The sequence below is a fragment of the Electrona antarctica genome (genome assembly GCF_951216825.1).
Source record: "Electrona antarctica genome assembly, chromosome: 7".
Taxonomy (NCBI): domain Eukaryota; kingdom Metazoa; phylum Chordata; class Actinopteri; order Myctophiformes; family Myctophidae; genus Electrona; species Electrona antarctica.
In genome coordinates, this window is record NC_136812.1 from 23,810,575 (window position 1) to 23,880,965 (window position 70,391).

General features: G+C 42.7%; 5 protein-coding genes across 17 annotated transcripts; 2 read left to right on the forward strand and 3 right to left on the reverse strand.

The window, feature by feature from the left end:
- The first annotated feature begins 2,909 nt into the window (after positions 1–2,909).
- On the forward strand, positions 2,910–9,173 carry LOC306927132 (GDP-L-fucose synthase-like). 2 transcript variants are annotated; one of them, XM_079506803.1, is made up of 10 exons: positions 2,910–3,012; positions 3,713–3,864; positions 4,502–4,616; positions 4,770–4,898; positions 5,884–5,957; positions 6,068–6,201; positions 6,298–6,429; positions 6,541–6,620; positions 7,998–8,097; positions 8,203–9,173. In XM_079506803.1, exons 2-10 carry the CDS (start codon positions 3,743–3,745, stop codon positions 8,256–8,258), a joined length of 942 nt encoding a protein of 313 aa, XP_079362929.1. In that variant the 5' UTR covers positions 2,910–3,012; positions 3,713–3,742; the 3' UTR covers positions 8,259–9,173. The 2 variants fall into 2 exon arrangements, with proteins under 2 accessions (XP_079362929.1, XP_079362930.1); XM_079506804.1 differs by lacking the exon at positions 2,910–3,012 and having other exon boundaries at positions 3,773–3,908.
- A 1,489-nt stretch (positions 9,174–10,662) lies between these two features.
- bmb (brambleberry) lies at positions 10,663–15,881 on the reverse strand. Of its 6 annotated transcripts, none has more exons than XM_079505745.1 (13): positions 15,860–15,881; positions 14,765–14,998; positions 14,132–14,260; positions 13,824–14,009; positions 13,506–13,728; positions 13,143–13,263; positions 12,863–13,038; positions 12,444–12,650; positions 12,201–12,342; positions 12,007–12,086; positions 11,619–11,746; positions 11,429–11,529; positions 10,663–11,006 (listed from the first exon to the last, which is right to left on the reverse strand). In XM_079505745.1, exons 2-13 carry the CDS (start codon positions 14,990–14,992, stop codon positions 10,877–10,879), a joined length of 1,851 nt encoding a protein of 616 aa, XP_079361871.1. In that variant the 5' UTR covers positions 14,993–14,998; positions 15,860–15,881; the 3' UTR covers positions 10,663–10,876. The 6 variants fall into 6 exon arrangements, with proteins under 6 accessions (XP_079361871.1, XP_079361868.1, XP_079361872.1 ...); XM_079505742.1 differs by having other exon boundaries at positions 12,863–13,042; positions 13,147–13,263; positions 15,748–15,875; XM_079505746.1 differs by having other exon boundaries at positions 12,028–12,086; positions 15,748–15,875.
- A 302-nt stretch (positions 15,882–16,183) lies between these two features.
- Positions 16,184–22,232, forward strand: LOC306926814 (E3 ubiquitin-protein ligase TRIM65-like). Of its 4 annotated transcripts, none has more exons than XM_079506262.1 (9): positions 16,184–16,321; positions 18,540–18,913; positions 19,162–19,257; positions 19,568–19,801; positions 20,086–20,245; positions 20,384–20,431; positions 20,580–20,636; positions 20,792–21,030; positions 21,238–22,232. In XM_079506262.1, the coding sequence occupies exons 2-9, from the start codon at positions 18,545–18,547 to the stop codon at positions 21,535–21,537; spliced, it is 1,503 nt and encodes a 500-aa protein (XP_079362388.1). In that variant the 5' UTR covers positions 16,184–16,321; positions 18,540–18,544; the 3' UTR covers positions 21,538–22,232. The 4 variants fall into 4 exon arrangements, with proteins under 4 accessions (XP_079362388.1, XP_079362386.1, XP_079362389.1 ...); XM_079506260.1 differs by lacking the exon at positions 16,184–16,321 and adding an exon at positions 16,618–16,743; XM_079506263.1 differs by lacking the exon at positions 16,184–16,321 and adding an exon at positions 16,618–16,743 and having other exon boundaries at positions 20,583–20,636.
- Positions 22,233–37,945, reverse strand: eef1db (eukaryotic translation elongation factor 1 delta b (guanine nucleotide exchange protein)). 3 transcript variants are annotated; one of them, XM_079506264.1, is made up of 9 exons: positions 37,787–37,945; positions 29,826–29,943; positions 29,530–29,601; positions 26,408–26,470; positions 25,924–26,011; positions 25,680–25,792; positions 25,383–25,583; positions 24,011–24,205; positions 22,233–22,351 (listed from the first exon to the last, which is right to left on the reverse strand). In XM_079506264.1, the coding sequence occupies exons 2-9, from the start codon at positions 29,937–29,939 to the stop codon at positions 22,313–22,315; spliced, it is 885 nt and encodes a 294-aa protein (XP_079362390.1). In that variant the 5' UTR covers positions 29,940–29,943; positions 37,787–37,945; the 3' UTR covers positions 22,233–22,312. The 3 variants fall into 3 exon arrangements, with proteins under 3 accessions (XP_079362390.1, XP_079362391.1, XP_079362392.1); XM_079506265.1 differs by having other exon boundaries at positions 37,783–37,939; XM_079506266.1 differs by lacking the exon at positions 26,408–26,470 and having other exon boundaries at positions 37,787–37,944.
- A 2,447-nt stretch (positions 37,946–40,392) lies between these two features.
- Positions 40,393–47,305, reverse strand: pycr3 (pyrroline-5-carboxylate reductase 3). Of its 2 annotated transcripts, none has more exons than XM_079506330.1 (7): positions 47,058–47,305; positions 45,412–45,505; positions 45,162–45,226; positions 44,767–44,946; positions 44,465–44,677; positions 43,638–43,730; positions 40,393–43,462 (listed from the first exon to the last, which is right to left on the reverse strand). In XM_079506330.1, exons 1-7 carry the CDS (start codon positions 47,076–47,078, stop codon positions 43,268–43,270), a joined length of 861 nt encoding a protein of 286 aa, XP_079362456.1. In that variant the 5' UTR covers positions 47,079–47,305; the 3' UTR covers positions 40,393–43,267. The 2 variants fall into 2 exon arrangements, with proteins under 2 accessions (XP_079362456.1, XP_079362455.1); XM_079506329.1 differs by lacking the exon at positions 47,058–47,305 and adding an exon at positions 46,193–46,849.
- Between the last annotated feature and the right edge of the window lie 23,086 nt (positions 47,306–70,391).

Here is a 70,391-nt window from a genome sequence, read left to right on the forward strand (position 1 = left end):
AACTACAGGCTAAGCACAAGTCAATACAAAAACTGCTACTTTGTGGACGAAACCATGAATAAAGCACTAAGACTTGTTTACAACAGGGACCACTATTTTCAACTCATCAGAACTCAATTCATCAGGTGTTTGACTCTGTTTTGTTACTGGTTCATTTGTTGCTAGGTATGTGGAACTGTTTTGTTGCTATGTGACTCTATCTTCTGGCTAGGTGTGTGACTCTATCTTGTTGCCAGCTGTGTGACTATCTTGTTGCTAGGTGTGTGACTCTCCTGGCTGGCTGAAGGGAACCCCTGTGGTGGATTTAAAGGAAACAGACTTCTGTGGATCCCACATGCATTCTACCACACAGCGTCATGACGAACCCACCCCAACCCCGAGATGGTCCTGGATCCGAGCAACGTCCTCCTGGTATGAGCTGGTCACTCAGCTGGCACATTGGACACATCATGGCTCAGGGTTCGAGGTCAGGGGTGATGGAAAGCCATTTCCCTGGGATGTCGCCTCTACTGTCCCCTATTGGCCAACACCTGAACCTACTACTACTATTACTAAAACTACTACTACTACTACTACTCCCCCCACTACTACTACTACTACTCCCCCCACTACTACTACTACTCCCCCCACTACTACTACAACTACTCCACCCACTACTACTACTACTACTCCCCCCACTACTACTACTACTCCCCCCACTACTACTACAACTACTCCACCCACTACTACTACTACTACTCCCCCCACCACTACTACTACTACTACTACTACTACTACTAGTCCTCTTCCTACTACTACTACTACTTCAACTACTTCTACTGCTCGTCGTCATCATCCTCCAACTACCATTCGTACAACCAATGTTCCTATTACTACTGTTACTTCTCCTCCTCCTCCTTCTATTCTTAATACTACCAGTATTCCAGTATCTACAACAACACTCTCCGCTACTCCTATCCGTCTCCCTACAACCAGAGCGAGTGTCACAACAGTGAAACCCAGGATGACCTTTGACCTTCAGGGTCGTAGGGTCGGCAGTCAAGGCGGAGCGGGGCTGTTCTGCTGGTGGCTGTTTGCAGGGTGTGTGCTGCTGTGCATGCTGTCGGGTGCATGCACATGTGCATGTGCGGCGCTGTCTGCACGCTGGTACCTGCATGTGTATGTGCCACTGGCACTGCGAGAGCGGGAGAGAAGGATGAGGAGAGGAGGAGAGATGAGTGGAAGAGCCATCTCACCTCCGCTGGGCGGAGGAGGAGGTGGAGGGGTGGTGGCGGTCTATCGCTCCGTTCTGTTCATCTCAAGAGAAGGAGAGGAGAGAGAGGGAGGAGGAGAACAGGATGCGAGGGAAGGAGAGAGGGGAGGATTGGACAGAGATAGAGTACGGCCCATTATCACGCTGAAACCAGCGGGAGGGAGGAAGGAAGTAGAGGCAGAGGGAGGGGGAGAGATGAACGAAGAGAGAGAGGGAGGAGGAGGAGGTGCCGTGTACAGGAAGACACTGTACCGCGTGTTCAGCAGACAGGAAGCAATAGAAGGATGGAGACATGTGAAGGAGGATAGTTGGGTGACCACAGGAGATGGAGAGAGAAGAGGAGGAGAGGGAGCAATGGGAAAGCGCTACAGTCTGATTCTAAGAGAGGAGAGAAATGGAGGGAGAGAGGGAGAGAGAGATGGAGGGAAGGAAGAATGGAGAGATGGAGAGAGAGATGGTGGGAGAGAGGGAGAGAGAGGTGGCAGGGGGGAAGAATGGAGAGATGGAGAGAGAGATGGTGGGAGAGAGGGAGAGAGAGGTGGAGGGAGAGAGATAGAGAGAGAAGAGGTGGAATGGGTGGTTGGAGGGTGGGAGGTGGCAGACGGACGGAGGAGCAGTTGGGGGGCGTGGCTGTCTCATTATCTACCCAGCATGCCTTGGGCTGTGACTCCACCTATTGAGAGTGGTGGAGCATCAGCGAGGCCTGTGGTCTGTCATGAATGATTCATATTTAAGTATTCCTATTTCCTTATCAACATATCTGCCATTAGAGTGATGAATGATAAACTATCAACATCTGGAGAAAACAATACATTCTGTTTCTAAAATTGCTTTCATATTAAAAGGTATTTCTATATTTGTTTATTAGTGTGGTTTCCCTAACAGGGCCCTAACAGGGCAACCAGTAATTGTCACACTTTATTTGTTTCTAGTTGTAATTGTCACACTTTATTCTTTCTTTATTTCTAGTTTGTCTTGCTCATGTACTACTTAAGGGTTTTTGTTTTAGCATTGTAGTTGACTGAGATATTTATTTAATATACTTTGTTTTTCAGTCAATATCTAAATTATCCAGTATGCTTTAATGGCTTTGTACAAACTGCTTTGGAATTATTTTATCATTCAGAAAGGTTTCAAACTTTAATAAAAATAATTCTGTATAAAATAAAATAAAGTGTAATGCTTTATGGTGTCGTCCACAGTTAACAGTTTTGTATTGAGTTGTGCTTGAAATCTACTGTAATTCTCCAAACTGTTAATAGATACTTACTAAATACAATCAATCAATAAAACCTGTTTTTAGTTATTATAATTTGTAGTCTACAATGTATTTATCATCAGTACATTACAACCATCATCTTCTACTGTTGGCCACATGGGAGCTGCCAAGTGGCTGGCTTAGGGCATGCAGTGAGGATTTTGCCTCTGAGACGTCGGTTACACTGAAGTCAACAATATAGGCCTAGTAGAAACATTTTCAAACTAGAAAAGTAACACTTTCATTAATACTTGTAATAATTTATTGTAAAGATAATAACTAACGTATGGAAGTTATGGTCTTATGGAACCAATTAACCAAATGGACCTGAAATTAGGCATTTTGAGGAGGAGCCACTGCGTTGTGCTACAGAAACTGGACAATGGAGGGCAGTAAAGGGTTGAAAACCAGAAGTAGAAGAAGAGCCTCGATCCCCTTCAGAGCCGAGCTGCCTGTGTGCCACACGGCCGTGTCTGATGAGAACTAGTTCTTACTAACGTTGGTAAGTAAATCTAGACTAGTGTGTTTGTAGAAATACATTTTAAAAAATGCCTTCTGTTCTTTTTTGCATTTCAAAGTCACGTTATAGCGTGCCACGGAATAATGTTGCTCTAAGTTTCTTGTATGTGACAACAAAGCTAACGTTTCGTTATGCCCGATCTGTGTGACTGTGTCCCGTCGTACGACTGTGTGAAAAACGACTCCCTTCGATCGTACCGTAGTACGACGAAGTATAGTCTATAAATCAATCATCTGATCTCAGATCTGACCGTGGCGTACTGTGATCCTAACGGTACCGACCGTTAACATCTGCCGGCTACAACTGTCAGTTTTTAGTTAACGTGTGTTTGCAAGAAGAGTGTGCATCGAAACGTTTGCACTAAATTACTAAATAAACCGACTTTACAGTTACACAGTTTATTACGTAGGCTACGTTCCACAAGCTAATACAATAAAATAAAAATAAATCAACCAGTAAACGAACCTGTGCCGTCACCTGTCCTCCTCACCTGATATTACATGACATATTTTAATCTACTTCCTAAATAGATTATCCAACTGTAACACACACAGTTAAGTTGACGTGGCCAGCAGCATATCAGCTACACTTTTATCAAAATGGGTGCAAGGTGTTGAGTTACAACAACTTACAACCATGTGCTTCATTCAAAATCAATTGAATCTCTCTGTGTTGTGTGTAGAGGGATTGCTTGGGCGATCACTCAGGTCCAATGAAGGTGTTGGTGACAGGAGGGTCTGGTCTGGTGGGGAGAGCCATACAGCATGTGGTCAAAGAAGAGGCTAAGGAGGATGAAGAATGGGTCTTCCTCTCCTCTAAGGATGCCAACCTCATGTGAGAACCTGCTTGTTTCTACTACTAACAGCTGTGATACATATGTAAGTGGTTATGGTGAAATAAACCATTAGCACTTCATGAACAAATACACAAACAATATTAAAGGCTTCCCTTTTACAGGTCAAACAACACCATTCATTCACATACAATATACACATTAATAAATAACCATTAAGCAATTAATACCAGTGAGCTGGCGGTTATGAAAGGCTCGTCATAAACCTGCATCATTTAAGTTTTAAGTAAAAAAGAACGTATCATGTTGCTGTAAAAAGCCGGCTGATCATGGACACGGCCATCAGTAGTTTTGGAGGTGGAAAGCCTGGTGACGTGAGGTTAGTTTGAAGGGGGCGAGGGGACTATGGCGTCACCGTTTAAGCAAATGCTGTAGGTGGCATTCGTTGTACACACAGACGACAAAGTAGCGTGTCCGAAGTTTGTCACTTTCAAAGTCGGTTTCAAAAAGAGCCAGTTAAGTCCCCCAAAACGCTGTCTCCGTGTGGCAGAAAGGGCAGATTGGCTAAGTACTTGTGTATAATATGTCCTCGTATAGACGGCACCTCAGTTTTATATTTTAGACCCAAGCCAGCGAACTGGCTGGGTACTCTACTCTGCATGTTTTGTTTTTATTTAGGAAGGTGGAGGAGACACAGGCGGTGTTTGAGAAGCATCGGCCCACACATGTCATCCACCTTGCTGCTATGGTGGGAGGACTGTTCAAAAATATGAGGGCCAACTTGGACTTCTGGGTAAGTATACTGGAACAGCATGAGGAAAGAATTGGGTCTTACTCTTAATATAAATAAGGGCTTGTCTTTCCAGGACCGTGGAATGGCTATTCAACTAGGATACTCTCTTAGTCTTGACTAGTGACTACTGTCATGATGTGTCTATTCCTTCAGAGAAACAACGTCTACATCAATGACAACGTCCTGCAGGCAGCACATGAAGTCGGTGCGGTTAAAGTTGTATCCTGCCTCTCCACCTGCATTTTCCCTGATAAGACAACCTACCCCATCGATGAGACTATGGTAAGAGTCTTTTGTGCACCTGTTATATAATGTACCTATTGTCTTCAGTGTTGGGGAGTAGCCGAGTTACAAATAGTGTAACTAAACTACATTTTCAGTTATTTCAGTCGGCTACATGTATGATTGCCAGGTCACCACCTAAAATGGGTCTAATGGTGTGTTTGATCAAATTGATTTAACCATGCAGTAGGCCCTGAAAGGCTACCCTCTCAAAGTCTAATAATTTATTTCACAGCAACGGTGGAGCCAGTATTAAACCTGAGTGTCCTCGCACATTTAACCATAGCACTCGAAACATGGGACGTATGGCCATATATGCAAATAATGTATCCGTCTCCACTCTCCAAACATGCTAAACCAGTACAGTACATTTTGAAGTCATTCTCATTCTGTCTCACCTTTCCTAGAGTTCCTCAAGTTGCAGCCTCTTTGTTTGTGGAACTAGTAAATGATCATTCCAATCCCTAATACCGATAATAATAAAATGACCCTCCCATGTTACGTGCACCTAGTCTAGGTGTGAGGGACGCAACCTTAAAATGGAAAAGGACAACTGGAATTTAAAAAAATTATAAACTTATTTATTCCACCAAAAAAATAAACCAATATTACACAATATATACAAACAAAGGAAAACTTAATCTAACAAAAACCTGACTATAAACCTAAGCTAAACGGCAAACGACAGGGAACACAACTGAGAACATGGTTCCCAGCCAAGTTCAGATTTGGTAGAGCAGTCTTATCAAGGCCTTTGCAGAGGCAGGTTATGGAACAGTCTCTTTCAAAGACCCCTGTGACGGTTTTGTTTGGGTGAGAGGACGGGGGACCGATTCCCTGCTGCCAGAGCTGACAGTCCTCTGCCAAAGCTTAGTTAGCTACAATACATGAGTACAGAGTGAATAGTTTCCCCAACATTTGCCTGTCAGTATGTCTGTTTTGTAAGCATAATGGTGTTTGACCTCCACCTCTCCTTTTGTAACAGATCCATAACGGCCCACCTCATGAGTCTAACTTTGGCTATGCTTATGCAAAGAGAATGATTGATGTCCATAACAAGTAAGCCAAGTCCACTCGGATGTGGATTATATATTAAAACGTATTCAACTGTATGTACTTATATTTTTACTGCATGTATATGAATGGAGGGCCAAATTGTTGTTTTGCAGGGCATATGTCCAGCAGCACGGACGGTGCTACACAGCTGTGATTCCCACTAATGTGTTCGGTCCCCATGACAATTTCAATATTGAGGACGGCCATGTACTGCCCGGCCTCATACACAAGGTCTACATTGCTCAGAGTAAGTTGTGCCAAATTCAATACAGTAATAAACTCAATTAATTACAGACTTGAGCATGGATTTGTTAAATCATTCTCTATTCTGTCTGTTTGTTAGAGGAGGGCAAGCCCCTGGTGGTTTGGGGTTCAGGCACTCCCAGAAGGCAGTTCATCTACTCCCTAGACCTCGCCCGCCTTTTCTTGTGGGTGCTGAGGGAGTATAATGAAGTGGATCCTATAATTCTTTCTGGTAAACTACCATACATACACAACAGTCATATTGGAAATGAAAGAAAAAAAACATTACATCAGCAGGTCTGTGTGATAATTAAGAAATGTGTTCCTTTCCTGCTGGTTTCAGTTGGTGAGGAAGATGAGGTGTCTATTAAAGAAGCGGCAGAGTCAGTCGTCCAATCGCTGGGCTTCAAAGGTGAAGTGGTGGTATCCTTTTGAAGCTAGTACATCAGTGGATGTCCGCACAGCAAATCATTCTGAGCTGGGAAATGAAACGTGCTGGCGGTGTTGCTACCATAACAAATGAGGACCATATTTCAATCGGAAGAAACATGTTTATGAGATTGGATGTGAAGCAGCTCTTCTAGATGGTACTGCACTTAGTCAAGATGACCTGACGCGAAATGAGAAAAACCAGGAACAAGACACTGACGCTGAAGAGGATGAGGAAGAAGAGGAGGATGAAGAAGAGCCTGCAGAAACTGGAGAAGAGGCACACATGCCCGGCGGGTCATGGGTGTAACTCATGACAAGGTGGTGGAACAGGGCTCCTAGTGTGCCATTAATATGCTCCAGCTTGGCCATTAGGTCAGAGTAGTATGCAGCCGTCCGGTTCTGGTACTGCAGACTCCATGGCAGTTTAAAATGATCACCTGCTAAAGCGTGCTGAGTTAAGCATGCTTTGCTTCACTCAGCCACGTGCTGTACAACCAGTTCTGTCCAAAGGCGACGAGGGCCTTAATTTTCTTTCCTATGAAATTAAACGTGCCGCTACCATTTTAACAATAATGAAGGCCGTATTTCAATCAGAAGAGACACGTTTATATCAGATTTTATTTCCCATGATTGTTTTGATATTTAAGCACAATCAAATCCTTGGTAGAAGTTTGGGATGTGTTGTGTAGTTAACTTCTATAAATTGCAAACCTTTTTAGCACACAAAGCAAGCACGTGTGTCACCGTACAAAATGATAAAACATGTGTGTTGCCGTGCAGTTTAAGTCAATGGGGATAATATTTTGGAGCAACCAATTGGACGATATAGAGGGGGCAGAAACTGAGCGCTTGAGCGCTGTTCATGCAGCCTGAACTGAGCCAAGCTGGAGTTGGAAATACATAGTTTTCAACGAGGGCGGTGCAAATAAGAGCTATTTTAAGCATTGTGTGCAACATGACAACTGTTTTAAAAGTATTGTACAGTAACAACTAAAGTCTCTTTCATGTTTATGTTGTACTATTACTACAAAACAATTTAAAATAAAGGGATTTAAGATCATTAAAGCTGGGCTGTTGCCTGAGTCCAATGCATTTCTGCCTACTTCCAGTCCAGGACTTGGCCCAGTTGGTTGTCCCCACGCTCAATGCGTAGTCTATGTAGGAGAGCCGCCATTGGACTGGCCTCATGAAGTGAACGCAGTTTGCGTAACTGTCTATATCTAAGGCTCTGGCCACAAGTAGGTCAGTCCTTCTGGGTGAACTTGTATTAATTGCCTTCTTAAAAAATGTGAAATGCTCGGATACAACTGTTTGTACAGTTTATGTCCCAAATTCTTAGTGTCCATTTCCATGACCTGTGACTTCCAGTATGATACCAGTAAAGCAGACGGACAGTTCAAGAAGACTGCTAGCAATGCCAAGCTGATGCGCTATCTCCCAAACTTCACCTTCACGCCATTCAACAAAGGTACTGCTGGCACATTAGACAATGGAATACTGCATGACAAATACATATTTGCTCCATCTACGGTTTATGAATCTGCCACTGATTGTTCCTCTGTCTTACTTGCAGCTTTGAAGGACACATGCGATTGGTTTGTAGCCAACTATGACACCGCTCGCAAATGAAGAGTGCATCGCAAGTCAGCAGTGACTCATACGGTCCACACTCCAGACGATTATTCTGTTGTCTGCTGGAGGGCAAAGACATAATGATGAACACTGTTGCTATAGGTAGTCAAAGGTGAAGGGACCAATGTAAAGCTTCAGGCAGAATGTTGTTTACTGTAAATTAAGTCTAGTCATCGTCACCCTGATTGTGTTGTCACTCATTTGTAGAAATACTTAAGTATGCAAACTGTGAGCTGGACACCGCTAAAGTTTGGCATCTGTCAGCAGCAGTTCACTTAACTTTTTGAATGGTAAATGATTTTTATTGGCCTAAAATATTGTCTATAGCCATACATTCATGAATCCACATGCTGACCGGCTGTCAATATTGAGCAAATTTCTTTATTATGATATGCTATGCACTGTTGCCAGGGAACATTGGTGTTTTCTAGAGCAAGGGTGGACCTCATGTTAGCTCGGTAGCATTGATGCTATGCTTTAGCATTCAAGATGGAAGCCAAAAGTGGACACGTGTCATAGTGGAATGGCCTAAAATCACCCGGCACCCAAGCACCACCACCTTTGTCCACCAGGCGGCACTCAATGTGTTAATGGTAGGGTCACACATAAACCCCTATAAAAATGTGCTCAATGCTGGCAGCCGGTCAGCAAGTGGATTCATGAATATATGTATATAGACAATATATATATAAGACTACCAAATTTTGCACTTTAAACAAAAGAGCCCTTTTGTCTGCTGGACTATTTCTTGAAGGATGCTCATTTGGAAAGGTTTGCTTACATGGATTAGGTAGATAATGTATACCTAGGTTCACTTTGTCTTCACTGCTTTGTCATGGAGCATGTGGTAGGGGTTCTGCTTTTGTAACTTTTGTAAGTATTTTATATGGAAATAAATTTATATCAAAATCAGTTGTTTGTTAAAGAACTTGTATACTTCAGGTAGAACATTATGGAGACAAGGCACTGCCAGGCTTTAATGCTGTACGTAAAACTATACATTTAAAAAGAATTACACAAACCGAGTAGTTTTAGAACATAACTATACTGCAGCACAAGAGGGGCGAACAGCACTCAAACGAGTTCATCAGGGCAAGTAAGAAAGACTTGAGTCGAAACATGTTTTAAACTTTAAAGTACCCTATATCTGCCCCTCTAACTTTTGAGTGCTCGGATCACCCGTCTTGTGCTATACAGGTCCATCTCAATGAATTAGAAGTGTAAAAGTTCATTTTCTTCCATAATATAATTCAAAAAGTGAAACTTTCATATATTCTCAATTCATTGTGCATAAGGTATTTAAAACCTTTTGTTTTATGGCATAGGCTACAGCTCATGAAAATCAATCCTATCTCAATTAATTAATTAGATTTAGAATATTTTACGAGACCACTAAAGAAAAACAACATTTTAACGACAAGAAGTATATTAATGTATGCAGTTAATACTTGGTCTGGGCTACTTTTGAACAAATTATTTCATCAATGGGGAGTGGCATGGAGGTGATCAGCTTGTGGCACTGTTGGTGTTATGGAAGCCCAGGTTTGCTTTGATAGCTGTACACCATAATAAAGATGAAAACAAAAAAGGTTTTAAATACTTCACTTTATGCACAATGAATTGAGAATATATGAAAGTTTCACTTTTTGAATTATATTACGGAAGAAAATGAACTTTTACACAATATTCTAATTCATTGAGATGGACCTGTATAGTCCCATTGATCCTTATTGAGCAGGGCACCAAAACTTCACTGGAGTCAACACCCATCTACCAGGAGATTTTAGAGCACTGTGATTCAGTATGTTAAATGTTTTTTTTTTGTGGCTTTCGCCGATTTTCATGAGCTGTATTCTATAAGATAAAAGGTTTAAAATACTTCATGCACAATTAATTGAGAATATGAAAGTTTAACTTTTTGAATTATGTTACAGAAGCAAACTTTTGCACAATTCCTTTTTTTCTTTTAGAAGGAGCTGTTGATTGCCTCAGAGGCACAGAGGAGACCGAGCCTGTTGAAGCTGTACATTTAGTGTAGGTAGTACCTATTTAGTGTAGGTAGTGCCTTTCAAACCGGTCTGGAAGGGCATGTTATAGGAATCCTCCTACAACAGCAGACATAATTCCTGCCCATTACTTGCATTTAGGAGTTGTGGCGGTCAAGTAGGGAGGACCATAGACATAGAAAAGTACTCCTCTTCCAGCACTCTGGCGGATGCTCTCAAGTGAGGGCAAGCTTCTGTGTGGGTGCCAAATAAGAAATAACAATGAAAAGGGACGCGAGTCACATGACTGGAGGCCGCCATGACACTCATAACTATGGGCGCACTTCCGCCCTCGGTGCGAGACACGTCGCTTAAATGAATTGCAGCAGCGATTGAGGCATCTAATAAACTTGAAATACTAAAGCAATAAAAACTTTAATAAATAAAAACTGTATAGTCCAAGACATTTCAACAATAAAGATAAAAACAATTCATGTACTCAAACATTATTTCATAAGCAACAGGGTTACTGGGGTTTTAGTTTTAGGAAGCAGACTAACCTTTAGCAAGGAAACCATAGCAAATAGACATAGACAAATAGACACAAATAGATAGCAAATCATTAGACAGTTAAGGATTGACATAAGAGGTATAACCTCCTTCATGTACTCTGCAGAAGTCCTGTCCTTGCACAGCCCTCTTCTTACAAGCCTTTCCAGTCTTTGTAATGCCATTGCACAGCTGACGGCCTGACATGGAGCTACATCAGGAAAAATAAAAGATGACATTAGTACATGGAACAAAAGCAAACTACACAATGAGTAATGAATTATGACTGTTATGAAAACCCAGCATAAGTTGGTGATGATCACATTAAGATAAAGGATAGAGTTTGTACAACTATTCACAATTTTAGTTCTTCCTTGGCCTACTGGGAGTGTGCTTGCAAGTTTCATGCTGGGGATGAGCTGTTCGAGAGCAAACTATGGTCTGCATTTGCTACTGTTCCCACAACTTCCACCGGCATGAAACCTGGAAGTGGTGGGACTCACTACATGCTGAAAAGTTATAGACTGGATAATATTGGACACGTTTCTAGTGTCTTGTGTGATCGTCCTTTAGGGCCGAGTTGAAAATACAAAGGTCTGAGCAGAGGATGAAATATACAACAAAAGAACTAACCCATTGCTGGTTAAAGACTGATTAGGGCTAGAACTTCGGAATTCACTATCTGCATCAAAAACACTTCCCAAGTTTCTTAAGTACACATCTTCCATGAGTGCCTTAAAGAGAGAAAAAAATAAAATAAATTGGTGACAAAACAGAAATGTGCATGAACTATAATATGTACAGTATATACAGACACACTCACCGTGGACTGGCTGAGTCGGCCTATGAACTTTGGTGTGGATCGACTGGGTGTGACCATTATTGGCACAAACCTGGCTTCTGGTTTTGGTTGGTCATTGGAGAACGACAGCATTGCTTCGAGAATGTCACCTATACACAAGAAAAATCACTTGTGTAAAGTGAGGGGCACTCTTATCATACATCATCACATTCTGGCCATTCACTTTTGGCGTCCTCACTTTTCTGTCCCAACCCTGTATCCTCACTTTTTAAGCCCTCAGCCAATCAAATCATCACTATGGGGAACACAGACACAAAGCTGGGCATAGGCCCCTCAAAAACATGAGGCAATTGACAGGCATTTGAAAATTATGCAGTTTAGGAAGCCCCCCAAATTAAAACAAAAACACATTCATTGTCCTGCTGCACACCATCGAGACAGCCGTCTTGATCCAGCAGATCAGGTGCCAGGGATCCATCCGGTTCATCTCTGAAGATGAAGAGATAAGATAAATGAAATAAGATGCAGACAATCAGATAAAACCAGGCAGTAACTTTGTCCGGTATGCTTGTGCCAACCCTAGTGAGTTATCTGCAGCCTCACCGCTCTGGTGTAGAGGATCGACATCGATGGTAGGATGGCACATCACACTTCTCTGCTTCCACAATTTTGCATGGGGGCAGGCTGGCTGGCTTCACCTTGAGCCGAGTGTACGCCCAAAGCAGCTGATTCACAAACCAGTGACCTGTGCAAGCATGTCATACACTTAAGATAATTAAAATAACCCAAAACAAAAAAGGGGCCTCATCATATATAATCATATCCATCAAAAATAGAAGTCCATACCCAGAGAAAGAGTAAGTAGCAACAGGCTGAGGCTTTTCAGATCCAGTGCTGGCTGCTGGTTGAGCTCAGCCACTGCATTTAGGGGCACAGTGAGCAGCAGCATGGCCCGGGTGAAAAGGGGACAGCCAAGGAATGCCAGTAGAACTGCACACAGCAAGAAATAACATGTGTGCACAATACATGTCCACATGGCAGCTAGGCTCAGACCTGAAATCACAGAGGCACAACAGAAGCGTCTGAAAATACACATTTGGCCATATTGCAGGTTACATTGATTTGCAGGCCAGTGCTTGTGAGACATGTCAGGCAGAATACTCTTACTGCTGGTCATGATATCAAATGGGTATCCGAGCCCCATTAGTCCAGAGAAGTTGCATCGTCTCACACTGACATTTTCCTAAAATGGATGCGATTCTCACCTGCCCAGCCGAGGTAGCCCTGGATGATGTGAAGCCGCTCTTCTACACGGTACTGCATGTTGTCAATGTGGTGAAACAGGGCTCCTAGTGTGCCATTCATACGCTCCAGCTTGGCCATTAGGTCAGAGTAGTATGCAGCCGTCCGGTTCTGGTACTGCAGAAAACCTACCATACTGCTGTCTGCAGCAACACAGACAACACAGATCATTACAAATAAATTGACTACATTAATCCAGAAGATAATTTTTAAATGGTGAAATGTTTTGTATTTCAGCGACACTTGCCGATTTTATGGTTGACGTCCTGTGCTCGTTCTCGGACATCAGCAAGTTCTTCAATAATGGCCTGGTGACTGTCATGTACCTCAGACCCTTGATCCTTCAACTGCTCACTAACATTCTCTAGAGGACACCATGAGACAGCAAGTGATATACTTTGCTTGTACAAATACACCTAATACCGTAAGATAACCAGTTTTTTCCACTGCAGCTTAAAATTACCACCTGCTAAAGCATGCCGAGTTAAGCATGCTTTGCTTCACTCAGCCATGTGAATGTAAAAAACTATCTGTAAAGCCAAATCAGTGGTCAAACTAAACTGAGTATTTTGAATATCCAAAGATTCACACATTTTCATTTCTCACCCATCCTCTGTGTGATGCCCTGAATGAGCTGCGCAACCAGTTCCTGTCCAGAGGCGATGAGGGCCTTTTCTTGGCTGAGATGCTTCAGGTTGGAACTCAGGGAACTCTCCAGCTGCTCCTGACCTTTCCACAGCCCCTCCTGTTGGGACTGTAAAGCACTGTGGCCCTGCAATAGCTTGTCCAAGGAGGCAGAAGTCAGCTCCCTCAGCTCCAGCTGTCCCTCCTGTTATAAGGGAACGTGGACATGAGGTAAGACATACTGTACCATTACAGCTTGCCCTCCAAACGAATGTGCAAAAGTAAATACGGCAACTCTACCTTCAAGTCATTCATTGCATCCAGTTGGCTGGTAGCTGTGGAGATTAGTGCGTTGACAGTCAGCTCTGCCCTACGGCGGAACTGCTGCTGGCGAGTGGCATAGCACACAGAGCGTGCTCGATTGCTCACTATGTGGTATGCATTCCACGTGTCTGCGTCCATGTCTGATGTGCACTGTTTTAAAGTCTGAAATATGAAATAATTGTTTAATTAAAGATCATGGTTTCATTTAAAGGCACAGACATACATGGCCTCAAACCTTTGTTTGTTTTGAGATTAAATCTACCATTGAATGAAACCTGGTATACCATTTCCTCGGTACAAGGGTAGGTGCTGCGACCCTCCACCTCTGCCTGGCAGTTGAAAAGGACCACTCCTAATTTGGCAAGCTGCTCTTCCGACAGGCTTCCACAGGTTGACTTCAACTGACCAACCACCTGGGACACAACAGAACTTCTTACCAGTGATTCCCAAACCTTTCCATATGAGAAAATCACCACCCATCTTACCACTTAACATAGCAGCTGGGCTGTGTGTTTTCAGTATGAGTATGTTTATTTGAATTATCAAATCGAATTGTGTTCCCGATTTGATTATTGAATTAAACATATTATACCGGTAGGCCTACTTAAAGCTCCTTTTTACTTTAACAACAACATCTCATTTTCTCAAGGTTTTAAAGAAATAATTCTTAAGTGCCATTCATACTAGGAAGTAGGAACCATGCATACATACATAGTAATGTTAACAAAGTCTTGATGTTCTGCCAATTATTTGAGAGCCCACTTGCAATCAATATACTCGTATACAAATCACTGAAGCAATGCTAAAGTGACGAAGGTACAGTGATTGATGGCGACAACACACATTTTGAATTCTTATGAGAACATTTTGATAGAGTTTGCTATTCTTTGCAGTATACATTCCCTGTCAAAAAGTACCCGTGAATGACAGCTATCCAAAGGGCTGAGGTCCATCTGCCTTCCTTCAGACAAGAACTTCTCATCGGCAACAGCCATCTCAAAAGGGACATCTGTGCGTGTTTCTGGAGCTTGCTGTTGTGGTGTTGGAGTGGCAGCTGTAAGAGACTCCGTTTGCTTGAGCCACTCAAATAATCCACTGGCTGCAGGACACTGCAACAACACGACCAGCAAAAATAGATGCTTCATGGCGAGCTGCGAAAGAAAACAATGTGCAATTATAGGCCTGATGCAAACTTTACTTTAATATGAACTCGTTAAAATTAAACAAGTGCAATATATGGTAGTCCTAGTCTATCTCTATCTATGCACTATGCATTGCAGAAGATGTGACTGAGAATAGATCAGCATCGGGCGGAGGCTCTGGGTAGCTCTGGACCAGAGCTATGTCTAGGCATGCCTGCGCTGCACCTCTCAAGCATCAGTTACCATGGATGACCACTAGGGGGCTTGCATTATTATGCATGCGTAATAGTCGGGGAGACTCGTCCCCATTCGGGTAGCCTCGGAGACAGCAGGCGTTTACCGTTAAATGAAAGCCCTCGTCGTCAGTCACCTAAGCTTTGCAGTTTGCGAGGCTGTCTCACTGATTAATGTCTTCTCCTCCTGTACTGCTGGCGTCTATCTGTGGGTTTTTCCTGGGTGTTTGAAACGCTCTTCTTGTGGATGCATGTGCGCCCCCGGCCTGGGGACTCCTTTTACCACATGTAGCCTACAAGTGTACTAGTGTAGCATGTAATGTGGGCCTACATTAGGGGCCTACTAGGACCAGTAGTGATTTTACATCTTAACATAGATTGTCAAGCTTTTTCCATGGTTGTTTTAATTCCATTTTAATTCAACATCAATAGTTTGTCATGTTAAGAACCACATCTTCTCAGTTTCTTTACCATTACTAAATTACAGCACAAATTGTGTGCTGTAATTTAAGTTAACAAACTAACAAAGGCTTAAACTCAGTTGAGGCTTAGTGAGGTTTGAGTTTGACACCAACTAACTAAAATGAACACCAGTGGCCAGTTCCAAAACAAACATAACAATCAGTTACTACCTTACTCAGTGTGCACACAAAATAGCAGAAAGGATCATAGGGCACAACAGGTTTTTATAGGGCAAGAGCCAATCAGTGAACTGCTTACACCTGGGTAATTGGGGGTGTGATGACTGTGATTGTGGACATGCATGCATTGCACTACCCTGAAATAGTGAAATGGGACAGGTGTCCCTGTTACACATGCATGATGGATGTACCTGTAGGCTGTACCATGTCTGCTATATGTGTTGGCCTACTAATAGAGGGTATGATCATTGATCATGCGCATGCATAAAGTGAGTGGCAAGTGAGTTTATCGTCGCTTACGTTTCTCATCATCAGTAGCCTATATTAGTGATTTTCTGGCGCCATCTTCTGGCGAAACATCTCATTGCAACAGACTAGCATTTTCTATCTGCACAAAGACAGCCTGCCATGGACCAGAGCTAGTCAGCCAGGTGTTCCAGTACTGCCAACTTACTTACGTAAGTAAAACAAAAATACCATACCATGATTGATACCACAATAACATTAGCCTACTATTGAAGATCTTCATAGACTGGTGGGGGTACAAAAAAACTACTGAGTCACTCAGTAGTTTACCACTGGCGAGCAAACAAAGTAGCCTACAAACAGTCCCAGACTTTTCCGCCGTGTGGAAAAGCCTGATGACGGTGAACACTGTACATACAGTAGCTAGGCTATAAATGGCCTTTCCTTCTTTACATAGCCATGGTGGGTTGACTTGAACCAGAGCCATAGAGGGTTGAACAATCGTCCTACGGAAGTTCTGTGCTGGATCTGGCCTGGGCTCAGTGGGCTGGGCTGGGCTGGGCTGGGAATTCCGTGAACTGCTGGAGGGTGTTAGTACACGGTAACAATCCGTACACAAACAAAACACTATACGGTAGTTTGTTTCATTGTTTCTGTGCATGAAATGAATGCAATGTATGCGCGCATCATGTGTCGTTAAAATACGTCAAATTCGGCTATTCGGGAAATATGTGAATTAAATGGTGTTGTCTGTGTAGTTTATGATCAAGGCCGTGGTGGAATTCATTGAATACTTATACAATGACTGAATGACTCATTTGTAAACAATTTAAGTCATTATAACGTTAATTGTGTAGCAATATTGGGATGACTTCATGGTCTTTTGTAATGAAGTCATAACTCTTTTGGTAAATTAAACCTATATATTCTTTTAGGAATCAATGCTACAGTATTAGCCGTGTCTTTAATAAACAGAAAATACATTTTCTGGTGGGTTGAACATGTCAGCCAATCCGCAGAGTGTATCTGATAGATCTGGTAGATCTGCTATTTTGGTATTTTTGTGGACTGGTGTCAATGTTTCCTTTTGGCCCAGACTGTGTTCTCCTTATCCTATTTATGTCATGTCACCATCCACGTGCCTAATCATCTCAGCCCTATTTTATCATTTATATTATGGATTGCCTGACGCCAAGTTAAGACTCACTGTCTGTCCCCCGTCCAAAGTTAACTTGCAATACTGAGAGGTCTATTTTGATTTGAGACACTGCATGTATTTGACCTTGATGCCTAGTGAGAAAAGAGATAGCTGCTCAGGGAGTATTTCTCTCTGTAAAGAGTTCACAGCTAGCCGGGAAGAAATGTTATCTTCAGGTTGCCATAGCAACGCCAGCGTCCACGCTTTCCCGGCCTATGGCCCTCCATGACGGAATTAAGGAAGCTGTCCCAATATCAGTCTCATCAGCCATGTGCTGGTCCAATGAGCAGTGCCAGCGTGGCATAGTGGAAATTAACTGTCTATTCAGCCAATGAAATGTGTATCAACAATACGTATTCTACAGTATTAATGCCTTTGAAATGAATTGTTCGTCAGAGAGAACCCTGTGCAGTTTGTCGCACAGGGTGAGAGTTTTTTGTAATTTGGCTGTGTGTGGATCTGTCCTGTCTCTCTGATCTGAAAATGAATAGACATTAATCATAATCTGCTGACTGGACAATCCTTCTTCCTGGTGGTGTCATCTTTTTATTGGGTACAAGGTATTTTTCTAAAAGAATATTCCCTGCTCAGATCAACATCTAGATGTTGATCTCTCTGCTTAAAGTAATCCTGTTAAAGCTAATGGTTAACTTGGTCATAGGCTCTCTGCCTAGTTGTGGTGTGGAGTATTCCTCCGTACTTTAAAATACTTTCTTAGAAGTATTTTTTTTATAGTTATAGCCCTGTGTAGCTCAGTAATTCAGTATGATACAGTCCTTTATATCTTTGGAATCCTTAATTGTCCCTTCTGCATTTTATATGCACCTAATGGGTTTTATCTTAATTATAAATCCATCAGTATCTGTCAGATTCAATTTGACAGTGTGTAGGCTACTATTTCCAATTTCAATCATACATGTATCCGGTATGAGTTTTTGGATAAAATTGATAAAACTGAACTGAATGCATTTTTCTGCTTAAAAGAGCTGGAGAGAGAGAGTCCCCTGTTACTGAACAAACACTCAATGATTGCTATCAGAAATTAATAGATCTATTTAAGACTTATTTGAACAAAAGAAAGAAGTCACCTTTGGCCAGCAGCACATGATATGACCACCAGTCCTACTACATCATTTGGTAGTAGGTTTTTGGATTGCAGTTAATCCAACACATGGCCATTTCTAATAGAGCTCATTGCTAATAGTATTGTTTCGGTCTCTGTTTTATTCCAGAAACAATGGCCCAGGCTTCTTTCAGTTTGGACCTAGCTCAGTTTAGCTGCTCCATCTGCCTGGCAGTTCTGAAGGATCCAGTCACCATCCCATGTGGCCACAGCTATTGTATGACCTGCTTGAGAGACTACTGGGACAGCTACCAGGGGCAGTGGGCCTGCAGTTGTCCCCAGTGCAGAGCCTCATTCAATCCCAGACCCACACTGGGCAAAAACACTGTGCTGGCAGATATGCTGGAGAAGCTAGGCAATGTGAGGCTGGAGGATGGCCCTTCAGCCCCACCTCTCTACCAGGAGGGGGGCTTGGCAGACCAAGGATTTGAGCATGCTGTATTTGATTTGTCCTCTGTCCATCCAGAGAGAAACGATGGGGAGGTGAGTCTGCTTACTGAAACTTAAGGACGCCACACAATTCCCTATTATAAAGTCAGACTATGTTCTCCATTACATAATTATCACTGTAATAGAAAATAATTACAACTTAATACATTTTACAATAATCACCAGTCTTTATTTTCAGGGTTCATCTATAATGAGACTTTAACAGCAGCTGAAGAGTAAGGTCAACTTGAATGACAACTTTTCTTAACACCTATGACTGTTATCAAACTTTATTCCTGCAGAGGCTTTTGGGACACACACGGAGAGAACTTTCTCAGCGAATTCAGGAGAGGGAGTCGGAGCTACAACACTTGAAAGAGACCATTAAGTCCTTCTCTGTGAGTACGCATAAAATGGATTGATTCTGAGGTACAAAGAAATGTAGGAATGTTCAATCATATTATGTCAGAGTGGGTGGGGTCTATGGGCTGGATCCAGGCTAATTATGTCACGTTTATGAATCTTACTGCTTATCTACTGCCAACAAAGAACAATGAAAACAAACTATTGTTTTATCTTGGGCAGTTTTCATTGTAAAGTAGCATATTGTGTAATGTCAGTCATTTACTCATGTCTAAAGAAGAAGAATGTACACACACACACACACACACACACACACACTCTATTGCTTTTCTTTTCTTTCCATAGCATTTGGCTAAGGCAGCAGTGAAGGACAGCAGCAAGATCTTTGCAGAGCTTGTGGAGTTTGTGGAGCGGCGTCGTTCTGAGATGAAGGAAATCATCAGGGCTCAGGAGAAGGCTGAGGTGACTCGAGCTGAAGCCCAGCTACAGCATCTGACACAGGAGATCGCTGAGCTGAAGAGGAGAGATTCTGAACTGGAGAAAGTGTCACACACACAGGACCAGGGCTTGATAACACAGGTGAGGCATCAAAGAGAGATGAGACCAGAAGAATTTCTAGACAGAAAATCAGGATCACGAATCATTGTAATGTGTACAGGGGGGGGGGGGGCAATATAGCCGGCCCGTTACGTCACTTTAAATGTTTAATACAAACTAACTGATTAGTTAGTTTGTATTAAACATTTAAAGTGACGTAACGGGCCGGCTATATTGCCCCCCCCCCCCCCCCCCCCCTGTACACATTACAATGATTCGTGACTTAATCTTTCAGTTTGCTTGTAATAAGGAATATCCTGTTGCAGATGTGCCAGTCGTACCGAGGTCCAGCCCATCCTGGAGAGGCCAAAGTGATTACTGTCAACACACACATCTCCTTTGGGCAAGTGAGGAAGGCAATCTCAGACCTGAGAGAGCAACTTGAGAGTTTATATCAGAGAGAGTTCCCAAAGATCACCCATGCATGTCAGTTAAGTTTCATATGTTGTTAACTTCACATTTAACTTTCATGTTGTCATTCCAATCATTAATAATGTGTTAATACAATGCCAGGGAAGTTGTATAAGAATATAACTGTGTGTGTGTTTGTTGCCAACTTAACAGTGAAGAATGTGAGTGTTCTGCGTATGGCTACATCCAAGTCCAGGCCCGGTAAGTATCCCGTTATGCAAACATAACATGCATGTGTTTAGTTTTACCTGCCAGTCAGTATCACTATTTCAATAGACCGTGTGAAAACAATAATCTTCAACTATTCCTTTTATCTTAATAACTTCCTTTTACTTTCCCACAATGCAAGCAGCTTGTATCTCTTCCCATGTTCCTGTTCTGGACAACAGAGATGAGCTCCTTCAATGTGAGTAACATTAATCAGTTAGCTTTAGTTTATGCCTTCCCCTACAAAACATATAGAATACCCCCTTCACCCCCTGAAAAACAAAAACTGATAAAGCCATTATACAGGCAGTCCTTGTTCAACAGACACGGTATATGGCACTCACTTTGTTACAGATTTCTGCCCTCTGTCTTTGGACACATTCACGATGCACAAGGAGCTGTTGTTGACTGAGAGCAACCGTATGGCCAGTCGGCGTGGACAACTACAGGTGTACCCAGACCACCCTGACCGCTTTGACACCTGGTGCCAGGCATTGTGTCGTGAGGAACTAGTGGACCGCAGTTACTGGGAGGTTGAGTGGACAGGCTCACAGGCGGCACTGGGGCTCACCTATGAGTGCATTGCTAGGAAGGTACTCGTTTATTCACTTTAGACATTTGATGTCATCACCAGTAATAATTAAATCTGCACGGGTGCTTTGAAATGGTCTTGGCTTGAGAGTCTGTAAATCATAGTCGCATTAGGGTACAAAGCAGACCAGCAACACCAAATGTTATTGTACTGTATTGTGTATTCCTTTGGTACTGGTATTTAATCTGTGATTTTCTCATATCCTCAGGGATCGGGCAACGAATCTCGGCTAGGACACAACTCAAACTCATGGAGTCTTTGCTGCAATCCATCCTCCTTCACATACTGCCATGACAATGAGACTCGGCCTGTTGTGGTCCCTTCTAGCACTGTGTCCCGCAGAATAGGGGTGTTCCTGGACCAGCAAGCAGGGCTTCTGTGTTACTATACAGTCAAATGTGGACAAGCCCACCTCCTCCATAGAATTGGGGCCACTTTTAACCAGCCTCTCTATCCTGCCGTGTGGCTTGGAGCACAATCTACCATCATCTTCTGTTCAGTTGACTAGAAGCTCGACTGGCCAAAGGCCTAGCTCTCAAGTGCCATGGGGGGGAAAAAAAGTGTAACGCAGAAACCTGTCTGTAGAATTATTTTACCATAGGTGCGGGTCGCTGGTTGATGACGTTGTGTAGAGTGGGCCTAATGGGCAAAAGAGGTGGCTTATATGTGCCTGAGTTTTACTTTTACAGTATATTAACAATTAGAATTATGTGAAGACATTGAGGGTGGGATAATAAGCCTAGGTCTGTGGCAAATTTGCAGGCAGGCGAGTGCTGGTCAGCCTGTGATGAGCTGACGCACACAGCGACGTTGCCACTGATTCTGGTAGTGAGATTGACAACACTCGGGACGACTTATTTTTTATACTTGTGCAATAGGTAGTACTGTATATAGCCATTTTATTTTGTTTGTGCTCATATCTAGTCAACAAATACAGGGGAAGAGGGACATAATATTCTTCTGCTGGTTAAATATGACCACGATTAGTTATTGCTGACACTATTTCTATCAGGAAATCTACATCCACGTATCGTTCAAACTAGAGACCATGTATTTTAGCATACCTTTTTAGTATAGAAAATGCAATGGAATTTGCTTGTAGTACCCAATTGATATAAGCTGCAAGTATTGAAATTGATGATCTGGCAAAATACAATAAAACCACATAAGCAACTCTCTTTTAAATAAAAGACATTTAAGCCATTGAAGTGCAAGAGTTATCTTTTATTAACCGTTTCACAATCAGCGGAGGAGCAAAAAGGGATGAAGAACATGTGCTGTAATCATATCTTGTTGAATGCTGCTACATCAACACTCTGGACCTGCAACACAGTGAAGAAGAGGGCACATTCTTTAGCTTACAATCTGGGGTACTAGTACAAGATTGATTGTGGTTAAAGGACCATACAGTCAGGGACGTCGCTGACGATTTGGTTGCCCTACTCGCATATTATTTGGGCTGCCCCCCTCCCGACAAGAGCTCTGCGTTCTCTCATGCAGATGATACAGCTACTTTCGCCGTTTGTGAGCACTCGGGACACACACACACACACACACACACACACGGCCACGTTATTACGCGGCGGAGCCACAGAGAAAATTGTTATTATGAGGGTCGGCTTGGCACCACACCTCGGCGTTGCCCTAATCGCAGTGCGTATTGCACGTATATGTAGCGACGCGCTGCATACCGCCATCTAATAAGTCAGTCAGTCTAGTCACAGCTTCAACCTTATAATATCCATGAACAAAGCATTTTCCCCATTAACGGATTTATTGTTAGACTTAGGGGCTGCCTTCACGAGGACGTCGCGGGCTGTTCCCCGCCTAAGTTTTGTGAACGATATAAAACTTTACTGCGTCTACATTGCGGTTATGTTAATTATGTACGACGTCCACTCGAGACCGGTAAACTGCTTCGTTTTCAAGATAAAGATGCAGTACACATGGCTGGCCTGTAGATGCGGCCACAAAAAAAAGAAAAAGCTTATTCTAAAGGCTATATGAAAGCGTTGGTATTTCACACAGGTGTTGCCAAATAACTAATTATCTTGATCAGATGCGCATATGCGTCATATCAATTTAATGAGCAGAGCAGTGCTGCTTCTCTCTCTGAGTCTGCACACACTGACTGACCAGCTAAAGTGTATGCCTACTAAACCATAATATATGACAAACCTTGGATTAATTCTTCTGAAAACAGCAGCAAGCACAAAGTAAGTGTGAGAGAGAGAGAGAGAGAGAGAGAGAGAGAGTGTGAGAGAGAGAGAGAGAGCGAGAGAGAGCGCGCCCCTTCTATTTTTTAACACGCAGCATCTCTCTCTCTCTCTCTCTCTCTCTGTGACTGTGACTGCGACGCGGTCAATAATATATAGCATAAATAATAGGCCAAATATAACACTTTCCCTCTATCTGTGATCAGCTCCTCACACACAACTCCACTCTCGTGCATGCCTGCTCAATCTCAACAACGGTTTGCATGCGTGCGGGCTGCAGATCGGCTATTTTTGGAGAAGAGATTTATAGACATTATGTGCAAATATAAAATAGCTGTGATACTTATATGTAAGTGGTTATGGTGAAATAAACCATTAACACTGGTTAGTTTGGAGGGGCGAGGGGACTATGACATCACCGTTTCAGCAAATTAGGCGGCATTCGCTGTACACACGGAGACGTGAAAGTCGCGTCTCCAAACTTTCCCACTCTGGAAGGTAGTTTCAAAATTAGCCGTTAAAGTCCCCCAAAACGCCGTCTCCGTGTGACAAAAAGGGTAGATCGGCTAATTACTTGCCCCAGAAACACCGAATACGTCCTCGTCTGTACAGGCCCTTAAGTTTACATTAGGTTGTTAAAATGTTACCCAACTTAACCATAGCAATATTTGTTAACTACAATGCGAGTCGTAAATGGGCTTAACACCATGTGGTATGGTCCTTCAAAGGTCAATTGCTGTGATTGTGCTTACTGCTTATACTCACATATTCATCAAACTTCGTGATCTCCTCTTCCAACATATCTGTCCCGACCTTATCATCCACCACAACACAGGAAATCTGCAGCTTCTTGATGCCATAGCCCACAGGAACCAGTTTGGATGAGCCCCATAACAGGCCGTCAGCTTGCACTGACCGTACACATTCCTCCAGCTTCGCCATATCCGTTTCGTCATCCCACTGAAAATGAGAATAATTTGACAGTGTGAACCCACCCGTTTCATGGCAGGTTCATATTGGAGACTGAAGTGCTGCAAATGGTTGGGAAGTAAAATTCTGGCATAGACAGGAGCCTGCTATTCACAACCAGTTCTTCATCGCCAAAATGTCATTAAAAAAAATCAATTATTCAGTGCATAAAACTTTGAATAGTGATCATTTTTGCTTTCGTCACGTCCGTGAAAGATGAATCCAAAAACAAAATATATGATGTATGATGATAAGAGCACCCCTCACTTCACACGGGTGTGATTTCTTCTTATCTTATTTTTGGATTCTTCATTCACCATAACGAACGAAAATACATCGCATGGATGCAACTGGGACGTATCCTCAGTGATGTATCCCAAGGTAATCGGGGTTTCGGGTATCACTAACATAATACACCTCACTCAGGTGACCCAGCCGGGGTGATCAAGTCCCGACTTATGTCCCAGTAGCTACCCTCGATCAGAACCACTAAGGAAAGACCAGGGCCACACAATCCGTTGGAACCACTCCGGAACTACTATGCCGGGACTGAGAGGTACAATTCTGGCATGTGGAGGGACTAGGCTCTGTGGGTTGCCTCCTGTCCGGGCCCATCCTACGTTTCACCAGGTCCACTCCTGCTCTCACCAGGAGTACAGCGAGGACCTGTGCGTTGCACCAGACTCCCAGCACCAGACACTTCATTCAGGAGTGGTGGATTCTTGAGCCGCAATGGTTCTGCAGGCTCCACCTGGGCGATTCCACCATAAGGAATGTGACAAAAATTATGTCGTGAGTAATTTAGGGAAAAGTCATTTGGGGGTTTAATAAACGACTTAGTTAATCCCGATTTGATGGATTTTTTTATCCGACATTGTCAGATTTGCTGCTCAAAAAGCGGAACAGATACCAAAACTATCACTGTGAAAGGTTCAAATTGTTTCCGAAAGGGTGGCTGGCATGCCCTGCATCAATTCACAGCATTGCCATTTTGCCTGAAGCACAATATTTCCCCTGGCCGAGCAGAAATTCTGTATAGGAAGAGCAGAGGAAGTTTGGTCTCCCTGCTACATATCACCCACCTTCAATCAACATTTCCTTCTAAAACAAAAGTGCTGTACCTCCACAAATAACACACTCAACCTTGTAGGACAAGAGACAAACATACAGGCTTGACATCCAATAAGATGGCGGACTTGGCGATGAGTGTAGGTTTCTTGGCCTTCCTTTCTGCATACTCTTTCAGCCGCTGTTCTTTGAGCCTTTCTGCCTCTGGATCTTCCTCATCACTACCGAATAGGTCAATGTCATCATCATTTTCATCCTCTTCAACTGGTGCACTGGTTCTCTGCTCCTGGGCTGTGGTGCCCTGAACATATTGAATGAGTAAAATGTCTTACAGTCACAAAACAGACCAAAATGCATGACAGCCCAGCTCTTTCTTCTGATGGAGGGAGAGACTTACGTTTGTGCAGGGGGCTGCTTGAGCTAGAGCTGGGGTTACTGCAACAGGGGATTTCTCCAGAACTGCTACTCGACATTCTAGTTTGGAAAGTGCTGACCTCAAGTTATCCACCACTGGTCACACAGCGCAAGACGAGTCAGCCAGATCATGTGGGATGCAAAAGATATTTTAGTTGATCTGACTAAGGGCGACTACATTTGACTGAAATATGAATATGAAGATGAATGCATGTCAACAGACCAACCTTGGTGCAGGCTGTTGTTCTCGAGCTCCAGGCTCTTGATACGAGAAATAAATTCAGCTTGATCTCCTGCCCCGCTGCCAGAGCTCTGCTGTGGAAATAAACAAAAGAGTGGAAAGTAAGGTTCAATGTATTACAGAGCGCCAATGACATCTAGTGGCCAAACTCGAGTTAGTACACTCTTCAAATCCAACATACAAGCCAGACGTGAACGCAACACCACACAACCAACGTCCTTCTCACCAGCAACTAAAGCCAGGCGGTTGAGGTAGAAATACAGTAGCCAAGGATGGACCCTGATGAAGACAAGTGGAAAGGTTATGAGTTGGGAGAACTACAGGGATGGGGCCCACCACACTCCACGCCAGGTAATTTATTCCAAGCGACTGGAAACGTGGGTGACTGGCAGGCCCACAGGGGGCCAACATGAGAGAGGCTGTTAGCAGAGGTGGTTCCAGTGACACACAAGTTGGGGTGGGAAACTTACGAGCTGGGATTGGAGGCTCAGGGAAGGTTGACCAGACACTCTGCTAAACAGTGTAGACTTCAGCTGGGGAGGTGGTTTCAGGTAAAAGAAGAAACCAGGGTAAGAGGGAGGGAAGGAGGAACAGGATTGAATGAACTACAAAGTATTTTCAGAACCAAGGAGAGAAACTGCAGTGTAAAACAAATACGGAAATGTCTTCAGAGGGTAACCGAGGAAAGGAAGTAGCATTTACATTTGGGGTGTGAAGTTATAATCAGCACTATTAGTAATAGAAGGCCATCACCTCGAGTATTGCAACATGATTATACTTACTTACTTGTTTTCATTATGGGGATATGCCAGAATATATACTGCAGACAGTATACATTTTGTATACCGTCTTGTTACACTTGCCAATACTGACTGATGTCAATGTCAGTTAGCTTGCAAATAATTGACATATATGATATCCTCCCCGGTTTGTTTAGCTTTGCAAATAAGTTCATCAACATCATCCCCAATCAAGGAACCAGTCAGAGGGAGAACAAGGGAGATCAAATCCTCCAGTGTTGCTGTGTACTACAATAATGTCCCTCCAGCCAAATAAAACACATGTCTGCAAGGACATAGCCAATCGGTTGCAAGCTATACGTCAGGTGTATGGAACCTACACTACTAGTAGCCCCTGACCCATCAGCTGCGAGCAGGCAACTACTGTATAATGCATACTGGTTGATTGGTAATACTGTAGAAGCATGTGAAACATCCAGCAAATCTCTTAGTTACACCAACATAGTCTTGTCAACATAGTTAATTCGTTTTGTTGTTATTAGAGAGATTTCTGAAGATCACAATGACAGACACTGCGTCTGTTTCACACAGCACCGTCCTGATGCATACAGAGAGAGTGCACAACAGAGATAAATGGAGAGGATTTGACATTACATCGTCAGACAGTACTATTATGGCATGCATCCTGGCAGAGATCTGTGCTCTAGTGAGTACTGCACAGTCAAATGCACAAGGCGTCACCAGCTTTTTGCACATTTGGTTCAAGGGACAAGCATAATTAAGATTGATGTCAAAATACGTACAGGCAGGGAAAGTGAAGCATTCACCACCTTCAGCAAACACCTTTAATAAAATATAAACAATATATATATTATATCAATTTATCCTGCTCCGGTGCTGCTGTGACAATTGGATTTCACTTGGGTCCATAAAGGTCTGTCAAAATATAGTATCAGGAACTAATCTACCAGTCAAACAAAGAGCTTAAACCTATATGCATAGCACATGCTCATTTGTTAGTTCTCACAGCAGCAGTGGATGGAAAGTGGATTGTCAAGTCTATAATCAAACACCTAGACAAAAGTCACACCCCACTGCATCCTATGCAGTTTGGCTTTCGGGCCTTCCACTCCACTGAGTCGGCAAACTGTCTATTTACAGAAAGGGTGAAATGTGGGTGAAATGTGCTTTGGACAAGTCAGCCATCAGGTCCTCTTGTCCAAACTAATGCATTTCAATTTTCAACCTTTCCCCAGAGGCCATCCAGTGGTTTAGCTCATACCCATCAAATAGAAAGCAGTGTGTAAGTGTAAAGGGTATCATGTGTCAAGGGTCAACAGTCTTAACCTCTGTTCTGACCAGTGTTCAAGATCGGCTTATAGATTCATGTCTGCTCTTGAACGCAAAAAGGACTGTCTGCATTGCTTTTTACAAAAGACGAGTTGTGCTAGAGTCATCAAATGTGTTTCGGGGTGGGGAGGAACTTGAACTTGTGTCAGAGTTCAAGTACCTCGGGGTCATGTTAGACTCAACCCTAACCTTTAAAAACCATGTGAAAAAAGTTTCAAACACAATCAAATTCAACCTTCAAAACTTTAAACAAATTAGACCCTTCCCGACAGTTAGTGCTGCTAAATATTATCTCCAATGCGTGATCCTATTACACGTTCAATATTGTTTCACAAACTGGTCTTGCACAGGTATAACGATTCTAAAACCCATTGAACAGCTATATAAGAGTGCGATAGGAAACCCCACTCATATCACCACAGTAATGTAACCGCTAGAGGGGACTGCGAAGTGCCGTAACGGCAAACCGCTTTTGGTAAAACATACTTTCAGTTCAGGGCTGTTCAATCTGGAATGACCTACCTCTGACAATAAGAGATTGTCCGTCATTTCCATCCTTTAAGTACAATCTAAAACAAGAAATAATCACATAGTGATATTTGTCAGGTGAAAGAAATGCTGTCTCCGTTGTGTTCTACCCGCCCCACCCCCCATATTAGTATGATTATTATTTTAGTAACGTGTAGGTTTGTGTGCCACAACCTCACGGCCATTGTTTGCGTTAGTTTCCGACATTCTGTGCGTGGTTCAATGACTGTGTTTTATTGTGCAGCGGTTGTTGTGTCGAGGGTGCGGTGGTAAAGCTTGCTCACTATGGTGTGGAAATCAGCCCTTTCGCGGTGCGTGTGGCACTTAAGAGCATAAATATATAAGGTGTGGCATAGCTTAGGAGGCAGGCAATCATACTTAACTCCCAATGGCTTAGGCAGTGTGTGTGGCAGCCAATCAGGCTGTCAGTATGACTAGGTGATGACGATGTCGTCTACATTTCATGAGCGATTAGTCAGGTTTCACCTGACAAAAATGGTTACTCGACAACCAAATCTGTGACCATGTGTAGTCTAATAGTGTAGTGCACTTGACAGTGTATCCTGTATTACTTGAATCCTGTATTATTTGAAAGCAATACTGCACCTTATGCACAAGTTACTTTAGTTACAAATCCGTATCGCTCTTACGCTGCTAAATTATGTAGATGCACTTTACACCTTTGTACTTTCCTTGTGTATGTATGTTTTTAAATGCTGCGTTTCCTAATGTAAGGTAGTGTTTGCTTAATTTGTTTTATGTGGGGACTTGTACAATATCACAGTGAGTTGACACGTAGCTCTAACTTCATCATCATTGTTTTGACCGCGGTCTAACTTCATAGCAGGATACACCTGGCCTGATACAGCCGGATGCTACAGAGACTCAGCTAATGCATTTCAGTCTACATTGAATGGATGAATGATGGGAAATGAACAGGTTAATATTTTACACAGTCTGTAGTCTATACTTACTCCTGCCAGGGACTTCTGAATGTTCTCCCTAGCCCGAGCTATGTCTTGCAAAATGGTGTTAGCTCCCAGTTCCTGAATGAGATACAAGACATTACTTCATCCATTCTTTACACAAAAATTGTAATCTCAAGAGACCATGAATATAGTCACTTATGTTTTCCTATACCGTTTTGTATTTCCAAGCTCTTACAAAAGGGATTCAAAGGAAATGCAGAAATGGGCACCAATTGTACGGCGCAATGTGTGGTAAGATGAAACATAGAAGGGTAGAAACTGGGCTAAAAATATGTAGTAACCTGTGTTGGTTGTGTGGAGCCATTCATGTGCTCATAGAAGCGTCTCTCTGCCTCATCATAACGGGGTTTATCAAACCAGATCCTATCCTGAGCGAGGAAGTCTACTGCACTCATGGCGCTGCAGAAGAGAGAAAGAGGGAGGATAAGAGAAGGATGTTTTAGAAACACAGTTTACATAATAAAGAATCATGATACGTTAATCGAGTAAGCTAGAGGTTAATCTCCAATCCTCATAAATACACAACAATGAACAATCCCTTTCATTAGGGAAAGGGAACAATATTTTGAATGGCATGACTGCACACATTTTTATGTATTTATCTAATGTATACTCTTCCAAATCAGACTCCCTTCAAATAAGCTATTAAGATAAAACACAAAAGTAACTCAAGAACATTCACACAATGCCAAAAAATGTTGATGCAGATGAGACGAAAGGAATGTAGACTCAAATAACAAATAAAAAAAAGAAATGTCATACACACAATAAAATAAATAAAATAAAATAAAATGCATTTAAAAGCCTAAAGAGGAACTTGGAAGTGCTTGGAGGGGCTCCATTCTCCAGGACTTAGTCATACTTGACCCTCTTAGGGCTGGTGGAGGCAGCCGACGAAACCCTGGCATCTGGCCCTCGAGCCCCCTTCACCACCACGGCACGATTCCCACAGTGACCGTGGAAGCGGCTCTCTGCAGCATCGTAGCGCCATTTGTCCAACCACACCTTCTCACTGTCCGGGTGAAGGAAGTGGCAGACTCCTTCCACCGGTCGATCTTCCGCCTCTGTGATCTCAGCAGGCTCCTCCTCCTCCTGGATAGGGTGCAGAGCGTGGAAGACTTCAGCCTTGCCCTGCAGAACCACCCGTTTCTCATCCTCTACCACCACTTCAGCCTCCTCCTCCTCCTCTTCCTCTTCTACAAGGCTCTGAGGATGGTCACTACTTCTGGAGGTCGAGGGTGAGCTCGTCCGTGGTTTTGAGGAATTGTTGCCGTAGAGGTTCTGGTAGAAGGTGGCCTCGGCATGGTCATAAAGAGGTTTCTCTAGCCACACGTCTCTGAGGAGATCCACCGGGACACGGGGTAATCCGTTGATGGGCTGCCGAGTGACTGGAGCGGCACCCACTTGCAAGTTCGGGGTGGCGGGCGTTGGAGCCAGAGACTGATATCCCTCATCGGGTGTCGCAGGTGAGATGCGGTGATTAGATGGGGATGGAAGATGCAGGGAGTTTGGAATGGACAGCTGCAGGGACTCTTGCACAAAGCACCGCTCTGCATGGTCAAAAGATGGTTTGTTCACCCACACTTCCTGCACCATGTGATGACAGGCCACCTGTTCAGCATGACTACAGGCCGGCCGTGGCGGAGAGGGAGATGTAGTGGTTTGAGTATTAGGGTGATTCTCTGCGGCTGGAGATGATCCGTTTATCGGAGTGGTGGAAGTGCGTGCCAACCAAGACTGATATAGGCTTTCCGCCTGCTCATAGATGCTATGTTCAAACCACACAGATGCACACTCTGACTGCAGGCCAAGCAGAGATGAGCAGGGGTCGGTCAGCTGGCTAGTCCCCTGATCTGGTTTCTCTTCAGACGTGACCTTCCCTTCAGCTTTCAACCCCTCGGAGCAGCTCTCAGGGTTAAGACCACGTTTACGACGGCGGCGGCTTTTCCCGCTGCGCTTGCCATCCCCATTCAAGCTGCCACTCTCTGGAGAGGAGGATGCCGTTTCTCCATTTCTGTGGCACGAATCAGCGTTCTTCCTACCTCCCGCCTCTACCTCAGTGGAGCAGTCCAGACAGTGGCCAATCGGCAGTTCATGCTCAGAGCACTGCAGGTTTTCCTGAGGCATCATCTTCGATCCGTTGCAGAAGAAAGAAAGGAATAACAGGGAAAGACTATTGTATTAATTACAGAGGAGTTTAGAAACAAACAGGGATTCATTCATTAGACTCACTGCAGGAATTTCAAAACAAATTCTTTGTAAGTTACACTGTAGAGCAGTTGAGTCAAAGTATCAATCCCAGAGGAACACATAAAGCAGCATGCAAGACTTTTGAGAAGGAATCAAACTAAAAACACCATGCAAATGTGCTGTAAAGAAAGTGGAAGGTAAGGTAATTGGAGCACAAATCCATCCACTGCAATGCTTTATCCAAAGTTAAGATCTTTTAAGGTCCCAATAAGCCAAGCACGCAAGGTGCAAGTTTAATAAGATAAATTTTACTTAAATATTGAGAACGAAAAAAAAAACAAAAACTGTCAAAAATTGTGCATGCAGTATTACAACTGTCAACAGAAAGCAAACGTCGACTAATGGAAACATCACAATGAAACCATTGCATAAACCAATTCGAATTGACACTTCAAATGTATGATTTCAATTTCAAAACCTTTTCTATGAATACAGGTCAATGTTGAAGAACGTTATTACATTGTTATTACAAAAAGAAAATACAGTATGCCCAAAGAACGTTGAGAAACCAAATTGAACGGAATAAAACGTCTGTACACTTAAAATGTTCCCACTCAGATACTGAAGATACAAGTGATCGAAATGTCGAAGCAGCAATAAACGAGTTGCCGCATCTTTGACCAGAATACACACTTTATTATATTTATTTATATCTTCCGTTTGTCCTACAAATGGACAATGAAGTGAATGTACTTCTCTTAATGAAATTCCATTCATTTTTTATGTCCCTACTCCTGAGCAAATGTTGACATTTTACAATAAATTAAAAATCAAGTTAGCAAAATAACACGGCTCTATAAGGTCTTAGTATGACAAAGAGGCCTTTGCCTATAGATTAATAATATCACATCAACTCTTACTTCAGTGTAGCCTGGATAAGTCAAATGATGGAATTTCAATTGACATTAGTGGTTAGACAGGATTTGTAAAATTTGCTGATTGTCCCCTTTTGCATTACTTAAATGAACCCGTAAATATTCCACTGTTTCCACTATATTCATTTAACAATGGCATAGTTCCGCTCCTTGATTTGTGAACACCACCTAGGGGAAACACTGGATTCTGTTTTAGCTTTCCAAATTCATTCCTTTAACCAAGTGTTATTGACAAATCTTTAAGAAGAAAACTAAAGGGGGGAAATACGCATGCAAACAATTAAAGCATTTAGAGTAAAAGGAATGAATAACTGATTGCATGGATATGACAGCACCGACATGCTCACAAGCATTTCAAACTGAGGCTATTGTAACCCAAGATCATAGCCAAGTCATACACTGGCAACAAGGCATGCATTTTTATAATGGTAGAGAGGTCCACAGAGATACAGGAAATGTATTCCCCAAGTGGTTCACCATGTGTGACACAGTCACACTACAATGGGTTTAGACAGTATTTTAATCAAAATACTATAGCCGGGGAGCCTGTGATGACATACTTTATTTTTTTATTTGTGTGTTTGAGGGGCGCAATATGACATAATGTGCCTCATTATGTCATATTGTCTCCTTATTGTTAATGGCATTTAATGTTTGTGTCAGCACCGTTTGTTTTATATCAACATGAGTTAGACTTTAATATATTAGCGCCCCTCACTTCACACGGCCCGACACGGGTATGATTTTTGTCTATTAATTTGGTCATTAAGGTCCACAGAATGAGAGGTCTGCTCTGCCGGAAATATTGCGAAAAAAAGTTATGATCATTTTTGTATACCACACCATAGACAACCAATATAAGGCAACATTTCATCAGACTTTAAGTAGCATGTGACATGTCAAACGAGGGGGTTTTCATTATTCTGAATCCATTCCAAGCATTAGTTTTGCACAAAAACACTCCTTGGCCTAAAAACGGCCAAGTGGATATGGCTGAATTTAGGCCAAGGAGTGTTTTTCGTGCAAAACTAATGCTTGGAATGGATTTTCGGAATCATGAAAACCCCCTAGTTTGACATGTCAAATGCTACTTAAAGGACCACTTCACCACTTTTCAACCCATCTTCATATAATAGGTCCTCACTAATAATCATGAAAAAAATGGCGCAATTTGTTTCTACTCGGTCTGTGTCTCATAGGAGGGCTGTGGGCAAGTCAGAAACCGTCTTCCAGTGACATCATCGATGGGGAATACAAGCTAATAAAAACTGCAGGCTTTCTAGTCCTGAAAAGTTGCAATGCGAAAATGGAAGCCATCGTTCTCACGATAATGAAAATCTAAACATTTTTGTAAAAAAATCTTGTTTAAAAATGAATCTGCCTAATGATGATGTCACTGGAAGACGGTTTCTAAACTGCCCACAGCCCTCCTATGAGACACAGACTGAGTAGAAAAAAATCGTGCCATTTTATCATGATTATTAGTGAGGACCTATTATATGAAGTTAGGTTGAAAAGTGGTGAAGTGGTCCTTTAAAGTATGATGAAATTTTGCCTTAATGGTTGTCTATGGTGTGGTATACAAAAATGTCCATAACTTTTTTTTGCGATATTTCTGGCAGAGCAGACCTCTCATTCTGCGGACCTTAATGACCAAGTGAATTAAAATAAAAACACAAATAAAAAGTATATCATGACATCACAAGTTAATGTCTATTCCTTGAGCTTTTTGGGCCTGTGGCTACCCGGCTACTATTTCGGGAAGTCATTTCCTGTCTTTGGGGAGGCAGTGGTTACAAAGCTTCTGACTCACCTTCTTTGCCAAAAGTATTGAGATCAAGCTAATATCAAAGTGAAATGCTCAATAAGTTCTTTTCATCCATTCAACCGCAAGCCATGTGAGGGAGAGATTAAACAATCACTACCTTACAAAAGGAAATTGCACATAGCATACATTGCAGGATAATACATTGCAGGATAAATTCATATCAAGTTACGGCTATAGTTAGTTCAGTAGGTTATGTCAATGTAAAACGATACTCACTTGTCCAATTCTGTGAGCATGAGAAGAGAGAAAGTTACATTTAAAAACTCATAAAATATAATGTAAATCACTTTGACTAAACTGAAAGACTGAATAGCCATAATTCACATGGGTACTCAAGTGGCCCAACACTCAGTATTTTACTGTGCAGTGATTGCTCAATGTAGTGATTGCTTAAGCATTATTTTGAAGATTATTATAACATTTACACTTGATTGCCCTAGAAAATAGGCCAGTGGACTTCTCTCATGAGTCCATCACATGGTAATTGACTTGAGTGAGTGTATCATTAGACCACTTAAGGTAGGGTAAGTGATTTCTGATATTACTCATTTTGCTATTGTGTGTTCCGTCTTGGTTCAGTAACAGGACTCACATGAGTCTCCATGTCTCTCCAGCTAATTAAATGCATTTTCAGGTCGGGATAATTACTTAATCCATAACTAATTTGATCCTTTCAGGATAGAGAACTCAGTCAGGATACAGAATAAACAAGTGAAATTGGAAGTCACAAAGAAATGAGCACACAAGAACTGTTACTATGAAAATGAAGCGGATAAATGGGTACTCTCCTGATTGGCTTAAATTGTGTCACCTACTTGAGTTGAAAATGTATGTTCTGTTCATTAAAGAGATTGAGAGAGACCCCTGTGACTGAACCCTAGCCTCGGTACCCAGGATTTTATTTTCGGTCGCTACGGCTAAATAAAAATGAAAGCCTGGGGGAGCGTGAGACATTTCCTGGTCTAGGAGTGGAAGTGAACTACAGTGCAGAGAGGCGAGACATCAGTATTCTCCACTGTTTTCTACCAGGGAGGGGAGGGGCGGAGGGGGGGTGGTCTGATCGGTGAACCAATATTATCCAGCGCTTGCTCCAAGACCCGCCCCTCTAGACCAGAACACACGCTGGCTGGGCCAGGCTATGTTTCCCCTAGCCAGAACCTGATTATGTGGGGAGGTTTCAACGCACCGAAAAATGTGTGCACACGCGTTGAAAAATGCAGATTTTGGCCGATTTTGTGGTTATAGATTCTGTAATTTAAAGGGTGACTACTTACCACCGCTGGTGGGGAGCTACCTTGATACCTAGTGCTCGGATCTGGTGTACTGCCTGCCTACTGTATCCAGCACTCAGCGTTTCTTGCTTCCTTTACGCCTAGAAAGCTAACGAAGCCATAACGAGGTCTACTGGATAATTAATGCAACATCCCTGCTCTTCAAATGCTCCCGCTTTACATTGTGGAATTTATCCAAAGCCTAGCGAAGTCCATTGTACAGATATTGCAGGTAATCATTTCTTAACGGAATTGCAAGTGAAAAGCTATCGGAAACAGCCAGGAGTACCAATTTCGCCACAGCCTACAGGGAGCCGCCATCTTTGTTTACCTCACGTGAACACACAGATTGTAAGGGACGCGAAAGCGTGATTTCTTTCTACGTCCGCTTTTAGACAGAGACCCGCCCTTGGTGACGCCGCGCACGGCCCGCCTGCCTCTGATTGGCCGCTAACCCTCTTATTGGCTAGCTACTGTCAAAAGAAGAGTAGAGGAAGTAGGGAGAATCCTAGCGTATCCTTTGTAGTATTCACCGTATTCACATTATGGCATAGACCGAATACGGACACACGCTAATCAACACAAACACTGTAGCCTATTTATTAGAACACCCAACATTGTGATCAAATCACAATTCAATCAAAGCAAACCGCGTAAACAATATTAGTAAATACGGACACACGCTAATCACCACAAACACTTTATTTATTAGAACACCCAGATCGAATCACAATTCATTCAATCAAAGCAAACCGCATAAACAATATTCGTTTGCCTTTAATTCTGGAGCGTCATCTGTTCCTTTCGAATACTACGACATTCTGTCTCATTCTACAAATTTACACTGAAAGTTAGAAAGTAACGCTGCGCGTGTATCTGTCATCATCTGTCACAGGGCATCATCTGACAACAAGCTCTGGCCAATCAGACACGCGGGGCGTCACCAAGGGTGGGTCTCTGTCTAAAAGTGGACGTAGAAAGAAATCACGTGACGCAAAAGGGTTCACACACACTACGCTGGCTTAGCCACTGAAGTGCTAGGGCTTAAAGGCGAATTCCAGACAAGCAGTCTTTTACCACCGATCCCTGGAAGCGGGGAAAAAATAAATAAAATGTTCATTCTGAGCGTTCCATACCGATTTAGCGGTGTTACCCACTGTGCGGGGCGAACGGTACATCTCTTCTTCAATCGCGCGAAAAATTATTATTTGTTTACATCTCTTGTAGAAAAAAACCTTTTAAAAATATATAAATATCACTTACCCTACCTTTAATTATTCAGTGGGGGGCTGACTTCCAATGTTTATGGTCCCTGGCATTAGGCAACCCGACCTGGTGGGGATCTGCCCTCCGAGGAGCGCCCCTTTGCCTTTTAGTTCAGTCTGCCGAGTGCCCTCAACACTATATTTGTTGATTTCATAATTAAAATCACACCCGTGTGAAGTGAGGGGCGCTCTTATTTCAATCAAATCATCACAAATGTCATTTTGTAGTGGAAAATGGTGTGTGTGTGTGTGGGGGGGGGGGGGGGGGGTCAAAGGTTTCGTTTCATCACAAGGCTATCAAGTGAGAAATGAATGCACTACAAGCTCTTAGCCCTGACACATGACTGTCATAATCATGAAGTACGAGTGTCAATTGTGAACCATGACAGATACAAGCTCTTGTCATGCTATATCTTTTCATATGGTAGTCTCTATTTTTGACATCTCATTTACACAACTGAACGGGCAGCGGATATTAAAACAGACCCATATATCGAATATAATAATGCATATCCTCCATTTGTTTCCGTTTTCCATCCATATGTGATACGTCAGGTCTGTGGGAAACTAACACCGGCATGACATGACACTCACACACATTGTAGCTAACATTAGCATGTTAGCCTCAACCCCGCTAACGTCTGTCCGTCCATCGGAGCATTAAGGAATGTTATATTACTGCTTTGATCTGAACTCTGCCTCAATCTAAGAACCAAGCACCCCGGCTGTCAGTGGCCCGTTAATATTACCTACTGTTCTGTTGGTCGTTGGTGGTGGTGGTCTGGTGGATGAGGATGACCCGGGCCGGTGGAAGGTGACGCGTGCTGCTTCTCCGGGAGTCAGCTAGAACGGGAAGGAAGAAATCAAAGACGGGAGCAACGATCGTGTAAAGGTAGAAGTCTATATCCTATAGCTCAGAGGGACGGCCATGCACTGTGATTGGCTTGGTGCTTGTCAGGCAGGCACACATTGGTCGAAGTTCAGTTAGGGAACTAGCAAGCCACCCCACTGGGTGGCGGCCGGGTGCCCCTTCAATGGTCCCCCGGCCTGAGAGTGAGAAAGCATCTATTCTATGTAATGTATAAAATAAAATAAACTCAGAGATGGTCATCTTACACATAGGAGCTTACATCAAATCGCTGGCCGCAGCCACAGCCTCGGTTCAGACGTCAGAGCTCAGACGTCTTCTTTTGTATGAGTTGCGGTTGCCTCTAACCCCCGGGCGATGGGATCTATAGGCTCTACCTTATGTGAACTTAAACACTGGTGAACAATGGGTTCAGGGTTCATGCCCTACCAGGGTCCCCCAGGGGTCCTTTGGGGTACCTGCATGGGTACCAGGCTACGCGATTGTAATCTGGCTATATGAATCATGATATTACCTCACGTCTAAAAATGTTTTTTAGGGCAAAAATATGTTTTTTGACTTGTCATTTACTTTTATGGATATGATTAAGCATTGTAAACCTTTTTTATAAATAGGCCAAACACGTCTGCATGTTTTAATAGTATGTCTGCGCGCATAGCGCACGTGCACGCAAATGCGTGTCTTATATGGGGCGCCGAGTGGAATAGTAAGAGAGTGGCGACACGCTTTGATCTCGCCGCAAAGCGGGTGCCTATGGGCTATAGTTCCAAACATTGGAACTATCCCATTGAGATAGAGGTCGCGTTCGGAAATACCGCACCGGAGCGCGCTTGAAACCTAGGTGTTTGTAAAGACGATTTTAAACTAGTTATCGTAACAACTGAACGGCGTTCCACAAGGAAGCATATAGGGCCTTTACTGTTAAACGACATGACATCAGCTTGTGACTGCAACTTGTTCCTGTTCGCAGATGACTCGGCACTGCTAGTCTCGGACAGGAATAAACTGCAGGTTGAAAAGGCCCTCAGCTCTGAACTCGGTAGAATCTGCACCTGGCTCTTTACACCTGGGAAAAACTGAATCCAATTTGGATCTAATAGTAATCTCCGCAAGGCAAATGGCTTCTTGGTTAGAGTGGGTGACAATGTTATCACACGTAAAGATGAAATTACCTACCTAGGTTCTATCCTGGAGGCTAATCTTTCCGGTGATAAAATGGCCACCAACGTAATCAAAAAAGTCAACCAAATTACAAGATTCCTTTACAGGATCTCCTCACTGGTAAAAGAAAACACCTTGAAGACCTTAACAGGAGCCCTCGTACAAGGTTTCTTTGACTATGCATGCACCTCCTGGTACCACAGCACCTCAAAGGCCCTTAAAACTAGGCTCCAGACATCCCAAAACAAACTGGTCAGGCTCCTACTTGGCCTCACCCCCCGAACCCACCTCACCCCTTCCCACTTTGACAGGCTGGAATGGCTTAGGGTCGACGACAGAGTACAGCATCTTGCAATGGGTCTGGTCCACAAGATTCGATACACCACCAAGATACCCATGTACCTGTCTAGATACTTCCTTAATGTCCACACCCACAACACCAGAGGAAGTGCAACGAACCATGTACAACCCAGATTCGGCACAAACAAGGGACTAAATTATTTTCGCTCCTATGCCCCCAAAATGTGGAACGCCCTACCAACAGTCATTAAGACATGCAAATCCCTTGACTCCATCAAAACCGCTCTCAAAGGGCACCTATGGACGGCTGCAATTCGAAACTGGCCTCCACAAAATCTGAATCCCCCCCACCGCCCACCCCTTTTTCCCCTCACTGTATGTTTCTTTTCCCTTTTTACCTCCCTTTAATATGATGAATTCCCGTTCTGTTCTTTGACTATATAGAAGTGTCTATTTGTACGTCTCTAAATGTTTTGATTAATTGAACAAGGTGGACCCTCTTGTAAGTCTTTGTATTGAGTTTATGCTTGAAATGTACTGTAATTCTGCAAACTGTTAATAAATATTTCAATCAATCAATCAATGTGTGTGTGTGTGTGTGTCCATTGCGTCTGTGCGCATTGCGCACATGCTCAATGCGCGCAGACGCAGACATACTATTAAAACATGCAGACGTGTATGGCCTATTTATAAACAAGCTTTACAATGCTTAATCATATCCATAAAAGTAAATGACAAGTCAAAAAACATTTTTGCCCTAAAAAACATTTTTAGACGTGAGAAGTGGGGGGGTGGCGCTTCCCTGCATCCCCCCCCCCACTACACCCCTGTATATACATGAGTTGACTTTGTTTCATTTATTGTAGTAGCCTAGTATTCCTATTTACTTAAAAGGTTAAAGCAACCCACCAGCAAGTGCTGATTGATTGGTTTCAGGCATTTATTGGCTCCAATACAACTCTCCTGTAGACACTCTCGGAATTGGTATGAATTACAAATATAAATCAATGAATTAACAAAGTCTGTACACACATTTATATGAACAATATATATACATTGAGTTTAATGTAAACCACAAATGTTTCATATATGCTGAGTGAGCCAAAACTAGAGACAAATTACAAATGGTATGTAAACATTAAACCAAAACCGCCAACATCTTTAACACATTCATTCCCCATGGACTACTTTAATGTATTCTAATATTTGTTAACATAAAGATCACTGCAATGTATATTTAAATACATTTAGGCCTACATCAGCACGTTACAACTTTATTCATTACAACTCCATATATATTAATATTTAGATGTGATCCAACTTCCAAGTATTCTGAACTATCACACATTTAACAATCAAGTTTATTTTAATTGTTCATTTATATACTCTGCTGTTGGCATAACAGTTTACTACTTAGGCTATACAGTATGAATTCAGTTGTAAGAATGAATAGACATGTCATAAGTTTAAGTATGGACTTTGGCCTATAGAAAACAAGAACAAAAATATTGAAAATCACAAAGTTAAAGATAAGACCAGTATTGTGTGAAAAAGTGAAGTTTTCAATTAGGCTCTGAACATATCCTTAATCAAGTTTAAGACTTAAGTGGTTGTTGGGGGTGGGTGGGAACTATTTCTGCACTGCGTTGTTACTTGCAATAGTCACCTTCCGTACCCTGGTCTGCAGCCCATACATTAAGCTGGGCACAAGTATGCTCCATCACTGAAGTTTGGACAGCTACTGTATGTGGGCACAATCCAGACAATTTCTTAAATGTAAGGCAAGCCTAATGTTATCTTCCCAGGCGCACCACTCTCCTGCATTAAATGTGGCAATATAGCCCATCACATAACTTAAACATTTTAATTTCGTATCAAATCTGAATTGATTGAAAATTGTATTAACTCCTCTTGTAAAGGATTTCTGACCTCAATGAAATTTCCAGATAAAAGTGGAAATTTAACAAGTAACAAGTTTTTCCGTGTTTCCTCCTCCGCGTCATCAGTGCCCATACCCGAGGCGGGGTTGGCGAAAGGGCAAGGAAAATTGACACAGGGGTGAAAAATGGGTTACAAAATCGTGGGATAAAAAATTATAGAAAAAAAAGTAACAAGTTTGCTATGGTTTCCTTGTTAACAGACTTATTTTTTAGCCAGCAAGCACGGTCAGGACATGGACGAATTAGTGACGTCTCGATTGGGCCCAGATCAAGTCAAACCAAGACTAGTCAGATCTGGCCCAGAATATCACCTGATTTCAACCAACATAAATTCTGCCCACTAAGACTGACGTCCCTGGATGAATCAGAGAGAGTCCGATGGAGGCCAGAGCAACTTAAGTCATATCATAACTAGTCAGATCGGACCCAGAATAAGCTGTATTATTTCAACTGGTGAAGACGTCCTGGAAATGATGTAAAGACCATCCCCATATGGGCTGTGATCTGGCCTAGTCCTGAACATCACAGGAGTCACCGGAGTATGTCATCAAAACATCATGACGTCATTTGGCTTGCTGGGTAGGCTCTCAACTGAACTTATACAAAGTTCAGTTATATGATAACTGAACTTATATGAATCTATACCGCCCCCATCTGGTGGAGTCAGGTTAGGAGATGTGTACTTCAGGGACTAGGGGCTCCATTTTCGTCATCGCTAAACCCCTTATCCTAAACTTCTTTTTTTTACTATTTTGCAAAACATTTTTGAATAGTTAAAATGGCCAGTCTACAAGCTCTCAATGTGTCAATGTAGATTGGCTAGTTGAGACTATTCAAAAATGTTTTTCTAAATAGTAAAAAAAGGCAAAGAAGTTTAGGGATATGGGGTTTAGCGGTTACAAAAATGGAGCCCTAGAAGTCCAGAGGTTTCAAACGTTGTAAACATTGTTATGTAGTTTAATACAGACAACAAATGACATTTGCAGGTGAGGGACAAATAGTTTAAAGCAAAATGACACTTTGGTAAGTTTGGGCTATGTAGTTACTTAGTTTGCCATGATTTAACTCCAAATAGTTGAGAGGAATCTTTAATAGTTTCTTCAGCTCCCAGAAATTGCTATTCCAATATCATCTCCTCATTGACTGACAATGAAAAAAAGCACATAAATGCAAACAAAGCAAGTTCTACCAATACTGTGTGTAATATTACAAAATCTGGTTTTGTTTTTCACAATGCAATAGTCAAAGAGGAGAAAACTTTGGAATATCAACTACTGAAGGTACTCACCAATATTTGGAATTATAACATGGGCAGGTAACTAATCCAAACCTGTACAAAAGTATCATTTAGCTTTATTCTGAGAATTAAGTGTAATTTTGAGTATCCAACATCTATCGCGATGAACGGATCGGTACAATAACATTTCCAGCCATGAAGAGACATGCGGTTATCAGGTGCTGGTCGACAGATTTGAGAGAACAGTGTATGAGAGTGGTATCAATCAAAAAGTCAATGGATCAAATTCAAGTCATGTACACACAGACTGGGAGGTCGGGGGTTCAATCCCTGGCTGTGTCATACCAAAGACTCTAAAAATGGGACCCAGTGCCTCCCTGCTTGACACTCAGCATCAAGGGTTGGATTGGGGGTAAGTCCCTGCGACATACTAGCGTCATGTCCAGGGGGTGTACTTGTACATCAAGCTGCCTCACGCTACAGAAACAGGAGATAGGCTCCTGCCCTATGGGCCTCATGGCTCGGCAAGGCTACTACTACTACTACTACACACAGAGCCTGCCACCATTATAAAACAATAATGGTGGCAGAAAGGCGGCTCTCTCTGGCATCAAGTGACATCTTTCCAAATGTATTGTGCTGGAACAAATCCCAATAGGCAATTGTTAAGCGGAAACATTGTGTTGAAATGTCGCATTGAAATAAGTGTAACCATGGTGGAGTGTCCATTACTTCCTTGCCGACATGCGACCAAGCTCCCTGGCTCTTTCTGTGGCAGACTCCACGGCACTCATAGTTGCTGCCCTCACACCACCCTGCTCCAGGGTATGAAGCCCGTAGATGGTAGTCCCTCCTGGTGTACACACCTCTGAACGAAGCTGAGCTGGGTGTTTCCCCGAGTCCCTTAATAAACGGCCAGCACCCTGCAACAAATAATTAAAATATGGTATATTTTATTTTTAACACAGCATTTTAGGGTATATTGTTGTAGTTCTGAGGCTGACCAATGGGTCCATTATTCCTGCCATCATAAACAATAATTTATTTGTGGCACAGAAAAACACGGATGTCGAAGTGCATACACATCTGAAAACTGACCAGTATAGTTTGTGAAGCAATGCTGTGAGCCAGCGTACTTGGCATGCCCATTTTAACAGCGCCTTCTGCCAATGCCTCAGCAAACAGATATACCTGCATAGAGAATCAAACACAGAGAAATCACAATTGAATAAATGGAGACTATTCATTTCCATGGTCATCAGTTGCATGTAAACCACTTAATTCAGTATTTTAGCTGTGACGTGAGCGCGAGCACGTGAGATACTTCCGGGTCCTACTTCTGTCTCGCTTTTGTGTCCCCATAGAGTTATACTGTGACGCTCCGTCGGACTAAATCTGAGACGAAAACAACCACGAAAGTCTAAATTTAACCGCTTTCCTCGCAACAAAAAAGCTGCGCTGCTCTCCCAAATCTGGCTGTGACAGGCCGTCTGCCCCACACGGAATACTATCGCCATTTTAATTGTGTCAACTAAATCCTCATTAATGCAAACTAGATTCAACATACTCAAGCCTGCAAACATTCTAAATATGCCCCCGAAATATTTTACTGAGCAAATGGACTGTTACCACCTTCAATAATAATGATAATAATAGTCTTTATTGTCTCCACATCATATTCTTTTTTGTCATGGAAACTTGTACAAAACATTAATAATTCTACTCGAGTTGGAAGCATTAAGACCCATTTTAACCCTCAATGGCTTCCTTTCTGAAAAATAACGTCATTGTAAAAAGATTCACGCGTTTAGATATTCTATTTACAATGAGATGCGGACGGGAGCTGGTGCCACTTGGACCCGGACGTAACGTAGCACTACAAAATGACGTCGGACTTAAATACTGAATACCCCCAGAACACTCACAAATGCAACACCACTGCCACTTAGCCCAGTGTGTACGTCAATCCAGGCCTCAGGCCCTTCTTCAACCAACCCACAGTGTTGCAACAATGAGCGAAGCAGAGCTCCATCCTCTGGCTTTGCATGGGTTCCCCTCGAAAATAAGAGAGCCCCTTCCTGAACCAAACAGGGCAGGTTTGGCATCAGCCTGAGGATCACCGAATTCTGTGGCAAGAACTTGAAATTAATAAAAAGAGGGGAAGGTTAGTTTCTTGTCAGCTAGAGGGCTGTAGTTTGTACTCCATTACTAGTCATCAGTCTCTCACCTCCTCTAATGTCGCCAAAGTTACACCAGCTGCCACAGACACGATAATGTGTTTCCGAGTGACGTGCAGTGATATCTCGCTTAGAACCCCTGGGACCAGATGAGGTTTGACTGCCAAGAAGACCAGATCTGAACTGTCAATCAATTCTGTGTTCGAATGGGTGACAGCAATCCCCAAATCCTGATGGGTAAATAGGAGAAACATTATTTATGGCCTAATATTGGCTTTGATCTCACTCAATTATTTAACTGCCATAATCTGATTATTCCCAATAATCTGGGAGATTATGTGTGTGCAGTCAATGAGGGCAGATTCAAACAGATTGCATTGCACAAAGGTAAAAGAATATGGTAAAAATGTCAGAAGTTATTATAAAATGTACAGGAAGTATTTACCTGAAAGCGGTCAAAATTCCTGGGGGATGGGGCACTCACTTTCACATTTATGGGAAGCACATCTCCTACAACAGAAAGACAGTAAAGTAAACGTAAACACACACACACACACACACACACACACACACACACACACACACACACACACACACACACACACACACACACACACACACACACACACACACACACACACACACACACACACACACACACACACACACACACACACACACACAATCTAACTCACCAGACAAGATGCCCTTAGCTATTCCATAGGCCATGTTCCCAGCACCAATAAAACCAATCCTCAGCTGGGGTTCCATTTCTGGGTCTGTCTTGATCTGCAAGATGAACAGTGTTAAGAGTTGACACATGAGGTCATCAACAGCATCTTATGTAAGGCGACACATCTATATATATTTTTTCATAATCGATTAAATTGATTAAAGGAGCACTTAACCAATTTTCAAACTTATCTTCATATATTGGTCCTCACTAATAATGCTGCCATTAAGATGGCAGAATTTCCTTCTACACTATCCGTCTCATTAGTTCAGAAACCTACAGTTCAGGAAGAGCCTCGTCATCTCTTCCTGGAAAGTTAGCGTTCTGAAATAGAAGCCATCGTTCTTGCATTCTCATTCATAAAATACAATTCTGAAATCTGGTTTGAAATGACAAAACCTGCCTACCGATGTTGTCACTAGTAGACAGATTCTGAGCTACTCACAGCCCTCCTCCAAGACAGCAATAAAATAAATATGGTGCCATCTTATACCGAGCATGAGGACTAATTATATGAAGATAGGTTGAAAATGGTTGAAAATGGGTGAAGTGGTCCTTTGACTGTTGCACCCCTAATCTTAAGGCATGTAGATTTTGCTTTAATATTTGTAGAGGTGTCTTCTTGAGACTTAAGTACACACATTATGTCTGCAGACTGCATGGAAAGCCATGAAAGGTGTTGGGAGGCAATATTTTAAACAAAACCGTGATTCGTGACATTAAATTAAAGTTGTCCTCCCTACAATCAAGTCCAGATTCAGACTGGAATTCTCTGGACAAGGCTGAGACCAGTGCAGGATGGATTCTTTTCCCTCCGAGTCTTCTGTTACTTCATCATTTCTGTCATTGTGGACCACAGCGCCGACTAGAGGACGCCTGGATTCCATGATTGCAAACATAGTTTTCTCGTAACGCCACCAGCCATGTATGTTCGAGTGGGCTTTTTGGGACTGAGGTTGTCGGTTGTACTTGTAATATGCACTTTTGAGAACTTTCCAGCGAATTTTTAGTTGATCCACTGATCTGTGAAAGCCAGCCGCTGTCATCCTCCTATGTGCCACTTTGAAGAGCGTGTCGTTCCTAACTTTCCTTCCGTCGAGGCATTTCTTCATGTCTAGCTCCTTCAGAATCTCCAGAAACAGTTCTGTCTCCCCCACGTCCCAGTTCTGCTTCTTTATACCAGTCTCGTCCATTGTTGTTGTGGCAGAATAGCCTGGGTTAGCCTAGCTGGCTATACAACTACACGTTACTTAATTACTAGATGTTTAAATGGCTACTGTCCTGTTTGCATGTCTGATACGTGCAGACTTGAAACTGCTTTATCGCCAGCTTTAACCAGCCAACTGATCGTGCAAACAGTGTGGTTTAAATAAAAAATTGTGACTCTAAGCTCTGCTGCAGCATCCAGCAGCTAGAACGTAATCCATGGAAAGATTATAGAAATTCAATGCTTATGCACGTGCTGTTTTCTGAATGGACGACCATAAAGTAACCCCGGACTGCTACCCCGGACTAGTGCAGTTAAAAGTCAACACGTCGACATAGTGGACAACGCATTGGGTTGAAACGGCCGTTTAAAAGTATTTATATTAAGAATTGTTTGTTTACCTCGTCAATGACACTCATCATGTCTGTTCCACTGGCGATCTGTCAAGTTTATTTAGCAGAGATGTGAATAATGAGAGTGCCATCCGCCTTCCACTGTGTGTATGTGACTGTCAGACGCACGCCACCAGCGCATCATCCCCGTCCCACGGCACGAGCCGTCCGGGGCCGGGCGTGTTTTTTTGGTGTCTTTTTTCGTCCGAATTTACTATCACTTCAACGCCAGGCAGGCGGGGCTTTCAGCACGCTCACTCACGTCGGATGTGTTTATACACTGCAACCCCACCGTTCAAATGTTATATGAATCGAGCATACCCCGCGCCCACCTCCATAATGTCAGTCATTCCATTGGCTGACTGTACCCATGTGTCACATTAGGAAGGGTGGCGAGTGGAGACTAGACTGAAGAGTTATACGTAAGGGATAATATCTGGCTAGGTGGTCATTGTCGGGAGATAATTCACCGACAGGGAGTTTAACCACCGAGGCGAAGCCGAGGTGGTTACACTCCCTGAAGGTGAATTATATCCCGACAATGACCACCTAGCCAGATATTATCCCGCTTATTACATGGCTAACTAACATAAATTAATCCATTGATCCAAAACACAACAAAAAAAGTATTCCATAACTTCGCGCTGGCTGCGTCTGCCCAGCTGCAGGGCTGAAGCACTGTCGGAAAACAAGGAAGTGAGTTGATCAAATAGAATCCATTTTCGGGTCCAGCTGCTTCGTCTATTTCTCGCTCAAATGTTTTCAAAAACATTTTTAAGAGCAATGTTTAGCTGTAAATTACATTGTGTGTCAGTAGTGTGTGTGTTTACATGGCTGTTATGTTGGAAACGGCAGTAAATCAAGCGGGCGCAGCCGCGCAGCTGGTGGTGCTCAGAGGGTTTGATTAGGCAGCGGTCATTATACAGCGGAGCGGTCATTATCATGAGATAACTCACCGCTGAATTAAGCGATTGACCAATCAGAATCAAGCATTCAACCAAGCCATGTAATAAAGTAGGTATAACTCTTCAGTCTGATACTCTGATATGGATGAGATTTGCACATATTTAGAATATGGTTTACTTAAAAAAAATGTGTAGTTATGTTACGTAGCCTAATTTAAATACGAATTTATGTCTATGTGCAAATGCTGTCTTTTAGTCTTACTAGCAGGCATTTATTAGGCTATATATTTATTTAGTATTTTATTTATCTTACTTCAGTTTTATTAATGTATGACTGACTGTATGCTGATGTGTGTGAATATAAAGTCATAGCAAGGGATGTCTTATGCATTTAGTACACCTTCAGTCAGTGTAGTAAAGCAGGCTCATACAGCAATGTTGATTGAAATATTTATTAACAGTTTGCAGAATTACAGTACATTTCAAGCACAAACTCAATACAAAGACTGTTAACTGTGAGTGGACGACCCAATTACATTACACTTGTTTACAAGAGGGTCCACCTTGTTCAATTCATCAAAACATTTAGAGACGTACAAATAGACACTTCTATATACCGGTAGTCAAAGAACAGAACAGGAATTCATCATAAAGGAGGTAAAAAGGGAAAGAAACGTATACAGTGAGGGGAAAAAAAGGTGGGCGGGGATTCAGATTTTACGGGGGCCAGTTTCGAATTGCAGCCGTCCGTAGGTGCCCCTTGAGAGTGGTTTTGAAGGAGTCAAGGGATTCGCATGTCTTAATGACTGTTGGTAGGACGTTCCACATTTTGGTGGCATAGGAGCGAAAATAATTTAGTCCCTTGTTTGTGCCGAATCTGGGTTGTACATGGTTTGTTGCACTCCCTCTGGTGTTGTGGGTGTGGACTTCGTTAACATTAAGGAAGTATCTAGACAGGTACATGGGTATCTTGGTGGTGTATCGAATCTTGTGGACCAGACCCATTGCAAGATGCTGTACTCTGTCGTCGACCCTAAGCCATTCCAGCCTGTCAAAGTGGGCAGGGGTGAGGTGGGTTCGGGGGGTGAGGCCAAGTAGGAGCCTGACCAGTTTGTTTTGGGAAGTCTGGAGCCTAGTTTTCAGGGCCTTTGAGGTGCTGTGGTACCAGGAGGTGCATGCATAGTCAAAGACACCTTGTACGAGGGCTCCTGTTAGGGTCTTCAAGGTGTTTTTGTTGACCAGTGAGGAGATCCGAATCTTGGGGAATTGGGGTTCTTTGGTTGACTTTTTTTGGTTGACTTTTTTTATTACGTTGGTGGCCATTTTATCACCGGAAAGATTTGCCTCCAGGATGGAACCTATAGGTGATTTTATCTTTTCGTTTTCGGGTATCATAAGTGATGGTATATAAAGGTTAGATATAAGCAATCATGTAATTTCTTCTTCAACTTCCATACTGAGAACACATATTTTAGTCAGACAGAGGAATGTCCGTTATCAGAAATATCCTAATGATGTGTAGGGCTTATACAGTATGTATTCTTGTATCATTTGTATTTAAGCTGCCCCAACATCCAGGTCAGGGTCAGACTCCCATTGCATTCTGAGGCTGCCGGACCACCTTTCCTTCTTCCGTCTTCTTTCATCCATTTCCCTTTTTCTCTTATTTTCTCATTATTATATTACATAATTGTTGTCATATTATTGTTATCATTTGTAGCCTATTGAATAAATCTTCTAAAATGCATATAGACAAATCCTTGGAGCAGTGCTCTGTAGGCCAGGTGTACCTAATCAGCTAGTGTGCCCAGGGCACCCCTCTGTGGATTTGTATATAGAGGGTATGCACGTGAGATCATCATACCGGGCCGGAAGTTATGTGGGAACGCCTACCGAGTGGCAAAAAACTACTTTCTGGCCTTGTCAGACCATCGAAACAGAAAAGGGTAGCGTGGCACTGATCCGGCACTGAATCCAGCCCCAAACCCTAACCCCAACCATAACCGCAAACGGATGCCACAGGAAGAATACACCTCACCGTTCCCTGTGTCAATTTTCTTATTCCTCTTGTTAGTTTTCCCCCCACCAGTCTACGAAGATCTTCAGTAATGTTATTGTGGTATGAAAAGAGCGAGTGTCTTGACAGTAGGCCTACTGAAAATGAAATGAAATGATTACTATATTTACCCAGGGTATCTGGGCTAAGCTCAAGAACTTGTTTCCAGCCAGGCCCTGCTCATAGAACACATTTTATCGTAGTGGTTCAATGCCTTGTTCAAGGGCACTTCAGCGGTGGTAATTTTAACGTGTCGGACCGCTGATTCGAACTGGCGACCTTCCGGTATCAAGACCGCTCCGCAATCCGTTCGGCCACCGCTGCCTCAAAAACACCTGACAATCATATTATTTCCCCATCCCCGTCAGAATTTTACTCCCCTTCCTTCACATTTCGGTGAATTGAGTACAAAGGACCCCAATGGAAACAAGCCATAGGCTTTCTTGGGTTTCATATCCTCTTAGATGACCTTGTATCGAACTGTACTTTCCTGTGCTTTTTTTTGCAAATTGTTAAAGTATTCATTCAATCAATAAACATCCATTCTCATGTTCCGCCAGAAGATGGCGCCAGATAATCACTAATATAGGCTACTGTATGTATTATGTGAAGTGTGAACTGTATTGTAAGTGTGTAGTTTATGCACTCTGCAGTTTATTAGTGTGTTGGGTACAACGTTTTGTAACCAAACCTGTAAGCCATCAAGTGGGATTTGAAAAGCTCCAGACTCAGGGACTGTGCTGGGCTCTCTAGAGAGCTAGAAATGCAAAGAGTCAGCCTTATATTAGCTGTTTTGTGCCCTGGCTACAGGTATTCCAGATCACTCTAATATGAGATAATGAGGCACCAGGGAGCCATAGCACCTTATAAGTAACATGTGACGTGTCAAACTAGGGGGTTTTCATGATTCAGAACCCATTCCCAGCATTAGTGTTGCACGAAAAACACTCCTAGGGCTAAAAACGTCCATAGCCGTCATCACAAATGTGATGAGGTCAGCACATTTGGGCACATTTATGCAAGTGGCTATGGGTGTGTGTGTGTGTGTGTGTGTGTGTCGCTCACTCCCCTCGCGTCCTCCACTCGCTCCTCGGCTCCGCCCCCAGCGAGGAGGAGTGGAGGAGGAGAGGATTCAATGCGAGGACAGAGTGGTGGAGTGGATTTGCCTCTAGAATCGGAATGTACTCCGCTGTCATTTCAAAGCGACGGCACATTCCGTGATCACTTATGACGTGAATCAATTCAATTCAATTCAAAGGGCTTTATTGGCATGGGAAAACATACGTTTACATTGCCAAAGCAAAAGTGGTGGAACAATACAGTGTCACACAGCTGGATCACTGGAACTCTGAACCCAGAGCCATACAGTCTACAGAATAGACAATTCATTTTGTGCATGTAACCGAGGCCAATGTGTATGTATTGGTAACATGTGCAACAAGGCTATTTATTCCTAAAATAGTGAATAAGCGCCAGGATGCGCACACTTTTATATTATATGATTGTGAATGTGAAGGGAATTCCTGACCTGCCCGCAGCCCGCGTTCCTTTTTGCTCGTATAAATACCCCCCCCCCCCCCCTCCTCGGACAGTCCCTCCTCCGACGGTCTTTGCAAATAACGGACACTATAACAGGAATTATTATAGGTAGTCTCTCTGACTTACATATTCAGTTCAGTCCACATATAAATAAATACATATTTGTCACCGTCATTCATAGCAGTCTGTGCATTCAGGCATGCACAGAGAGAAATTAACTATAGCTTTTGAGGTGCGCACAATATAGCCTACTTTTATTATGCTTATATCACACAACGCAATAAAGCCAGTGGCTTGTTGTGGTCCTTTCACTTTCACATAGGCTATAGTCTACTGTATCATTCTGAAGCTCTGCTCTATTAATTCAGCGAAAATGTGTCTCTTCAACAAACAGCAAAGCTTTTTAGTTTAATGTGTGTGCGTGCATGTGTGTGTTGGTTGGGTCAGCGACAGCGTCTCCTCAGCCGCAGCGGCCGGCAGCTAGTGGATGGGGGGGGTGCATAGTATCGGGTTTCAAGCAGTGTTTTCTGTGCCACATGTGGAGGAGGCGGACTTATGTCACTGGAGAAGGAAAAAAACATGTACACGTGATGCGGAAATCCGCAGCGAGGAGACAACATACCCCACCGAGCCTGCACCTGATGTACACTCGCTCTATGCGGTCTCGGAGAGCCCACTCGGCTCCTCCACTCGACTCCACTCTCCTCCTCGATGGAGCACTTTAACAATCGGAACGTTAACCATTTCCGGGTCAAGCTGGAATGACCCCGAGTGATCGAGTGGGAGTGAGCGAGTGGCCGAGATTTTGGGTATTGGAATTTGGCTTTAGAGTGTGTGTGTGTGTGTGTGTGTGTGTGTGTGTGTGTGTGTGTGTGTGTGTGTGTGCATGTGTGTGTGTGTGTGTGTGTGTGCATGTGCGTGCGTGGTGATTGCCCGTTTGACTTTGATCCTCTCATTGACCACAGGAGGCAGAATGTGTATCATTGCTGCCGGTTGCCCTGCCTACTTGATCATACTACAGCGTCACACAAAAGCATCAAATTAGCAGATCTACAAGCTCGAAACGTGGCGCAGAACGACGCGTTTTGAGCGTGTACATCTGCTACTTTTTCTTTATCCTGAAAATTAAGAGTTTTGGTTTCCAGCCAACAGAGACGATATTATGATGTTATTTAGAGAGCGAAGGTATTTGTACCTTACTTGAGTATTTCCAATTTCCAATAATTCTCCACTACATCTCAGAGGAAAATATTGTACTTTTACTCCACATTCATTTATTTGAAAACTTTAGTTACTAGTTACTTTGATTAATATTACAAAACATACATTAACCAGCCCTAAACATTTTAGCCATTTGAAAATAGCCAATCTACAAGCTCAAACAATGCGTTGCATCGCACATTTTAGATCGTCTGTTTTCAAAAGATTTTTTATACATTTGAAATCTTTAAATGAGCCAATCTGCAACCAAAAGGGTCCATTTGGTTCCATTTGTCCACTCAGAGTTACAGACCCATAAGGGTCCATTTGGTTCCAAACTATCATTTAGCTGGGGACCCCCTGGAACTCCCTTAAGGACCCCTGGGGGTCCCCGGACCCCACTTTAGTGTCATATGACATCACATGACCACACACCACAGTTTGACCCCTCACAAGCTACTTAAGGCAGAATTAAACATATTATTTGATCAGATAAGGTGTGCAGGTACGAGGTACCTCAAATTTCAGCAGTTGCCGCAGGTTCCCCATGGCCAGTTGATTTTCTTTTCTTTTTTCTTTTTCCTTTTTTTGCCAGGTGCTTGAAAAGCGCCTGGACTACATTTGCTACTACCTCTAGTAGCGACCGTAGTGGACACTTTTTCATGATTGGCTACCTCGTCTCTAGGCTGCCTCTAGGCCAATGGGAGACTTACCCATAAATCCCATACTCTGAGTCTGAACGCTGCAATGAATGTGAAGCGAGCTGAGGCAGAGGCTGCAGCACACAAACTGATTATACTGTAGATGTTCAAAAATGTGAGCTTTCTGCACCTGGCAGTTATGACTGGGTCATTTTTTACGGTAGTCAGGCACCTTCGCATTCTCATGAAGAGAGTGTGAAATGGCACCACCTATTTGCAAACTGTGTGAATACAGCAACGTAATGTTAGCCTACAATAGACCTGTTTCTTTTCTTCTGTGAACGATTCCTGTCTGTCTGTATGGCATGTAGAGGAAAACAGACATCAAGCTTGAGAACAAATATTTATACAACTTGATTGATGTGCTGTACGCTAGCTGATATGCTCTCTGCGTAAGACACGATGGGTGTCTTTCACAAAGTATACTCGGCTGATCTAACCACTCAGACACTGTACCTTTATAATGAATCATTCACTATATGCATTTCACTTTATGGTAGCTCTGATACATGATGCAGGTGCAGTGTCACCAAGCTTACACATCACATTCTGTCAGCAAAATTTGTTAATATATATCACAATCATTTGAGGCACTTTAACCATATTTTATACTTTGGCAGATCTACAAGCTCACAGCGAATTTATATTATAAAGGGACTCGAATTAATAAAGAACTAACAATTTATGGAGTGTACCAGTATTGTAAGTGTGTCTAACCCTACCCTAACCCTACCCCAAATTGAGAAGGGGGTCCGTAGCGAAATACATATCAATTTGACCTTGACATGAAAAAGTTTGAGAACCACCAATCTATGCACACAAAATTGCAGAGGCTCTTCAGCTTCGTCTTCCTGTACTGCCATTACCTGACGTTCTCAGAGAGACACACCAAACCATGAGATGGCGGAAAATGCCCTGGAAGGATTGTTATCTCACTCACACTCACACTCACACTCACACACACACACACACACACACACACACACACACACACACACACACACACACACACACACACACACACACACACACACACACACACACAGAATGGTCACTTATGCCATGAGAAATTGAGAATAGGGACACTAGGTTTAGGCTACTGCATGGGACCACTACAGAATATTGCATAAATGCAGAAAATCTCAACTTCTAGCAATATGACATTATTAACATTACATCAGAGATCCAGCCATTGTGGGAAAATGTATCTTGTTTAACTCACGTCCTGAGGCTCAATGGACTTAACTTACTTACTTCGCATACTCTAAATAAAAGCGTAAATTAATACTTTTTATAGTAACAAGTTACTCGAGTATGGCAAATTACCAAGATCTAATCCTAGATTTAAGGTTTGCTGCCCTTTAGAATTTTGTGATAGATCACAAACTTGCCTAAACTTACACTAACAGTGTCTAATATGTAATTAAACTAGTTAAAGCCTACTGTATACCTAAACTTGAATAAATGTAATTACTTGTCTTAAACCTAAAGATAAGTAAATATATCTAGCACTTGCAGATGCTGGTTTAAAAGAAGACATTTTGAGGCAAAACATAAAAAAGAAAGAACAGAGAAATAAAAATCACCTAGAATAGACTGTATACGTAATTATGTTTGGCTTATCTGACTGCACAACATGCATTTGAACATAAAGTAGATGGATGGTTTACCTTATACTGTATAATAATGTAATAATAATAATTTATTCTACAATACATTTCTACATTCAACTATTCATCTCCAATGCCTTTGGCATAGATGTAATCTAGACCTTTGTATCTCTGTTACTATTCGGAGTGTAGAGTTAGTGACCCAATATTATCTGTAACTTCCATTTTAATACAATACATACTCCTCAAATGTAAGCTCTTGTTTGAATTCAGTTCATAGATCGCATGCAGGTATTAGAGCTCATGATGGCACTTTTGCCACGGTTAAATTCAACTGGACCATATATATTATGTTAGTATGACATTTACATTTACCTTTCCCTTGGCCCTTTTGGCATCATTTCTAGATTAGGTTCTCCAGTGGTCAGTCTAGGGTTAAATAATTAGAACTAAATAAAATATGTCAGAAGGAATTTTGATCAATTGTTTGATAAACCCAAGTGTAATATTTTTGTGTGTGAAGGTGAGTTTGAACTATGACTGGAATGTATGAGTACGAGCACAACCGCATGTTTAGCCTACAAAGGCTACAATACATGTCTTTGTTTCTGTGCATGCGCATGAATGTGTCTGTATGGTATGTAGAGGAAAACAGACGTCAAACTTGGGAAAAAATAATATTTTTCAAAGGTACTGCATGACTAATGGGCTGTGTGCTATTTTCATCTGCGTAAGATATGAAGGGTGTGTTGGAATAACACAGATATCTTTAAGCCATGGCTCCGCAAGAGGCTATGATAGTGTCTCTGTGTGTTTCTGTTGGTGTTTGTGTGTGTGTTTCCGGAGGTAATCTCGCAAACCACTGGACAAATTGTGGCAAACTTTGTATGCACACTGCCAGTAGGCCACATACTGTTTAGGTTTTATACTTTTTAAATTGTTTTACTTATTAATAGAAGTCAATGGAAGTCAATGGGCCTGTGATCGTTTCTGTATAAGTCATAGATACTGTATGTGACGTCATAGATTACCGTCACAGGCTTGACACATGATGTCCGAGATCCACATTGAGGCTAACAGAATGGTTCCAACCTGTTTCTGGGTAAGTGCCCACTTGAAAATCTCAAAAGTGTTTGCAGCCAACCTTCTCCTTACGGCAACTCGCTCGCTTTAGCTCGGTTTAGTTTCGGTGGTGTCTCACGTGGCTCAAGTTCGCTTGAGACGGAGGGCCTCTGTCGCGGTCTAGTCCATGGAGTAATATATTTAGGTCTAGTAGGCAGTTGTTGTATAGGTGAGAGCCGAGAGGCACTTCCACGTTGGCCACAGAAGCGGGCGTGGTTATAAGCACAACCCGTGTAAGAATGTCAGAATGTCAGGTCCAGCTCAGTGTCATGCAGCCACGCTCATCTCATCAAGCCCCTCATCTCATCAAAGAGGCCTTCCTCAGAAGGTGGTCTACAGGGGACAAGTGGTGATTATGTGGTTGCAGTCCCCGTACTCACATGCTGGGCTTTCTGCCAGGCCCCACTTCTTCATGGATGTTTTAAAGCAGAGGGTTCAGATCTTTCAGAGAATATAGGATGGTGGAAGTGGTGGGTTGGCACCCTGGCAGGCTGGCACCGACACTGCCACAGCCGTGTACAGTTTGGCTGTATCACTGTGTGCTAACCAGTGGTGAAATAAGCACACAGATTATTTTTCACTTAAATAAAAGTAGCAATACCACATTATACAACACAGGTCATTTCAAGGAAGCAATCTAATGTAATGATACCCATGAACCTGTCTAAATACTTCCTTCAAGGTTCAAGGTTCAAGGTTTCTTTATTTTATCTCCCAAGGGAGAAATTTGTCTTGGACCCCAAGGACCCGCCCTGCAGCATACAGATACAATACAATACAAAACAATACACAATACAAGACAACAAAGGCACACAGTGACCCGTACAACATACAAAAACCACACACCAACACACCTAGTGCAAAAGATCACCTCATAACCTTCGACCCCTACCCTGTCTGCCCTCTGCAAGGACTCTGTTAAGGAGTGTGATTGACAGAGGGACAAAGGAATGCTTGTACCTATTATATTTGCACGCATGGACCTCGTACCTCCTACCTGATGGCATTAGCCGATACTCAGGGTAAGTACATGGGAAGGGTCAGACACAATTTTCTTAACCTGTCCAATGGTGGCCTGCTCAAAGATGACCTGGGGGGTGATCGGAGGTGTAGACATACCCATGATCTTCCCTGCCATTTTGGCTAATCTAAGGATCTCAGATTTGTATTTTACAGTTAGGTTTCCAAACCAACTGGTGATACCATACCTTAGAATTTACTCTATACTAGCTCTATAGAAGATCAGCATTATGTTTCTACTTACACCAAAAAGTCTGAGCCTACGGAGAAAATGAAGGCGTGGTGTATTTTTGCACACATACTTGTCACATGGGAGTGCCAGCTTATATCACAATCCATGTGCACTCCTAGATATTTATAGGAGGTGACCTGTTTGATGTCCTTGCGCTCTCATTCCGAGCAGCCATGGGCTTCTTAGTGGGTTCCATGTTTGTCATTTTCCTAATAGTCTCTTGATGTTAGCTAGTTGCTGCTCTGCATGCTCTTTATGCTGCCTCCTGGATTCTCTCAGCTGTTGATTGAGGTCCTTTTCCGCAGCCCTCATAGCTGCTGTGTCCCCTGTCCTAAAGGCTGTCTTCTTTCGCCTAATGCAGTCCTTTATTCCCCTTGTGATATAGGGTTTATTGTTTGGATATTTTGTTATGGTTTTCTGGGGTATTATTGAGTCCACACAGAAGGTGATGTAAGCGGTTATTGACTCTGTGGCTATGTTGATATCTGCATCATGAAGGAAGACATCCCAGTCTGTACAGAGGAAGCACCCCTTCAGCTCCTCCACTGCATCACCAGACCACACATGGACAGTTTTTGTGACTGGTTTACTGGATTTAAATACAGACTTATATGTGGGGGTGAGATATAGTCATATGATCGGAGGTGATCCGATCAGAGTGATCAGAGGCTAGTGGGGCCATAGCTCTGGCTGTATAAGCACCCTTGATGTTACCGAAACTTGTCCAGAGTGTTCTTTTTTCTCGTGGGACTCTTGACATATTGTTGGAAGCCAGGTAAGTATTTATCTAGTGGGCAGTGATTAAGATCACCCAGAACCAGCATAGGTGCGTCAGGCTTGTTCTGAAGATGACGGTGTACACAGTCTGCGATCTGGCTAGCTGCACTGGCTGCCCTCGCATCCGGTGGTACATACACAACACACACAAAGATGTTGGAAAATTCCCGCGGTAGATAATAGGGTCTCAACGTGACGCACAGCAACTCCAGGTCAGGGTTACATATCATGTCTCTGATCGCATAGTTCCGACACCAACTGTCTTTAATATATACACAGAGCCCCCCACCTGTTTGCTTCTCAGAGCTAGCCTTGTCTCTGTCAGAGCGTATGTGTGAGAACCCCTCTACCTGTACAAAACTGTCCGGTATGTCCTTGTCAAACCAGGTCTCCGTAACAACAAGTAAACCAGACTCACGGTACTCATAGCTGGCTTTTGCTTGTAGACGAAGTTTCCCCAGCTTCTCGACTCGGTTGTCGAGTTACGTGCATTACAACCGTACACACACGCACGCAGACACACAGAGACGTGGTGCATTTATAGTAGGACTAGACCTTACGGGCCCGTCGCAGTCGGCCACCAGCCTACTTGGGAACGATGCAACTTGGAAACTAATGATATACGTTGTCATAGCACCTGTTTCAACTGTCCCACATGGAGATCTGTGTGTGTGAAGACACAAGACTGCAAACTGAAAAGTGTACTTGGCAATCAATTTGGCACACTGGCAGAGCCTGATTGGTTGAGCCTCAATTGGCTGAGGCAGGCTGGAAATTGCACAGGTGAAAGGAGTTGGCCTCATTAGGCCCACTGGCAGAGCCTGGCCCAGGTGAAAGGAGTTGGCCTCATTAGGCTCACTGGCAGAGCCTGACCAGAGCCTTTTGTGGTGGTTCTGAATTTTTTCACCCAGTGTCAATTATCTAATGTAATTCTGGGCGCTACACTTCCTCTGCCAACCTGGGGGGGCAGCGGACTGACCTCATGCTTCCTTCTATGCATGAGGAGTCCAAGCTGCTTCTTTTCACCTGACAGGGGGGAGTTTCCCCGGGCATATCATATCTTATATGAACATATCAAAACTTCCTTTAGGAAGCACAAATGAATGGAACACACAATATAGGCACACAAGCGCAACACACCTGTGTGCCCCATACATTTGTGCATCCCAAACATCAACTGTTCCCAAAGGACATTTTCAGTCCAGCTTTTCCTCCTGGAAAAGTGGGGATATTTTACTTTATAACACACGTTTTCTGTCCGAACTTTCAAATGGATATGAAACTAGAGGACAATATCTGACTTCAAGTTTAAATGCCGATGTGGTCAGTCTGCTAACCGTACATGGATAGGACCGATCTATGGCTGTGTATTTGGAATACATGAAATGTATGTAAGATCACAGACATTCTAGGGCTATTAACAATATTGGAAAGGTGATTATTAGGAAAGCCATACAGACAATAATGCCAGACAATAGAGCGTCGCAGTCCCGCCCCCTCGAGAGACCCGGAAAAGAAATCCCTGTTCATTTTCCTCATAGACTTTTCAAAAAGTATTTATTTAAAGACATTTACGCTGCGGACCAAGCCAATTCTTGATGTGACAAATCTTGACAATAAACACAATTCTTCGAATTAGAAAGTAGAAAAAAACGGGAGGTTACAACACTTTTTGTTGTTTTTCTTCATTGTAATTATTTGTTTGGTCCAAAATATGTTTGTTGTCATGATTTGTCACGACTCGAGTTGGCTTCCTACGACGCTTAAAAGGTCTAAATAGATACTTTTTGAAATGTCTGGGAAAAATGCATTGGGATTCATTTCCTGGGCCTGGCGTCGTCATGAAAGGGGGCGGGACTGCGACGCTCTATAGACGCCTTAAGAGATGACGTCACACTGATAAGAAACATGGCTGAAGAAGAACACCACCTCTCATAATATGCAATGGAAAAGTTCTAACTGCACTCACGTGTAAAAAATGCCCCATCAAACTTTCAGATTCTGTTTTTCTCCCAGTGTGGAGGAAGAATGATTAGGATTTTTATTGTGATCTCTCGCCCTTGAAATATATAGTCCTTGGTTTCTGTTGTGTTTGAACAATAATAGCAATTCAAAACAGTTGTCCTCAAAACCACACCTCCAGTCGCTGTCATAAGAACAGGAGGTGCACTCATGATCACGGCAGCAGTGCCTGTTTGTCCACAGCTGCACGCGCACCTGCAGGCCATTAAGTATAATTTATGCTTCGTCCCGCGATGGTGTCGCGCACGCAGACCTCTACGCTCACAACAGTCGCATCTGTGATGCGATGTGAGCTTGTATATCAGCTGTTCTCTGTGCGCAACATTGTTGCGCTTTGAAGTATAAATGTCTCCTATGGTGCATCTCACTAGCCAACTCACAAGAGGAGGTTGAATGGACTGAAACCTGCGCTCCCCAAAACAACAGGTTTGGAGATCTGTTGGGAATTGATTACATGAAACAGTCACCCGTGCGCCCAGTCCCAATGTTTGTAAACAAATAATTGGTCTATACTGTTGGCTGCTAGGAGCACCACAGAAAATGTGAAACCAAGAGTCACTTGTCCAACGGACAAGTAACATTTTAATGCACTTTTGTCCGGAAAGATTTATTACTTGTCCCGGACAAGCGGACAAGCCTTAATGTCAAGCCCTGCACTTGTAAAAGAGACTTCAGTCTCAATGTGGTTTTTACTGGTTAAATAAAGTGTTATAATAATTAGTCCATGCACAGTACATCTTAGTCTATGTACTTGAACTTGAGATACAGTGTACTTGATATGTATTGTGTACTGCCGGTACTGTAGCATACTTTATAGATAGGCTACGAGAGACATCTCAGCGGCAGCAAGGTCAGCCTTGCTGCAGTAGGCACGTTATTCTGTCTCATATCTTATTGTCACGTCATTATGATCCAGCACTATATATGTTCCTGTTTGTGTAATAAACTTTGTGAACCTTTAGCTTGATACTGTCTCGTGTCGCGTTATTGTTCTCCCGGGCCCGCCGCCGCAGTCGCCATACCGAAGGAATACTTCAACCGGATTATCACACACCACCCAGCCTGCACACACTACCTGTCTGTCAAACCAGACGAGGGTCCAGTACTCATTTTTATTATATTATTAATGATTTTTTTAGCGAATATCTTAGTTTTAAGGGTAACTGTTGTATAATTGCAATATTACACTTGAGGGTGTGCTTTTCCATCATTAATGCACGCCTGTGATGCTGCAGGAACTCGTTCCGAAAGGCAGCGCACCTGTAGAAAAGGCTCTGGCAGTGGAAAAGTACTGAGCCAATTGCCTGCCGTGGCAACCCCAGCCTAGGCCACCCTGGGCAAGACCTACACTGTAGAGGCTATCATTTGTTTGGGCGGAAGTTGCGGGATTTTAGCGGAAGTATCGCCCAAGGAAATGACGTTGATGCTTTACAAATCAGTTTACATTCTCCGCGAATGAAGTGTGATTGGTCTGGAAAATATCGTATCCGGGGGAAATACATCTGACGGATGTTCCGGACGATACATCCGCCGATAGCTTCTCTGCTTTACGTTGTGACCAGGCTTTTCTTTTCGCAGATAAGTAAGCCTGGGACCGAGGCTAAGCCTAGGCCTGATTAGGGGAATTACATACACCTGCCTAAATCCCCCACACCTGTATCTTGATTAGAGTAGTCTCCAATCTCCCCGCTCAGTCACTCTCCAGCCACTCACTCACACAGACAGTCATTCCAAACAGAGACTCTCCACTTCACCGTGCCTTGCTCAATGCGGTGTTGGGGAGGGGTAAGTGGTGGTCTGGCTGATTTCACCAGCCAGACCTTTCCTGCTGGTCCGGGTATCGAACCGGGAACCTCTCGGTCACAAATGTGCTCCTCTAACCTTTAGGCCAACTTAAAAGTAACTTATAACTGAAGCTGTGAAATAATTTTAGTGGAGTAAAAAGTAAAATATTACTCTTTGAAATGTAGGAGGGAGTGGAGTAGACGTATACAAAAATGAAATACTCAATAAAGCAAAAAGTACCTGTAAGAACTGTACATCACTGGAGTAATGTACTTACTTCCCACCACTGTGATAACCAGAAAAACAAGTTAATACTATAATCAAAAAAGGCAAAGCTGGACGTGTATTACTCTACCATTTCACAAATCAAGAACCACACCTTTAAGAAAGGTGCGGTTAAGGATGTTTATTGAATGAATAAGAATGGGCGAGGGGAAGGGGCGTAGGTTCCGGGAGTGGTTGCTGACCCGGGAGTCTTTGGCGAGGAGGTCGTTTGCGTCGTTGGCATGGCTTCGTGGACTGTGATCCCCAGCAGGAACCTGATATTGCTCACCAGCGTTTGAAGCACCCGGAAGAACGATCTACTTCCGCATTTTTCTTGATTTGAGCACCAAATGTTGGTAACCAAATGCGGACAACTTGAGCACCTAGCAGGCGCACCATGGTTTAAATCAGTAGAAGCGTGCACAGTGGCGTTTTAAATCCCATATTTGACCACCAGGCGACGACAGCTTCGGGGGGGCTTGGGTGTAGGGTGGAGCAAAGGTGTGGCTCTCCGCCTCCTGAACATCTGTTGTCCCAACTCCATATAATTGTCCGCTTGCTCTGCTTCCAGACCTGTTACTAATAAGAATACATTATGCAGTTCATCCTGACTCTCTTTCTGACCTTCGCTCTTTTCTACTCAGGTACAGTAATACAAGTTTCTCTGGTTATTAATTTGTAATATTCATGTCACATTCATCTAAATGTTATGCAAAATCTTGTTTTGAGTTAAATGTATGTTTTTAAAAACACTACCTTTTGTTTAACCAAAAATGCATTGTCTAAATCTTTGTTTCATAACTACTTTTGGTTATTTCCATTGCAGTTGAATGTGCAAAAACATGCTTATCCTGTAGAGATAGAGAATGTGATGAGGACATAAAAATCCTCACTTGTCCATTTCCCGATGCGGTGTGTGTATCTGCCACAGTGATAAGTACGTACATATGTTTTGAAACAAAAATACTCATATTTTGTGGAAACTGTTATACACCAATAACGTTGTGTCATGTATTGGTCACCATAATAGTGTCACAATTCTTCATCCATTTGTATTTTGTTCCCAAATAGTGTTCAACCACACCGAAGCCCCCAATAGAAATTTCCCTCTAAGAACTTGTACACAGGCCTGCCCAGCCACACTGGGCGTTCAGGATGAGGCCTCATGGAACTTGCGTTATATGCGAGTATCTACATCTTTTGAATGCTGTGAAGAAGACAACTGCAACAGCCATGCTCTACCTTTTCCAGGTAGGAGCTCAGCTGGATAAACAATGTCCAATCACCTGGTCTTCTTTTTGTTGTTTTGTGTTTTGTGTATAGAACACAGTTTTGATATTAGATCAATGAGAGAGAGAGAGAGAGAGAGAGAGAGAGAGAGAGAGAGAGAGAGAGAGACTTTAACTGTATACTGATTTCCTTTTTTTTTATATAGAAGTGTATACACACGTCTTTAAATGTTCTGATGAATTGAAAATGGAGGACCCTGATGTAAACAAGTCTTTTGTTGGTTATATCCTCACGGTAGCAGTTTTTGTATTGGCCTGTACTTTCTCTTGAACTGTACTCTACAAACTGTAAATACAATTTTCAATCAATCAGAGAGAGAAAGAGAGAGAGAGAGAGAGAGAACACACAAATTAAATATTGTTTGATTCTGAAAACATCTAGAGTAGGCCTATTTACAAATAAAATCACACCCGTGTGCAGCCGCTCCTAAATTAAATTTAGTTTAGCTCGTTATCGGACCTTCACTTTTTGGATACAATCTGCAGAAAAGCAGCGTAAATTGTGGAAACCATTGGCCGTTGGGAGGGCTTGGATTTGTGACCTCATCTCGGAGCTACAGAATGAGAGTAGGGACTGGGGGAACGTATCGGGGCTAATTAAAATCCAGACAACACAAGTTAATGCATAGAAATAGGTAAACCAAGAATCACCAGTCTAACGGTAAAATATCCACACACACAAAAGAATTATCAATAATCTGTACATTAGGGGGCACGGTGGCACAGTCGGTAGTGCTGTCGCCTCACAGCTAGAGGCGTTCGATTCCCGCTGGGGACGCTGGGGGTGCTGGGGGCATGCTCTCTCCTCCGTGTCATCAGTGCCCATACCCGAGGCGGGGTTGGCGAAAGAGCCTTTCTGTGTGGAGTTTGCATGTTCTCCCCCCTGTCAGGTGAGAAGAAGCAGCTTGGACTCCTCATGCATAGAAGGAAGCATGAGTTTAGTCCGCTGCCGAAATATACAGATCTAGAATGCATAGCCTAGCCTAGAAGTTTAACTTACTGATTAGCTGCCTTCAACAGGTCTAACAATACCATATGCATTATACACAAACTTTCCTTTATTACATTATGAGTTTTTATTACTTCTGAATTTGCGTTACCTTTTTTAGTTGTTATTACATTATCTATTCTTTTTATGAGTTGCTACAATATGATTAATATAAATTGCGAACAAATGTGAGGTTCTTGTCTGCATTGCAGAGCCCGATGCCAGACCCAATGGACTAATGTGCCGTTCCTGCAACAACCCAAGAGAGGATCGTTTTTGTACGACCTTGGCTGTATGTCAGGGAGTGGAAGATCGATGCTTTTTTCAAACTAGTGAGTTATTTTTATCTAGATATTGTCTACTAACCCCTCAAACACCACCACATCCATGCACACGCACGCACGCACACACTTTCACAAAAAAATTACAACATTAGTTGTCTGTTTCAGTGTCTGTTGGTTGTCTATCATTTATGTTGTTCTGTAAAAGTGCAAGCTTATGTATTTCAAGTAGCATATTTGTATGTGCCTCGACCCGAAAAGTCGGTAGAGTGTCTGTGCACTGGTTGTGTTGGGCCAATCTGGACCAAATTCCGCGAAAATGTCAGGGCCGAATTTTTTGATTCGAGATGTGGTGTAGATGGAAAAAAGGAGTGAGTCCTGGAATAAGCCCAAAGTATATTGGGTTTAAGTGGTTAAAAGAATGTAATGACCTTCAATTCAATACTAGATCTAGTACACTGTTAAATCATCAGAAACTGTCATGGCTGTTGGTGGAGCAGAGATTAGCTGCTAGTCTGGCTGGATTTTTTAGGAACATTTGTTCAAATAAAAAAACAAAATGCTTATATAAAAATATTCTTTATACCAGTGATAGACACAGACATAATACCAGACATGTTGCAATGGGTCGATTTACAGTGCCTAAGCCAAGAACTGATGCAATGAAGAATACAGTCATGTACAGGGCAATGACTTTCTGGAACTCTCTACCAGTATGCTATGCATCACAGAAATGAAGGGTAAAAGGCACTTTAAGAAAAGACTGAAGGATTTCTTATATATATGGCGAAATTGTAATTCTGTTTATGTCAATATACCAGTTAATGTAATCTAGAGTGAATGCACTAACCGTAGTTATGCTTTAATGTATTTCTGATATCTGATATCTGTAATGTTGTAATGTTTTTTTGTATGTATATTATTCTGTGAGGACCCCAGGAAGAATAGCTGTTGCCAGGTGCAACAGCTAATGGGGATCCTAAATCAACTAAACTAAACTAAACTAGATTCCACTGTTGTAAAACAGACTACAGGTGTCTCAGAAGCTAAAACCGGTCACTTTTTTCCTCTCCAAAACCTACAGCAATTGTCGTCACTAAAACTGTATTCCAGCGAGGCTGTGTTTCAAGCAACCTGTGCATCGACTTCTCCTCCTTCTTTGCCAACCTATCTGAAGGAACTATTGGCCATATGGGATGCAGGCCCTTTTTTCCGTTTGGGGGTCTAGCAGGCCAGGAGGTCGCTCGCCCTCCAAGAGTTGCAGTTTCAGTTTCCTTGAGCAAAGCTGTGTCTTTCAGTCTCAGTGTGAGCTCTGTGCTGCTGAGTCTTATCGCCTTGGCTGTCATTCACTAACAGCGGTGGATCATGCACGCACGCACGCACGCACGCACGCACGCAGACACACACACACACACACACACACACACACACACACACACACACACACACACACAGTGGTGGAAAGTAACACTAAGTACATTTACTTAAGTACTGTACTTAAGTACATTTTTGAGGTATTTGTACTTTACTTTACTCCGCTACAATTATTTAAAAACTTTAGTTACTAGTTACTTTGGATATTTTAATTTACTTTGGATATTGTAATTTTGATTAGAAAACATACACTTCAACCCTTTCGGCCATTTGAAAATAGCAGATCTACAGGCTATTTTCAAAAGATTTTGTACACATTTTGAACTTGTGAAATGGGACTTTCTGCAATATGAGTACTTTTACTTTTAGTACTTTAAGTACATTTGATACTTTTACTTGAGTACATTTTGAATACGGGACTTCTACTTGTAACGGAGTACATCTACATTGCAGTATTGATACTTTTACTTAAGTACAACATTTGAGTACTTTTTCCACCACTGCGTACGCACACACGCACGCACGCAAGCACGCACACACTATCTATGTTGCTCTGGGAATTATTTATTTTGATAAAAATATTATTTGACATTATAATGCATACAAATATATCAGAATCAACTGTATTGTCACATCACATGATTAAAAGTAAGAGTGACGTACAGTCAAATCAATATACAAAGTCCAGTAAACATAAGGTGCATGATGCATGATTAAAAATCAGCAACGGATAGATCATGGCACCACAGAAGGTAGAAATGCTAGGTGAAAACGTATCCATCATATAAAAACGCAGCAGGTAGGCCTATATAAAATCACAGTTGCATGTACAGTATATGGTTGGTCAAAGTGACATTGTTGAAGAAATTACAAAAAGATCAGTTATGAGATTTCATGTGCATGGTAAAAGTGGCATGGTTAAAGTATTGAGTCACCATTTCTTGTGCATTATATGAACTGTAATAAATTATAGTATTATTGCTGTGTAGAATGTGAAATGTGAAATGTCGTAACTCCCATGACCAAATCCGCAAAAGAAAACGTTATCAGTGATAAAGCTGAGGAAAACAAAAACAATCCTCGGGAGCTCTGGAAACTACTAAACAACCAGAAAATAACCAGAAAATAAAAAACAGGTTTACAAACATAAACATCAAATCGAATGACACCCTCATCACTGACAAACTTGATGTAGCCAACTACTTAAACATCTTCTTTACAAACATTGCAACAACGCTGGTTACAAACTGCCTTCCCACTCTGGGCGCTTTGGTGTAGAGCACATCCAAGCCTTCTACAAAAACCTAGGTCTTTGTAAAGATGATTTTAAGCTGACAATGGTAACAACTGAGGAGGTACTTAAAAAACTGAGTTCCCTTCAACCCCACAAGGCCACTGGCCATGACAATATTCCCTCCAAATTTCTCAGAGACTCGGCCATCTCTATAGCTCCAATCATCACCCACATAATAAACCTCTCCATCAAACAGGGACAGGTCCCCCAAGATTTCAAACTGGCCAAAGTAACCCCCCTGCACAAGAAAGGGAGCAAATTAGACCCCGGCAACTACCGCCCTATTTCTATTCTTAGCTCCAACTCGAAAATAGTCTATGAACAGGTTGAAAAGTATCTTGCCACAAAAAAAGTAATGTATGAATTCCAATTCCTTCAGAACATCCCACTCCACTGACACATGCCTCCTCTATTTGAGCGACCACATCAAACACGAGGTGGATGCTGGCAAATACTGCGGCATGGTCAAGCTGGACCTCCAAAAGGCTTTTGAACCACTCCATACTGGTTAACAAGCTAAAAGCAATTGGTTTTGATAGCACATCAGTGAGCTGGATGCAATCCTACCTGGAGGGGAGAGAACAGGTGGTGGAGGTGAACGGAACACTGCCCCCCCCCCCAGTGAGCTGTGGCGTACCACAAGGAAGCATACTAGGACCTTTACTGTTCCTAATATATGTAAACGACATGACATCAGCTTGTGACTGCAATTTGTTCCTGTTCGCAGAAGACTCAGCACTGCTGGTCTCGGACAGGAACAAACTGCAGGTTGAAAAGGCCCTCAGCTCTGAACTCGGTAGAATCCCCCACCCACCCCTTTTTACCTCCTATGATGATTTCCTGTTTTGACTATATAGTGTATATTCGTGCGTCTCTAAATGTTTTGATGAATTGAAAATGGTGGGCCCTTTTGTAAACAAGGGGTCATCCCTATGTTCCCCAGGTTCTATGTTCCCCAGGTTAGGTTTCTGGTTTAAGGACTTCAGTGTTTTGTACTATACAATTGTATGTATAAGTACAGAACAAAGAATGTTTAAGTCTGAGCAATTATGTTTTAGTTTATTTTATGCCAGTGTTCATTTTTTGTTGGCTAAGACTAGATAGTTTAAGTAGCCTAGGCAGGCCTAAAGTTCAATGGATTGTTCAAAGACTGAGCTTAAATCAGAATTTGCTACTGATGTATATTTCTGTACCAAGTGACCCATATCATCCATATGTTGTAGCAGCGATGGTGAGTGGAATAAATTGGAGTCAAGCTGGAGGTTCTGTAGTCGACGAACTTCTGGTCAGTTTTATTGAACAGAATTCACTCAGTTACAAGGCGCCACGGTGCGAACACACCATGGTGAACACAACATTACAGGTTATACTAACTTCTAAGTCCCTCCTCCATGGGAACTAGCAGGCTACCTCCGCTTGATAGGAGCCAACGTTTACTCACATGTTCCGGTGAGGGGGAGGAGGGATCATGGCAAATGGTTCATGGGACACACTATATATTTTACCAATAGGACAAATTAAATACCTATACTATATGAAGTATGCAGAACATTGTTTAACACATGTAATTAAATAGTTTAGAATGTATTCTAAACTCTAAATGATTAAGCACAAATACATTGTAGACTCATGTCGATTCTGAAGGAGAGCAGAGAGCTCTCTCCGCACAGCTGTTTGCATGCAGTTGAGATATATATTAATAATATTATTACCAAGTAGGAGCTGCCCCCGAACGCCCCTGGGGTGTTTGACAGCATTCTAAGGCCTGACTCACACCTTCGCAACAGATTGATGTATGGCTGATGCATGAGACTTATTGACTGATGCAAGCTCGCAATGCATTTCACCTTTTTTGCATGGTGGGGAACATAGAACCTGGGGAACATAGGTACGCTCCCGTAAACAAGTGTAATGCTTTATGGTGTCGTCCACTCACAGTTAACAGTTTTTGTATTGAGTTGTACTTGAAATCCTACTATAAATGCGTCACATCTCTGTATGCGTGCGTGTGTGCGTGTGTGTACGGTTGTAATGCATGTAACTCGAGAACCGGTTGCTCCACCGACTTCAAATTTGACACACTCGTTCCACACCCCAGCAGTGCCCGGTATCGAGTCGGTCGGACCCACGGTTCTCCAGAACCACTACAAAAGGCTCTGGTCAGGCTCTGCCAGTGGGCCTAATGAGGCCAAGTACCCTCACCTGTGCAATTTCCAGCCTCTGCCTCAGCCAATTGATTGCCATGGCAACCCCACACCTGACAATTGATTACTTAACCAGTCCACTTTTCACAGTCAGTCAGTTTGCCCTCTTCACACACAGGCAGACAGGCAGATACAGAGATCTCCATATACAGTATGGGCACAAAAGGGACACAGACAGATAGTTAAAAGGGGTGCTATGACAACAGGTATTATTAGGTTCCCACTTCCCAAGTTGCATCGTTCTCAAGTAGGCCGGTGGCCAACGGGCACGTACAGGTCTAGTGCACTGTAATTCTGCAAACTGTTAATAAATCAATCAATCAAATAAGGTGAGGTCCTTCCTCCTGAACTTCAGGTAGAACATCACTTAGGGAGTCGTTAAAATAATAATAATAATAAAAAAAACTAGAAAAAGTGCCCTTCTGGGCACAGGTCTCCACCAGGAGGATAGGACTGTGTGAGATGTTTGGCAAAATGTTTAGGAGTAATATAAACATGTTTGCCTTTGATGGCAATTGGATGATTTGAGGCATTGTTCCAAAAATGTGTTTTGCAAAAATCAACCTGTTGGTGGCGCTATAACAGGCCAATGTGAAAAGGGTGGGATATATTCCTCAGCCTAGTAAGAAAATGTGTGAAAGATTTCACGTAAATTGCATGCTGCGTTCATGATTTGAGGC

Excerpts from the sequence above, each read along its gene's own strand:
- LOC306927132 (XM_079506803.1), top strand. The coding sequence starts at position 3,743 with ATGAAGGTGTTGGTGACAGGAGGGTCTGGTCTGGTGGGGAGAGCCATA. Across the intron at positions 3,865-4,501 it reads TCTAAGGATGCCAACCTCAT|GAAGGTGGAGGAGACACAGG; the intron begins GTGAGAACCTGC and ends GTTTTTATTTAG. Across the intron at positions 4,899-5,883 it reads ACCCCATCGATGAGACTATG|ATCCATAACGGCCCACCTCA; the intron begins GTAAGAGTCTTT and ends CTTTTGTAACAG.
- bmb (XM_079505745.1), bottom strand. The coding sequence starts at position 14,992 with ATGAAGCATCTATTTTTGCTGGTCGTGTTGTTGCAGTGTCCTGCAGCC. Across the intron at positions 13,264-13,505 it reads GGGCATCACACAGAGGATGG|AGAATGTTAGTGAGCAGTTG; the intron begins GTGAGAAATGAA and ends GGTGTCCTCTAG. Across the intron at positions 11,530-11,618 it reads GCCGACTCAGCCAGTCCACG|GCACTCATGGAAGATGTGTA; the intron begins GTGAGTGTGTCT and ends TCTCTCTTTAAG.
- LOC306926814 (XM_079506262.1), top strand. The coding sequence starts at position 18,545 with ATGGCCCAGGCTTCTTTCAGTTTGGACCTAGCTCAGTTTAGCTGCTCC. Across the intron at positions 20,432-20,579 it reads TACATCCAAGTCCAGGCCCG|CAGCTTGTATCTCTTCCCAT; the intron begins GTAAGTATCCCG and ends CCACAATGCAAG. Across the intron at positions 20,637-20,791 it reads CAGAGATGAGCTCCTTCAAT|ATTTCTGCCCTCTGTCTTTG; the intron begins GTGAGTAACATT and ends ACTTTGTTACAG.
- eef1db (XM_079506264.1), bottom strand. The coding sequence starts at position 29,939 with ATGAGTGCAGTAGACTTCCTCGCTCAGGATAGGATCTGGTTTGATAAA. Across the intron at positions 25,793-25,923 it reads GAACAACAGCCTGCACCAAG|TGGTGGATAACTTGAGGTCA; the intron begins GTTGGTCTGTTG and ends CTGTGTGACCAG. Across the intron at positions 24,206-25,382 it reads TCTTATTGGATGTCAAGCCT|TGGGATGACGAAACGGATAT; the intron begins GTATGTTTGTCT and ends TCTCATTTTCAG.
- pycr3 (XM_079506329.1), bottom strand. The coding sequence starts at position 46,642 with ATGGACGAGACTGGTATAAAGAAGCAGAACTGGGACGTGGGGGAGACA. Across the intron at positions 45,227-45,411 it reads AGCTAAGGGCATCTTGTCTG|GAGATGTGCTTCCCATAAAT; the intron begins GTGAGTTAGATT and ends TTTCTGTTGTAG. Across the intron at positions 43,731-44,464 it reads GTGGCAGTGGTGTTGCATTT|GTATATCTGTTTGCTGAGGC; the intron begins GTGAGTGTTCTG and ends TTCTCTATGCAG.